Here is a 72,089-nt window from a genome sequence, read left to right as displayed (position 1 = left end):
AGCATTTATTCGACTTCCAAGGTTGATTTTATCATTTTCAAACACGGACAAAATGAGGGTTAAGTGAATTTCCTTGTTAATTTACGGATTTTACTCGTTTTTGACCCTTTTTCTTTCACTAAAAAGGTCATAAAGTGGTCTAGCCTTATCGAATCGAAGCATGTAATAGTTCCTAGGAAATCTAACAAGCATATCTATGAAATCCATGGTTTATTTTAGAATTTTTTAAAAAGGCCAAAATGGGGGTTAAGTGAATTTCCTTGTTAATATACGGATTTTACTCGTTTTTGACCCTTTTTCTTTCACTAAAAAGGTCATAAAGTGGCCTAGCCTTATCGAATCGAAGCATGTAATAGTTCCTACGAAATCTAACAAGCATATCTACGACATCCATGGTTTATTTTAGAATTTTTTAAAAAGGCAAAAATGGGGGTTAAGTGAATTTCCTTCTTAATATACAGATTTTACTCGTTTTTGACCTTTGTTCTTTCACTAAAAAGGGCATAAAGTGGTCGAGGCTTGTCGAATCGAAGCATGTAATAGTTCCTATGAAATCTAACAAGCATATATTCGACTTCCAAGGTTGATTTTATCATTTTCAAACACGGACAAAATGAGGGTTAAGTGAATTTCCTTGTTAATTTACAGATTTTACTCGTTTTTGACCCTTTTTAATTCACTAAAAAGGTCATAAAGTGGCCTAGCCTTATCGAATCGAAGCATGTAATAGTTCCTATGAAATCTAACAAGCATATATTCGACTTCCAAGGTTGATTTTATCATTTTCAAACACAGACAAAATGAGGGTTAAGTGAATTTCCTTGTTAATTTACGGATTTTACTCGTTTTTGACCCTTTTTAATTCACTAAAAAGGTCATAAAGTGGCCTAGCCTTATCGAATCGAAGCATGTAATAGTTCCTATGAAATCTAACAAGCATATATTCGAATTCCAAGGTTGATTTTATCATTTTCAAAAATGGACAAAATGAGGGTTAAGTGAATTTCCTTGTTAATTTACGGATTTTACTCGTTTTTGACCCTTTTTAATTCACTAAAAAGGTCATAAAGTGGCCTAGCCTTATCGAATCAAAGCATGTAATAGTTCATATGAAATCTAACAAGCATATCTACGACATCCATGTTTTATTTTAGAATTTCAAAAAACGGCCAAAATGGGGGTTAAGTGAACTTCCTTGTTAATTTACATATTTTACTCGTTTTTGACCCTTTTTCTTTCACTAAAAAGGTCATAAAGTTGCCTAGCCTATCGAATCGAAGCATGTAATAGTTCCTAGGAAATCTAACAAACATATCTACGACATCCATGGTTTATTTTAGAATTTTTTAAAAAGGCCAAAATGGGGGTTAAATGAATTTCCTTGTTAATTTACGGATTTTACTCGTTTTTGACCCTTTTTAATTCACTAAAAAGGTCATAAAGTGGCCTAGCCTTATCGAATCGAAGCGTGTAATAGTTCCTATGAAATCTAACAAGCATATATTCGACTTCCAAGGTTGATTTTATCATTTTCAAACACGGACAAAATGAGGGTTAAGTGAATTTCCTTGTTAATTTACGGATTTTACTCATTCTTGACCCTTTTTAATTCACTAAAAAGGTCATAAAGTGGCCTAGCCTTATCGAATCGAAGCATGTAATAGTTCCTATGAAATCTAACAAGCATATATTCGAATTCCAAGGTTGATTTTATCATTTTCAAAAATGGACAAAATGAGGGTTAAGTGAATTTCCTTGTTAATTTACGGATTTTACTCGTTTTTGACCCTTTTTCTTTCACTAAAAAGGTCATAAAGTGGCCTAGCCTTATCGAATCGAAGCATGTAATAGTTCCTAGGAAATCTAACAAGCATATCTACGACATCCATGGTTTATTTTAGAATTTTTTAAAAAGGCCAAAATGGGGGTTAAGTGAATTTCCTTGTTAATATACGGATTTTACTCGTTTTTGACATTTGTTCTTTCACTAAAAAGGGCTAAAAGTGGTCGAGGCTTGTCGAATCGAAGCATGTAATAGTTCCTATGAAATCTAACAAGCATATATTCGACTTCCAAGGTTGATTTTATCTTTTTCAAACACGGACAAAATGAGGGTTAAGTGAATTTCCTTGTTAATTTACGGATTTTACTCATTCTTGACCCTTTTTAATTCACTAAAAAGGTCATAAAGTGGCCTAGCCTTATCGAATCGAAGCATGTAATAGTTCCTATGAAATCTAACAAGCATATATTCGAATTCCAAGGTTGATTTTATCATTTTCAAAAATGGACAAAATGAGGGTTAAGTGAATTTCCTTGTTAATTTACGGATTTTACTCGTTTTTGACCCTTTTTCTTTCACTAAAAAGGTCATAAAGTGGCCTAGCCTTATCGAATCGAAGCATGTAATAGTTCCTAGGAAATCTAACAAGCATATCTACGACATCCATGGTTTATTTTAGAATTTTTTAAAAAGGCCAAAATGGGGGTTAAGTGAATTTCCTTGTTAATATACGGATTTTACTCGTTTTTGACATTTGTTCTTTCACTAAAAAGGGCTAAAAGTGGTCGAGGCTTGTCGAATCGAAGCATGTAATAGTTCCTATGAAATCTAACAAGCATATATTCGACTTCCAAGGTTGATTTTATCATTTTCAAACACGGACAAAATGAGGGTTAAGTGAATTTCCTTGTTAATTTACAGATTTTACTCGTTTTTGACCCTTTTTAATTCACTAAAAAGGTCATAAAGTGGCCTAGCCTTATCGAATCGAAGCATGTAATAGTTCCTATGAAATCTAACAAGCATATATTCGACTTCCAAGGTTGATTTTATCATTTTCAAACACGGACAAAATGAGGGTTAAGTGAATTTCCTTGTTAATTTACGGATTTTACTCGTTTTTGACCCTTTTTAATTCACTAAAAAGGTCATAAAGTGGCCTAGCCTTATCGAATCGAAGCATGTAATAGTTCCTATGAAATCTAACAAGCATATATTCGAATTCCAAGGTTGATTTTATCATTTTCAAAAATGGACAAAATGAGGGTTAAGTGAATTTCCTTGTTAATTTACGGATTTTACTCGTTTTTGACCCTTTTTAATTCACTAAAAAGGTCATAAAGTGGCCTAGCCTTATCGAATCGAAGCGTGTAATAGTTCCTATGAAATCTAACAAGCATATATTCGACTTCCAAGGTTGATTTTATCATTTTCAAACACGGACAAAATGAGGGTTAAGTGAATTTCCTTGTTAATTTACGGATTTTACTCATTCTTGACCCTTTTTAATTCACTAAAAAGGTCATAAAGTGGCCTAGCCTTATCGAATCGAAGCATGTAATAGTTCCTATGAAATCTAACAAGCATATATTCGAATTCCAAGGTTGATTTTATCATTTTCAAAAATGGACAAAATGAGGGTTAAGTGAATTTCCTTGTTAATTTACGGATTTTACTCGTTTTTGACCCTTTTTCTTTCACTAAAAAGGTCATAAAGTGGCCTAGCCTTATCGAATCGAAGCATGTAATAGTTCCTAGGAAATCTAACAAGCATATCTACGACATCCATGGTTTATTTTAGAATTTTTTAAAAAGGCCAAAATGGGGGTTAAGTGAATTTCCTTGTTAATATACGGATTTTACTCGTTTTTGACATTTGTTCTTTCACTAAAAAGGGCTAAAAGTGGTCGAGGCTTGTCGAATCGAAGCATGTAATAGTTCCTATGAAATCTAACAAGCATATATTCGACTTCCAAGGTTGATTTTATCTTTTTCAAACACGGACAAAATGAGGGTTAAGTGAATTTCCTTGTTAATTTACGGATTTTACTCATTCTTGACCCTTTTTAATTCACTAAAAAGGTCATAAAGTGGCCTAGCCTTATCGAATCGAAGCATGTAATAGTTCCTATGAAATCTAACAAGCATATATTCGAATTCCAAGGTTGATTTTATCATTTTCAAAAATGGACAAAATGAGGGTTAAGTGAATTTCCTTGTTAATTTACGGATTTTACTCGTTTTTGACCCTTTTTCTTTCACTAAAAAGGTCATAAAGTGGCCTAGCCTTATCGAATCGAAGCATGTAATAGTTCCTAGGAAATCTAACAAGCATATCTACGACATCCATGGTTTATTTTAGAATTTTTTAAAAAGGCCAAAATGGGGGTTAAGTGAATTTCCTTGTTAATATACGGATTTTACTCGTTTTTGACATTTGTTCTTTCACTAAAAAGGGCTAAAAGTGGTCGAGGCTTGTCGAATCGAAGCATGTAATAGTTCCTATGAAATCTAACAAGCATATATTCGACTTCCAAGGTTGATTTTATCATTTTCAAACACGGACAAAATGAGGGTTAAGTGAATTTCCTTGTTAATTTACAGATTTTACTCGTTTTTGACCCTTTTTAATTCACTAAAAAGGTCATAAAGTGGCCTAGCCTTATCGAATCGAAGCATGTAATAGTTCCTATGAAATCTAACAAGCATATATTCGACTTCCAAGGTTGATTTTATCATTTTCAAACACGGACAAAATGAGGGTTAAGTGAATTTCCTTGTTAATTTACGGATTTTACTCGTTTTTGACCCTTTTTAATTCACTAAAAAGGTCATAAAGTGGCCTAGCCTTATCGAATCGAAGCATGTAATAGTTCCTATGAAATCTAACAAGCATATATTCGAATTCCAAGGTTGATTTTATCATTTTCAAAAATGGACAAAATGAGGGTTAAGTGAATTTCCTTGTTAATTTACGGATTTTACTCGTTTTTGACCCTTTTTAATTCACTAAAAAGGTCATAAAGTGGCCTAGCCTTATCGAATCAAAGCATGTAATAGTTCATATGAAATCTAACGAGCATATCTACGACATCCATGTTTTATTTTAGAATTTCAAAAAACGGGCAAAATGGGGGTTAAGTGAACTTCCTTGTTAATTTACATATTTTACTCGTTTTTGACCCTTTTTCTTTCACTAAAAAGGTCATAAAGTTGCCTAGCCCTATCGAATCGAAGCATGTAATAGTTCCTAGGAAATCTAACAAACATATCTACGACTTCCATGGTTTATTTTAGAATTTTTTAAAAAGGCCAAAATGGGGGTTAAATGAATTTCTTTGTTAATTTACGGATTTTACTCGTTTTTGACCCTTTTTAATTCACTAAAAAGGTCATAAAGTGGCCTAGCCTTATCGAATCGAAGCGTGTAATAGTTCCTATGAAATCTAACAAGCATATATTCGACTTCCAAGGTTGATTTTATCATTTTCAAACACGGACAAAATGAGGGTTAAGTGAATTTCCTTGTTAATTTACGGATTTTACTCATTCTTGACCCTTTTTAATTCACTAAAAAGGTCATAAAGTGGCCTAGCCTTATCGAATCGAAGCATGTAATAGTTCCTATGAAATCTAACAAGCATATATTCGAATTCCAAGGTTGATTTTATCATTTTCAAAAATGGACAAAATGAGGGTTAAGTGAATTTCCTTGTTAATTTACGGATTTTACTCGTTTTTGACCCTTTTTCTTTCACTAAAAAGGTCATAAAGTGGCCTAGCCTTATCGAATCGAAGCATGTAATAGTTCCTAGGAAATCTAACAAGCATATCTACGACATCCATGGTTTATTTTAGAATTTTTTAAAAAGGCCAAAATGGGGGTTAAGTGAACTTCCTTGTTAATATACGGATTTTACTCGTTTTTTACCCTTTTTCTTTCACTAAAAAGGTCATAAAGTGGCCTAGCCTTATCGAATCGAAGCACGTAATAGTTCCTAGGAAATCTAACAAGCATATCTACGACATCCATGGTTTATTTTAGAATTTTTTAAAAAGGCCAAAATGGGGGTTAAGTGAATTTCCTTGTTAATATACGGATTTTACTCGTTTTTGACATTTGTTCTTTCACTAAAAAGGGCTTAAAGTGGTGGAGGCTTGTCGAATCGAAGCATGTAATAGTTCCTATGAAATCTAACAAGCATATATTCGACTTCCAAGGTTGATTTTATCATTTTCAAACACGGACAAAATGAGGATTAAGTGAATTTCCTTGTTAATTTACAGATTTTACTCGTTTTTGACCCTTTTTAATTCACTAAAAAGGTCATAAAGTGGCCTAGCCTTATCGAATCGAAGCATGTAATAGTTCCTATGAAATCTAACAAGCATATATTCGACTTCCAAGGTTGATTTTATCATTTTCAAACACGGACAAAATGAGGGTTAAGTGAATTTCCTTGTTAATTTACGGATTTTACTCGTTTTTGACCCTTTTTCTTTCACTAAAAAGGTCATAAAGTGGCCTAGCCTTATCGAATCGAAGCATGTAATAGTTCCTAGGAAATCTAACAAGCATATCTACGACATCCATGGTTTATTTTAGAATTTTTTAAAAAGGCCAAAATGGGGGTTAAGTGAATTTCCTTGTTAATATACGGATTTTACTCGTTTTTGACATTTGTTCTTTCACTAAAAAGGGCTAAAAGTGGTCGAGGCTTGTCGAATCGAAGCATGTAATAGTTCCTATGAAATCTAACAAGCATATATTCGACTTCCAAGGTTGATTTTATCATTTTCAAACACGGACAAAATGAGGGTTAAGTGAATTTCCTTGTTAATTTACAGATTTTACTCGTTTTTGACCCTTTTTAATTCACTAAAAAGGTCATAAAGTGGCCTAGCCTTATCGAATCGAAGCATGTAATAGTTCCTATGAAATCTAACAAGCATATATTCGACTTCCAAGGTTGATTTTATCATTTTCAAACACGGACAAAATGAGGGTTAAGTGAATTTCCTTGTTAATTTACAGATTTTACTCGTTTTTGACCCTTTTTAATTCACTAAAAAGGTCATAAAGTGGCCTAGCCTTATCGAATCGAAGCATGTAATAGTTCCTATGAAATCTAACAAGCATATATTCGACTTCCAAGGTTGATTTTATCATTTTCAAACACGGACAAAATGAGGGTTAAGTGAATTTCCTTGTTAATTTACGGATTTTACTCGTTTTTGACCCTTTTTAATTCACTAAAAAGGTCATAAAGTGGCCTAGCCTTATCGAATCGAAGCATGTAATAGTTCCTATGAAATCTAACAAGCATATATTCGAATTCCAAGGTTGATTTTATCATTTTCAAAAATGGACAAAATGAGGGTTAAGTGAATTTCCTTGTTAATTTACGGATTTTACTCGTTTTTGACCCTTTTTAATTCACTAAAAAGGTCATAAAGTGGCCTAGCCTTATCGAATCAAAGCATGTAATAGTTCATATGAAATCTAACAAGCATATCTACGACATCCATGTTTTATTTTAGAATTTCAAAAAACGGGCAAAATGGGGGTTAAGTGAACTTCCTTGTTAATTTACATATTTTACTCGTTTTTGACCCTTTTTCTTTCACTAAAAAGGTCATAAAGTTGCCTAGCCCTATCGAATCGAAGCATGTAATAGTTCCTAGGAAATCTAACAAACATATCTACGACTTCCATGGTTTATTTTAGAATTTTTTAAAAAGGCCAAAATGGGGGTTAAATGAATTTCTTTGTTAATTTACGGATTTTACTCGTTTTTGACCCTTTTTAATTCACTAAAAAGGTCATAAAGTGGCCTAGCCTTATCGAATCGAAGCGTGTAATAGTTCCTATGAAATCTAACAAGCATATATTCGACTTCCAAGGTTGATTTTATCATTTTCAAACACGGACAAAATGAGGGTTAAGTGAATTTCCTTGTTAATTTACGGATTTTACTCATTCTTGACCCTTTTTAATTCACTAAAAAGGTCATAAAGTGGCCTAGCCTTATCGAATCGAAGCATGTAATAGTTCCTATGAAATCTAACAAGCATATATTCGAATTCCAAGGTTGATTTTATCATTTTCAAAAATGGACAAAATGAGGGTTAAGTGAATTTCCTTGTTAATTTACGGATTTTACTCGTTTTTGACCCTTTTTCTTTCACTAAAAAGGTCATAAAGTGGCCTAGCCTTATCGAATCGAAGCATGTAATAGTTCCTAGGAAATCTAACAAGCATATCTACGACATCCATGGTTTATTTTAGAATTTTTTAAAAAGGCCAAAATGGGGGTTAAGTGAATTTCCTTGTTAATATACGGATTTTACTCGTTCTTGACATTTGTTCTTTCACTAAAAAGGGCTAAAAGTGGTCGAGGCTTGTCGAATCGAAGCATGTAATAGTTCCTATGAAATCTAACAAGCATATATTCGACTTCCAAGGTTGATTTTATCTTTTTCAAACACGGACAAAATGAGGGTTAAGTGAATTTCCTTGTAAATTTACGGATTTTACTCGTTTTTGACCCTTTTTCTTTCACTAAAAAGGTCATAAAGTGGCCTAGCCTTATCGAATCGAAGCATGTAATAGTTCCTAGGAAATCTAACAAGCATATCTATGACATCCATGGTTTATTTTAGAATTTTTTAAAAAGGCCAAAATGGGGGTTAAGTGAACTTCCTTGTTAATATACGGATTTTACTCGTTTTTTACCCTTTTTCTTTCACTAAAAAGGTCATAAAGTGGCCTAGCCTTATCGAATCGAAGCACGTAATAGTTCCTAGGAAATCTAACAAGCATATCTACGACATCCATGGTTTATTTTAGAATTTTTTAAAAAGGCCAAAATGGGGGTTAAGTGAATTTCCTTGTTAATATACGGATTTTACTCGTTTTTGACATTTGTTCTTTCACTAAAAAGGGCTTAAAGTGGTGGAGGCTTGTCGAATCGAAGCATGTAATAGTTCCTATGAAATCTAACAAGCATATATTCGACTTCCAAGGTTGATTTTATCATTTTCAAACACGGACAAAATGAGGATTAAGTGAATTTCCTTGTTAATTTACAGATTTTACTCGTTTTTGACCCTTTTTAATTCACTAAAAAGGTCATAAAGTGGCCTAGCCTTATCGAATCGAAGCATGTAATAGTTCCTATGAAATCTAACAAGCATATATTCGACTTCCAAGGTTGATTTTATCATTTTCAAACACGGACAAAATGAGGGTTAAGTGAATTTCCTTGTTAATTTACGGATTTTACTCGTTTTTGACCCTTTTTAATTCACTAAAAAGGTCATAAAGTGGCCTAGTCTTATCGAATCGAAGCATGTAATAGTTCCTATGAAATCTAACAAGCATATATTCGAATTCCAATGTTGATTTTATCATTTTCAAAAATGGACAAAATGAGGGTTAAGTGAATTTCCTTGTTAATTTACGGATTTTACTCGTTTTTGACCCTTTTTCTTTCACTAAAAAGGTCATAAAGTGGCCTAGCCTTATCGAATCGAAGCATGTAATAGTTCCTAGGAAATCTAACAAGCATATCTACGACATCCATGGTTTATTTTAGAGTTTTTTTAAAAAGGCCAAAATGGGGGTTAAGTGAATTTCCTTGTTAATATACGGATTTTACTCGTTTTTGACCCTTTTTCTTTCAATAAAAATGTCATAAAGTGACCTAGCCTTATCGAATCGAAGCATGTAATAGTTTCTAGGAAATCTAACAAGCATATCTACGACATCCATGGTTTATTTTAGAATTTTTTAAAAAGGCCAAAATGGGGGTTAAGTGAATTTCCTTGTTAATATACGGATTTTACTCGTTTTTGACCTTTGTTCTTTCACTAAAAAGGGCTTAAAGTGGTCTAGGCTTGTCCAATCGAAGCATGTAATAGTTCCTATGAAATCTAACAAGCATATATTCGACTTCCAAGGTTGATTTTATCTTTTTCAAACACGGACAAAATGAGGGTTAAGTGAATTTCCTTGTTAATTTACGGATTTTACTCGTTTTTGACCCTTTTTCTTTCACTAAAAAGGTCATAAAGTGGCCTAGCCTTATCGAATCGAAGCATGTAATAGTTCCTAGGAAATCTAACAAGCATATCTACGACATCCATGGTTTATTTTAGAATTTTTTAAAAAGGCCAAAATGGGGGTTAAGTGAATTTCCTTGTTAATATACGGATTTTACTCGTTTTTGACATTTGTTCTTTCACTAAAAAGGGCTTAAAGTGGTCGAGGCTTGTCGAATCGAAGCATGTAATAGTTCCTATGAAATCTAACAAGCATATATTCGACTTCCAAGGTTGATTTTATCATTTTCAAACACGGACAAAATGAGGATTAAGTGAATTTCCTTGTTAATTTACAGATTTTACTCGTTTTTGACCCTTTTTAATTCACTAAAAAGGTCATAAAGTGGCCTAGCCTTATCGAATCGAAGCATGTAATAGTTCCTATGAAATCTAACAAGCATATATTCGACTTCCAAGGTTGATTTTATCATTTTCAAACACGGACAAAATGAGGGTTAAGTGAATTTCCTTGTTAATTTACGGATTTTACTCGTTTTTGACCCTTTTTAATTCACTAAAAAGGTCATAAAGTGGCCTAGCCTTATCGAATCGAAGCATGTAATAGTTCCTATGAAATCTAACAAGCATATATTCGAATTCCAAGGTTGATTTTATCATTTTCAAAAATGGACAAAATGAGGGTTAAGTGAATTTCCTTGTTAATTTACGGATTTTACTCGTTTTTGACCCTTTTTAATTCACTAAAAAGGTCATAAAGTGGCCTAGCCTTATCGAATCAAAGCATGTAATAGTTCATATGAAATCTAACGAGCATATCTACGACATCCATGTTTTATTTTAGAATTTCAAAAAACGGCCAAAATGGGGGTTAAGTGAACTTCCTTGTTAATTTACATATTTTACTCGTTTTTGACCCTTTTTCTTTCACTAAAAAGGTCATAAAGTTGCCTAGCCCTATCGAATCGAAGCATGTAATAGTTCCTAGGAAATCTAACAAACATATCTACGACATCCATGGTTTATTTTAGAATTTTTTAAAAAGGCCAAAATGGGGGTTAAATGAATTTCCTTGTTAATTTACGGATTTTACTCGTTTTTGACCCTTTTTAATTCACTAAAAAGGTCATAAAGTGGCCTAGCCTTATCGAATCGAAGCGTGTAATAGTTCCTATGAAATCTAACAAGCATATATTCGACTTCCAAGGTTGATTTTATCATTTTCAAACACGGACAAAATGAGGGTTAAGTGAATTTCCTTGTTAATTTACGGATTTTACTCGTTTTTGACCCTTTTTAATTCACTAAAAAGGTCATAAAGTGGCCTAGTCTTATCGAATCGAAGCATGTAATAGTTCCTATGAAATCTAACAAGCATATATTCGAATTCCAATGTTGATTTTATCATTTTCAAAAATGGACAAAATGAGGGTTAAGTGAATTTCCTTGTTAATTTACGGATTTTACTCGTTTTTGACCCTTTTTCTTTCACTAAAAAGGTCATAAAGTGGCCTAGCCTTATCGAATCGAAGCATGTAATAGTTCCTAGGAAATCTAACAAGCATATCTACGACATCCATGGTTTATTTTAGAGTTTTTTTAAAAAGGCCAAAATGGGGGTTAAGTGAATTTCCTTGTTAATATACGGATTTTACTCGTTTTTGACCCTTTTTCTTTCAATAAAAATGTCATAAAGTGACCTAGCCTTATCGAATCGAAGCATGTAATAGTTTCTAGGAAATCTAACAAGCATATCTACGACATCCATGGTTTATTTTAGAATTTTTTAAAAAGGCCAAAATGGGGGTTAAGTGAATTTCCTTGTTAATATACGGATTTTACTCGTTTTTGACCTTTGTTCTTTCACTAAAAAGGGCTTAAAGTGGTCTAGGCTTGTCCAATCGAAGCATGTAATAGTTCCTATGAAATCTAACAAGCATATATTCGACTTCCAAGGTTGATTTTATCTTTTTCAAACACGGACAAAATGAGGGTTAAGTGAATTTCCTTGTTAATTTACGGATTTTACTCGTTTTTGACCCTTTTTCTTTCACTAAAAAGGTCATAAAGTGGCCTAGCCTTATCGAATCGAAGCATGTAATAGTTCCTAGGAAATCTAACAAGCATATCTATGACATCCATGGTTTATTTTAGAATTTTTTAAAAAGGCCAAAATGGGGGTTAAGTGAACTTCCTTGTTAATATACGGATTTTACTCGTTTTTTACCCTTTTTCTTTCACTAAAAAGGTCATAAAGTGGCCTAGCCTTATCGAATCGAAGCATGTAATAGTTCCTAGGAAATCTAACAAGCATATCTACGACATCCATGGTTTATTTTAGAATTTTTTAAAAAGGCCAAAATGGGGGTTAAGTGAATTTCCTTGTTAATATACGGATTTTACTCGTTTTTGACATTTGTTCTTTCACTAAAAAGGGCTTAAAGTGGTCGAGGCTTGTCGAATCGAAGCATGTAATAGTTCCTATGAAATCTAACAAGCATATATTCGACTTCCAAGGTTGATTTTATCATTTTCAAACACGGACAAAATGAGGGTTAAGTGAATTTCCTTGTTAATTTACGGATTTTACTCGTTTTTGACCCTTTTTAATTCACTAAAAAGGTCATAAAGTGGCCTAGTCTTATCGAATCGAAGCATGTAATAGTTCCTATGAAATCTAACAAGCATATATTCGAATTCCAATGTTGATTTTATCATTTTCAAAAATGGACAAAATGAGGGTTAAGTGAATTTCCTTGTTAATTTACGGATTTTACTCGTTTTTGACCCTTTTTCTTTCACTAAAAAGGTCATAAAGTGGCCTAGCCTTATCGAATCGAAGCATGTAATAGTTCCTAGGAAATCTAACAAGCATATCTACGACATCCATGGTTTATTTTAGATTTTTTTTAAAAAGGCCAAAATGGGGGTTAAGTGAATTTCCTTGTTAATATACGGATTTTACTCGTTTTTGACCCTTTTTCTTTCACTAAAAAGGTCATAAAGTGGCCTAGCCTTATCGAATCGAAGCATGTAATAGTTCCTACGAAATCTAACAAGCATATCTACGACATCCATGGTTTATTTTAGAATTTTTTAAAAAGGCAAAAATGGGGGTTAAGTGAATTTCCTTCTTAATATACAGATTTTACTCGTTTTTGACCTTTGTTCTTTCACTAAAAAGGGCATAAAGTGGTCGAGGCTTGTCGAATCGAAGCATGTAATAGTTCCTATGAAATCTAACAAGCATATATTCGACTTCCAAGGTTGATTTTATCAATTTCAAACACGGACAAAATGAGGGTTAAGTGAATTTCCTTATTAATTTACGGATTTTACTCGTTTTTGACCCTTTTTAATTCACTAAAAAGGTCATAAAGTGGCCTAGCCTTATCGAATCGAAGCATGTAATAGTTCATATGAAATCTAACAAGCATATCTACGACATCCATGGTTTATTTTAGAATTTTTTAAAAAGGCCAAAATGGGGGTTAAGTGAATTTCCTTGTTAATATACGGATTTTACTCGTTTTTGACATTTGTTCTTTCACTAAAAAGGGCTTAAAGTGGTCGAGGCTTGTCGAATCGAAGCATGTAATAGTTCCTATGAAATATAACAAGCATATATTCGACTTCCAAGGTTGATTTTATCATTTTCAAACACGGACAAAATGAGGGTTAAGTGAATTTCCTTGTTAATTTACAGATTTTACTCGTTTTTGACCCTTTTTAATTCACTAAAAAGGTCATAAAGTGGCCTAGCCTTATCGAATCGAAGCATGTAATAGTTCCTATGAAATCTAACAAGCATATATTCGACTTCCAAGGTTGATTTTATCATTTTCAAACACGGACAAAATGAGGGTTAAGTGAATTTCCTTGTTAATTTACGGATTTTACTCGTTTTTGACCCTTTTTAATTCACTAAAAAGGTCATAAAGTGGCCTAGCCTTATCGAATCGAAGCATGTAATAGTTCCTATGAAATCTAACAAGCATATATTTGAATTCCAAGGTTGATTTTATCATTTTCAAAAATGGACAAAATGAGGGTTAAGTGAATTTCCTTGTTAATTTACGGATTTTACTCGTTTTTGACCCTTTTTAATTCACTAAAAAGGTCATAAAGTGGCCTAGCCTTATCGAATCAAAGCATGTAATAGTTCATATGAAATCTAACAAGCATATCTACGACATCCATGTTTTATTTTAGAATTTCAAAAAACGGCCAAAATGGGGGTTAAGTGAACTTCCTTGTTAATTTACATATTTTACTCGTTTTTGACCCTTTTTCTTTCACTAAAAAGGTCATAAAGTTGCCTAGCCCTATCGAATCGAAGCATGTAATAGTTCCTAGGAAATCTAACAAACATATCTACGACATCCATGGTTTATTTTAGAATTTTTTAAAAAGGCCAAAATGGGGGTTAAATGAATTTCCTTGTTAATTTACGGATTTTACTCGTTTTTGACCCTTTTTAATTCACTAAAAAGGTCATAAAGTGGCCTAGCCTTATCGAATCGAAGCGTGTAATAGTTCCTATGAAATCTAACAAGCATATATTCGACTTCCAAGGTTGATTTTATCATTTTCAAACACGGACAAAATGAGGGTTAAGTGAATTTCCTTGTTAATTTACGGATTTTACTCATTCTTGACCCTTTTTAATTCACTAAAAAGGTCATAAAGTGGCCTAGCCTTATCGAATCGAAGCATGTAATAGTTCCTATGAAATCTAACAAGCATATATTCGAATTCCAAGGTTGATTTTATCATTTTCAAAAATGGACAAAATGAGGGTTAAGTGAATTTCCTTGTTAATTTACGGATTTTACTCGTTTTTGACCCTTTTTCTTTCACTAAAAAGGTCATAAAGTGGCCTAGCCTTATCGAATCGAAGCATGTAATAGTTCCTAGGAAATCTAACAAGCATATCTACGACATCCATGGTTTATTTTAGAATTTTTTAAAAAGGCCAAAATGGGGGTTAAGTGAATTTCCTTGTTAATATACGGATTTTACTCGTTTTTGACATTTGTTCTTTCACTAAAAAGGGCTAAAAGTGGTCGAGGCTTGTCGAATCGAAGCATGTAATAGTTCCTATGAAATCTAACAAGCATATATTCGACTTCCAAGGTTGATTTTATCTTTTTCAAACACGGACAAAATGAGGGTTAAGTGAATTTCCTTGTTAATTTACGGATTTTACTCGTTTTTGACCCTTTTTCTTTCACTAAAAAGGTCATAAAGTGGCCTAGCCTTATCGAATCGAAGCATGTAATAGTTCCTATGAAATCTAACAAGCATATATTCGACTTCCAAGGTTGATTTTATCATTTTCAAACACGGACAAAATGAGGGTTAAGTGAATTTCCTTGTTAATTTACGGATTTTACTCGTTTTTGACCCTTTTTCTTTCACTAAAAAGGTCATAAAGTGGCCTACCCTTATCGAATCGAAGCATGTAATAGTTCCTAGGAAATCTAACAAGCATATCTACGACATCCATGGTTTATTTTAGATTTTTTTTAAAAAGGCCAAAATGGGGGTTAAGTGAATTTCCTTGTTAATATACGGATTTTACTCGTTTTTGACCCTTTTTCTTTCAATAAAAATGTCATAAAGTGGCCTAGCCTTATCGAATCTAAGCATGTAATAGTTTCTAGGAAATCTAACAAGCATATCTACGACATCCATGGTTTATTTTAGAATTTTTTAAAAAGGCCAACATGGGGGTTAAGTGAATTTCCTTGTTAATATACGGATTTTACTCGTTTTTGACCTTCGTTCTTTCACTAAAAAGGGCTTAAAGTGGTCTAGGCTTGTCCAATCGAAGCATGTAATAGTTCCTATGAAATCTAACAAGCATTTATTCGACTTCCAAGGTTGATTTTATCATTTTCAAACACGGACAAAATGAGGGTTAAGTGAATTTCCTTGTTAATTTACGGATTTTACTCGTTTTTGACCCTTTTTCTTTCACTAAAAAGGTCATAAAGTGGTCTAGCCTTATCGAATCGAAGCATGTAATAGTTCCTAGGAAATCTAACAAGCATATCTATGAAATCCATGGTTTATTTTAGAATTTTTTAAAAAGGCCAAAATGGGGGTTAAGTGAATTTCCTTGTTAATATACGGATTTTACTCGTTTTTGACCCTTTTTCTTTCACTAAAAAGGTCATAAAGTGGCCTAGCCTTATCGAATCGAAGCATGTAATAGTTCCTACGAAATCTAACAAGCATATCTACGACATCCATGGTTTATTTTAGAATTTTTTAAAAAGGCAAAAATGGGGGTTAAGTGAATTTCCTTCTTAATATACAGATTTTACTCGTTTTTGACCTTTGTTCTTTCACTAAAAAGGGCATAAAGTGGTCGAGGCTTGTCGAATCGAAGCATGTAATAGTTCCTATGAAATCTAACAAGCATATATTCGACTTCCAAGGTTGATTTTATCATTTTCAAACACGGACAAAATGAGGGTTAAGTGAATTTCCTTGTTAATTTACAGATTTTACTCGTTTTTGACCCTTTTTAATTCACTAAAAAGGTCATAAAGTGGCCTAGCCTTATCGAATCGAAGCATGTAATAGTTCCTATGAAATCTAACAAGCATATATTCGACTTCCAAGGTTGATTTTATCATTTTCAAACACGGACAAAATGAGGGTTAAGTGAATTTCCTTGTTAATTTACGGATTTTACTCGTTTTTGACCCTTTTTAATTCACTAAAAAGGTCATAAAGTGGCCTAGCCTTATCGAATCGAAGCATGTAATAGTTCCTATGAAATCTAACAAGCATATATTCGAATTCCAAGGTTGATTTTATCATTTTCAAAAATGGACAAAATGAGGGTTAAGTGAATTTCCTTGTTAATTTACGAATTTTACTCGTTTTTGACCCTTTTTAATTCACTAAAAAGGTCATAAAGTGGCCTAGCCTTATCGAATCAAAGCATGTAATAGTTCATATGAAATCTAACAAGCATATCTACGACATCCATGTTTTATTTTAGAATTTCAAAAAACGGCCAAAATGGGGGTTAAGTGAACTTCCTTGTTAATTTACATATTTTACTCGTTTTTGACCCTTTTTCTTTCACTAAAAAGGTCATAAAGTTGCCTAGCCTATCGAATCGAAGCATGTAATAGTTCCTAGGAAATCTAACAAACATATCTACGACATCCATGGTTTATTTTAGAATTTTTTAAAAAGGCCAAAATGGGGGTTAAATGAATTTCCTTGTTAATTTACGGATTTTACTCGTTTTTGACCCTTTTTAATTCACTAAAAAGGTCATAAAGTGGCCTAGCCTTATCGAATCGAAGCGTGTAATAGTTCCTATGAAATCTAACAAGCATATATTCGACTTCCAAGGTTGATTTTATCATTTTCAAACACGGACAAAATGAGGGTTAAGTGAATTTCCTTGTTAATTTACGGATTTTACTCATTCTTGACCCTTTTTAATTCACTAAAAAGGTCATAAAGTGGCCTAGCCTTATCGAATCGAAGCATGTAATAGTTCCTATGAAATCTAACAAGCATATATTCGAATTCCAAGGTTGATTTTATCATTTTCAAAAATGGACAAAATGAGGGTTAAGTGAATTTCCTTGTTAATTTACGGATTTTACTCGTTTTTGACCCTTTTTCTTTCACTAAAAAGGTCATAAAGTGGCCTAGCCTTATCGAATCGAAGCATGTAATAGTTCCTAGGAAATCTAACAAGCATATCTACGACATCCATGGTTTATTTTAGAATTTTTTAAAAAGGCCAAAATGGGGGTTAAGTGAATTTCCTTGTTAATATACGGATTTTACTCGTTTTTGACATTTGTTCTTTCACTAAAAAGGGCTAAAAGTGGTCGAGGCTTGTCGAATCGAAGCATGTAATAGTTCCTATGAAATCTAACAAGCATATATTCGACTTCCAAGGTTGATTTTATCTTTTTCAAACACGGACAAAATGAGGGTTAAGTGAATTTCCTTGTTAATTTACGGATTTTACTCGTTTTTGACCCTTTTTCTTTCACTAAAAAGGTCATAAAGTGGCCTAGCCTTATCGAATCGAAGCATGTAATAGTTCCTATGAAATCTAACAAGCATATATTCGACTTCCAAGGTTGATTTTATCATTTTCAAACACGGACAAAATGAGGGTTAAGTGAATTTCCTTGTTAATTTACGGATTTTACTCGTTTTTGACCCTTTTTCTTTCACTAAAAAGGTCATAAAGTGGCCTACCCTTATCGAATCGAAGCATGTAATAGTTCCTAGGAAATCTAACAAGCATATCTACGACATCCATGGTTTATTTTAGATTTTTTTTAAAAAGGCCAAAATGGGGGTTAAGTGAATTTCCTTGTTAATATACGGATTTTACTCGTTTTTGACCCTTTTTCTTTCAATAAAAATGTCATAAAGTGGCCTAGCCTTATCGAATCTAAGCATGTAATAGTTTCTAGGAAATCTAACAAGCATATCTACGACATCCATGGTTTATTTTAGAATTTTTTAAAAAGGCCAACATGGGGGTTAAGTGAATTTCCTTGTTAATATACGGATTTTACTCGTTTTTGACCATCGTTCTTTCACTAAAAAGGGCTTAAAGTGGTCTAGGCTTGTCCAATCGAAGCATGTAATAGTTCCTATGAAATCTAACAAGCATTTATTCGACTTCCAAGGTTGATTTTATCATTTTCAAACACGGACAAAATGAGGGTTAAGTGAATTTCCTTGTTAATTTACGGATTTTACTCGTTTTTGACCCTTTTTCTTTCACTAAAAAGGTCATAAAGTGGTCTAGCCTTATCGAATCGAAGCATGTAATAGTTCCTAGGAAATCTAACAAGCATATCTATGAAATCCATGGTTTATTTTAGAATTTTCTAAAAAGGCCAAAATGGGGGTTAAGTGAATTTCCTTGTTAATATACGGATTTTACTCGTTTTTGACCCTTTTTCTTTCACTAAAAAGGTCATAAAGTGGCCTAGCCTTATCGAATCGAAGCATGTAATAGTTCCTACGAAATCTAACAAGCATATCTACGACATCCATGGTTTATTTTAGAATTTTTTAAAAAGGCAAAAATGGGGGTTAAGTGAATTTCCTTCTTAATATACAGATTTTACTCGTTTTTGACCTTTGTTCTTTCACTAAAAAGGGCATAAAGTGGTCGAGGCTTGTCGAATCGAAGCATGTAATAGTTCCTATGAAATCTAACAAGCATATATTCGACTTCCAAGGTTGATTTTATCATTTTCAAACACGGACAAAATGAGGGTTAAGTGAATTTCCTTGTTAATTTACAGATTTTACTCGTTTTTGACCCTTTTTAATTCACTAAAAAGGTCATAAAGTGGCCTAGCCTTATCGAATCGAAGCATGTAATAGTTCCTATGAAATCTAACAAGCATATATTCGACTTCCAAGGTTGATTTTATCATTTTCAAACACGGACAAAATGAGGGTTAAGTGAATTTCCTTGTTAATTTACGGATTTTACTCGTTTTTGACCCTTTTTAATTCACTAAAAAGGTCATAAAGTGGCCTAGCCTTATCGAATCGAAGCATGTAATAGTTCCTATGAAATCTAACAAGCATATATTCGAATTCCAAGGTTGATTTTATCATTTTCAAAAATGGACAAAATGAGGGTTAAGTGAATTTCCTTGTTAATTTACGGATTTTACTCGTTTTTGACCCTTTTTAATTCACTAAAAAGGTCATAAAGTGGCCTAGCCTTATCGAATCAAAGCATGTAATAGTTCATATGAAATCTAACAAGCATATCTACGACATCCATGTTTTATTTTAGAATTTCAAAAAACGGCCAAAATGGGGGTTAAGTGAACTTCCTTGTTAATTTACATATTTTACTCGTTTTTGACCCTTTTTCTTTCACTAAAAAGGTCATAAAGTTGCCTAGCCTATCGAATCGAAGCATGTAATAGTTCCTAGGAAATCTAACAAACATATCTACGACATCCATGGTTTATTTTAGAATTTTTTAAAAAGGCCAAAATGGGGGTTAAATGAATTTCCTTGTTAATTTACGGATTTTACTCGTTTTTGACCCTTTTTAATTCACTAAAAAGGTCATAAAGTGGCCTAGCCTTATCGAATCGAAGCGTGTAATAGTTCCTATGAAATCTAACAAGCATATATTCGACTTCCAAGGTTGATTTTATCATTTTCAAACACGGACAAAATGAGGGTTAAGTGAATTTCCTTGTTAATTTACGGATTTTACTCATTCTTGACCCTTTTTAATTCACTAAAAAGGTCATAAAGTGGCCTAGCCTTATCGAATCGAAGCATGTAATAGTTCCTATGAAATCTAACAAGCATATATTCGAATTCCAAGGTTGATTTTATCATTTTCAAAAATGGACAAAATGTGGGTTAAGTGAATTTCCTTGTTAATTTACGGATTTTACTCGTTTTTGACCCTTTTTCTTTCACTAAAAAGGTCATAAAGTGGCCTAGCCTTATCGAATCGAAGCATGTAATAGTTCCTAGGAAATCTAACAAGCATATCTACGACATCCATGGTTTATTTTAGAATTTTTTAAAAAGGCCAAAATGGGGGTTAAGTGAATTTCCTTGTTAATATACGGATTTTACTCGTTTTTGACATTTGTTCTTTCACTAAAAAGGGCTAAAAGTGGTCGAGGCTTGTCGAATCGAAGCATGTAATAGTTCCTATGAAATCTAACAAGCATATATTCGACTTCCAAGGTTGATTTTATCTTTTTCAAACACGGACAAAATGAGGGTTAAGTGAATTTCCTTGTTAATTTACGGATTTTACTCATTCTTGACCCTTTTTAATTCACTAAAAAGGTCATAAAGTGGCCTAGCCTTATCGAATCGAAGCATGTAATAGTTCCTATGAAATCTAACAAGCATATATTCGAATTCCAAGGTTGATTTTATCATTTTCAAAAATGGACAAAATGAGGGTTAAGTGAATTTCCTTGTTAATTTACGGATTTTACTCGTTTTTGACCCTTTTTCTTTCACTAAAAAGGTCATAAAGTGGCCTAGCCTTATCGAATCGAAGCATGTAATAGTTCCTAGGAAATCTAACAAGCATATCTACGACATCCATGGTTTATTTTAGAATTTTTTAAAAAGGCCAAAATGGGGGTTAAGTGAATTTCCTTGTTAATATACGGATTTTACTCGTTTTTGACATTTGTTCTTTCACTAAAAAGGGCTAAAAGTGGTCGAGGCTTGTCGAATCGAAGCATGTAATAGTTCGTATGAAATCTAACAAGCATATATTCGACTTCCAAGGTTGATTTTATCATTTTCAAACACGGACAAAATGAGGGTTAAGTGAATTTCCTTGTTAATTTACAGATTTTACTCGTTTTTGACCCTTTTTAATTCACTAAAAAGGTCATAAAGTGGCCTAGCCTTATCGAATCGAAGCATGTAATAGTTCCTATGAAATCTAACAAGCATATATTCGACTTCCAAGGTTGATTTTATCATTTTCAAACACGGACAAAATGAGGGTTAAGTGAATTTCCTTGTTAATTTACGGATTTTACTCGTTTTTGACCCTTTTTAATTCACTAAAAAGGTCATAAAGTGGCCTAGCCTTATCGAATCGAAGCATGTAATAGTTCCTATGAAATCTAACAAGCATATATTCGAATTCCAAGGTTGATTTTATCATTTTCAAAAATGGACAAAATGAGGGTTAAGTGAATTTCCTTGTTAATTTACGGATTTTACTCGTTTTTGACCCTTTTTAATTCACTAAAAAGGTCATAAAGTGGCCTAGCCTTATCGAATCAAAGCATGTAATAGTTCATATGAAATCTAACAAGCATATCTACGACATCCATGTTTTATTTTAGAATTTCAAAAAACGGCCAAAATGGGGGTTAAGTGAACTTCCTTGTTAATTTACATATTTTACTCGTTTTTGACCCTTTTTCTTTCACTAAAAAGGTCATAAAGTTGCCTAGCCTATCGAATCGAAGCATGTAATAGTTCCTAGGAAATCTAACAAACATATCTACGACATCCATGGTTTATTTTAGAATTTTTTAAAAAGGCCAAAATGGGGGTTAAATGAATTTCCTTGTTAATTTACGGATTTTACTCGTTTTTGACCCTTTTTAATTCACTAAAAAGGTCATAAAGTGGCCTAGCCTTATCGAATCGAAGCGTGTAATAGTTCCTATGAAATCTAACAAGCATATATTCGACTTCCAAGGTTGATTTTATCATTTTCAAACACGGACAAAATGAGGGTTAAGTGAATTTCCTTGTTAATTTACGGATTTTACTCATTCTTGACCCTTTTTAATTCACTAAAAAGGTCATAAAGTGGCCTAGCCTTATCGAATCGAAGCATGTAATAGTTCCTAGGAAATCTAACAAGCATATCTACGACATCCATGGTTTATTTTAGAATTTTTTAAAAAGGCCAAAATGGGGGTTAAGTGAATTTCCTTGTTAATATACGGATTTTACTCGTTTTTGACATTTGTTCTTTCACTAAAAAGGGCTAAAAGTGGTCGAGGCTTGTCGAATCGAAGCATGTAATAGTTCCTATGAAATCTAACAAGCATATATTCGACTTCCAAGGTTGATTTTATCTTTTTCAAACACGGACAAAATGAGGGTTAAGTGAATTTCCTTGTTAATTTACGGATTTTACTCATTCTTGACCCTTTTTAATTCACTAAAAAGGTCATAAAGTGGCCTAGCCTTATCGAATCGAAGCATGTAATAGTTCCTATGAAATCTAACAAGCATATATTCGAATTCCAAGGTTGATTTTATCATTTTCAAAAATGGACAAAATGAGGGTTAAGTGAATTTCCTTGTTAATTTACGGATTTTACTCGTTTTTGACCCTTTTTCTTTCACTAAAAAGGTCATAAAGTGGCCTAGCCTTATCGAATCGAAGCATGTAATAGTTCCTAGGAAATCTAACAAGCATATCTACGACATCCATGGTTTATTTTAGAATTTTTTAAAAAGGCCAAAATGGGGGTTAAGTGAATTTCCTTGTTAATATACGGATTTTACTCGTTTTTGACATTTGTTCTTTCACTAAAAAGGGCTAAAAGTGGTCGAGGCTTGTCGAATCGAAGCATGTAATAGTTCCTATGAAATCTAACAAGCATATATTCGACTTCCAAGGTTGATTTTATCTTTTTCAAACACGGACAAAATGAGGGTTAAGTGAATTTCCTTGTTAATTTACGGATTTTACTCATTCTTGACCCTTTTTAATTCACTAAAAAGGTCATAAAGTGGCCTAGCCTTATCGAATCGAAGCATGTAATAGTTCCTATGAAATCTAACAAGCATATATTCGAATTCCAAGGTTGATTTTATCATTTTCAAAAATGGACAAAATGAGGGTTAAGTGAATTTCCTTGTTAATTTACGGATTTTACTCGTTTTTGACCCTTTTTCTTTCACTAAAAAGGTCATAAAGTGGCCTAGCCTTATCGAATCGAAGCATGTAATAGTTCCTAGGAAATCTAACAAGCATATCTACGACATCCATGGTTTATTTTAGAATTTTTTAAAAAGGCCAAAATGGGGGTTAAGTGAATTTCCTTGTTAATATACGGATTTTACTCGTTTTTGACATTTGTTCTTTCACTAAAAAGGGCTAAAAGTGGTCGAGGCTTGTCGAATCGAAGCATGTAATAGTTCGTATGAAATCTAACAAGCATATATTCGACTTCCAAGGTTGATTTTATCATTTTCAAACACGGACAAAATGAGGGTTAAGTGAATTTCCTTGTTAATTTACAGATTTTACTCGTTTTTGACCCTTTTTAATTCACTAAAAAGGTCATAAAGTGGCCTAGCCTTATCGAATCGAAGCATGTAATAGTTCCTATGAAATCTAACAAGCATATATTCGACTTCCAAGGTTGATTTTATCATTTTCAAACACGGACAAAATGAGGGTTAAGTGAATTTCCTTGTTAATTTACGGATTTTACTCGTTTTTGACCCTTTTTAATTCACTAAAAAGGTCATAAAGTGGCCTAGCCTTATCGAATCGAAGCATGTAATAGTTCCTATGAAATCTAACAAGCATATATTCGAATTCCAAGGTTGATTTTATCATTTTCAAAAATGGACAAAATGAGGGTTAAGTGAATTTCCTTGTTAATTTACGGATTTTACTCGTTTTTGACCCTTTTTAATTCACTAAAAAGGTCATAAAGTGGCCTAGCCTTATCGAATCAAAGCATGTAATAGTTCATATGAAATCTAACAAGCATATCTACGACATCCATGTTTTATTTTAGAATTTCAAAAAACGGGCAAAATGGGGGTTAAGTGAACTTCCTTGTTAATTTACATATTTTACTCGTTTTTGACCCTTTTTCTTTCACTAAAAAGGTCATAAAGTTGCCTAGCCCTATCGAATCGAAGCATGTAATAGTTCCTAGGAAATCTAACAAACATATCTACGACTTCCATGGTTTATTTTAGAATTTTTTAAAAAGGCCAAAATGGGGGTTAAATGAATTTCTTTGTTAATTTACGGATTTTACTCGTTTTTGACCCTTTTTAATTCACTAAAAAGGTCATAAAGTGGCCTAGCCTTATCGAATCGAAGCGTGTAATAGTTCCTATGAAATCTAACAAGCATATATTCGACTTCCAAGGTTGATTTTATCATTTTCAAACACGGACAAAATGAGGGTTAAGTGAATTTCCTTGTTAATTTACGGATTTTACTCATTCTTGACCCTTTTTAATTCACTAAAAAGGTCATAAAGTGGCCTAGCCTTATCGAATCGAAGCATGTAATAGTTCCTATGAAATCTAACAAGCATATATTCGAATTCCAAGGTTGACTTTATCATTTTCAAAAATGGACAAAATGAGGGTTAAGTGAATTTCCTTGTTAATTTACGGATTTTACTCGTTTTTGACCCTTTTTCTTTCACTAAAAAGGTCATAAAGTGGCCTAGCCTTATCGAATCGAAGCATGTAATAGTTCCTAGGAAATCTAACAAGCATATCTACGACATCCATGGTTTATTTTAGAATTTTTTAAAGAGGCCAAAATGGGGGTTAAGTGAATTTCCTTGTTAATATACGGATTTTACTCGTTCTTGACATTTGTTCTTTCACTAAAAAGGGCTAAAAGTGGTCGAGGCTTGTCGAATCGAAGCATGTAATAGTTCCTATGAAATCTAACAAGCATATATTCGACTTCCAAGGTTGATTTTATCTTTTTCAAACACGGACAAAATGAGGGTTAAGTGAATTTCCTTGTAAATTTACGGATTTTACTCGTTTTTGACCCTTTTTCTTTCACTAAAAAGGTCATAAAGTGGCCTAGCCTTATCGAATAGAAGCATGTAATAGTTCCTAGGAAATCTAACAAGCATATCTATGACATCCATGGTTTATTTTAGAATTTTTTAAAAAGGCCAAAATGGGGGTTAAGTGAACTTCCTTGTTAATATACGGATTTTACTCGTTTTTTACCCTTTTTCTTTCACTAAAAAGGTCATAAAGTGGCCTAGCCTTATCGAATCGAAGCACGTAATAGTTCCTAGGAAATCTAACAAGCATATCTACGACATCCATGGTTTATTTTAGAATTTTTTAAAAAGGCCAAAATGGGGGTTAAGTGAATTTCCTTGTTAATATACGGATTTTACTCGTTTTTGACATTTGTTCTTTCACTAAAAAGGGCTTAAAGTGGTGGAGGCTTGTCGAATCGAAGCATGTAATAGTTCCTATGAAATCTAACAAGCATATATTCGACTTCCAAGGTTGATTTTATCATTTTCAAACACGGACAAAATGAGGATTAAGTGAATTTCCTTGTTAATTTACAGATTTTACTCGTTTTTGACCCTTTTTAATTCACTAAAAAGGTCATAAAGTGGCCTAGCCTTATCGAATCGAAGCATGTAATAGTTCCTATGAAATCTAACAAGCATATATTCGACTTCCAAGGTTGATTTTATCATTTTCAAACACGGACAAAATGAGGGTTAAGTGAATTTCCTTGTTAATTTACGGATTTTACTCGTTTTTGACCCTTTTTAATTCACTAAAAAGGTCATAAAGTGGCCTAGTCTTATCGAATCGAAGCATGTAATAGTTCCTATGAAATCTAACAAGCATATATTCGAATTCCAATGTTGATTTTATCATTTTCAAAAATGGACAAAATGAGGGTTAAGTGAATTTCCTTGTTAATTTACGGATTTTACTCGTTTTTGACCCTTTTTCTTTCACTAAAAAGGTCATAAAGTGGCCTAGCCTTATCGAATCGAAGCATGTAATAGTTCCTAGGAAATCTAACAAGCATATCTACGACATCCATGGTTTATTTTAGAGTTTTTTTAAAAAGGCCAAAATGGGGGTTAAGTGAATTTCCTTGTTAATATACGGATTTTACTCGTTTTTGACCCTTTTTCTTTCAATAAAAATGTCATAAAGTGACCTAGCCTTATCGAATCGAAGCATGTAATAGTTTCTAGGAAATCTAACAAGCATATCTACGACATCCATGGTTTATTTTAGAATTTTTTAAAAAGGCCAAAATGGGGGTTAAGTGAATTTCCTTGTTAATATACGGATTTTACTCGTTTTTGACCTTTGTTCTTTCACTAAAAAGGGCTTAAAGTGGTCTAGGCTTGTCCAATCGAAGCATGTAATAGTTCCTATGAAATCTAACAAGCATATATTCGACTTCCAAGGTTGATTTTATCTTTTTCAAACACGGACAAAATGAGGGTTAAGTGAATTTCCTTGTTAATTTACGGATTTTACTCGTTTTTGACCCTTTTTCTTTCACTAAAAAGGTCATAAAGTGGCCTAGCCTTATCGAATCGAAGCATGTAATAGTTCCTAGGAAATCTAACAAGCATATCTATGACATCCATGGTTTATTTTAGAATTTTTTAAAAAGGCCAAAATGGGGGTTAAGTGAACTTTCTTGTTAATATACGGATTTTACTCGTTTTTTACCCTTTTTCTTTCACTAAAAAGGTCATAAAGTGGCCTAGCCTTATCGAATCGAAGCATGTAATAGTTCCTAGGAAATCTAACAAGCATATCTACGACATCCATGGTTTATTTTAGAATTTTTTAAAAAGGCCAAAATGGGGGTTAAGTGAATTTCCTTGTTAATATACGGATTTTACTCGTTTTTGACATTTGTTCTTTCACTAAAAAGGGCTTAAAGTGGTCGAGGCTTGTCGAATCGAAGCATGTAATAGTTCCTATGAAATCTAACAAGCATATATTCGACTTCCAAGGTTGATTTTATCATTTTCAAACACGGACAAAATGAGGATTAAGTGAATTTCCTTGTTAATTTACAGATTTTACTCGTTTTTGACCCTTTTTAATTCACTAAAAAGGTCATAAAGTGGCCTAGCCTTATCGAATCGAAGCATGTAATAGTTCCTATGAAATCTAACAAGCATATATTCGACTTCCAAGGTTGATTTTATCATTTTCAAACACGGACAAAATGAGGGTTAAGTGAATTTCCTTGTTAATTTACGGATTTTACTCGTTTTTGACCCTTTTTAATTCACTAAAAAGGTCATAAAGTGGCCTAGCCTTATCGAATCGAAGCATGTAATAGTTCCTATGAAATCTAACAAGCATATATTCGAATTCCAAGGTTGATTTTATCATTTTCAAAAATGGACAAAATGAGGGTTAAGTGAATTTCCTTGTTAATTTACGGATTTTACTCGTTTTTGACCCTTTTTAATTCACTAAAAAGGTCATAAAGTGGCCTAGCCTTATCGAATCAAAGCATGTAATAGTTCATATGAAATCTAACGAGCATATCTACGACATCCATGTTTTATTTTAGAATTTCAAAAAACGGCCAAAATGGGGGTTAAGTGAACTTCCTTGTTAATTTACATATTTTACTCGTTTTTGACCCTTTTTCTTTCACTAAAAAGGTCATAAAGTTGCCTAGCCCTATCGAATCGAAGCATGTAATAGTTCCTAGGAAATCTAACAAACATATCTACGACATCCATGGTTTATTTTAGAATTTTTTAAAAAGGCCAAAATGGGGGTTAAATGAATTTCCTTGTTAATTTACGGATTTTACTCGTTTTTGACCCTTTTTAATTCACTAAAAAGGTCATAAAGTGGCCTAGCCTTATCGAATCGAAGCGTGTAATAGTTCCTATGAAATCTAACAAGCATATATTCGACTTCCAAGGTTGATTTTATCATTTTCAAACACGGACAAAATGAGGGTTAAGTGAATTTCCTTGTTAATTTACGGATTTGACTCGTTTTTGACCCTTTTTAATTCACTAAAAAGGTCATAAAGTGGCCTAGTCTTATCGAATCGAAGCATGTAATAGTTCCTATGAAATCTAACAAGCATATATTCGAATTCCAATGTTGATTTTATCATTTTCAAAAATGGACAAAATGAGGGTTAAGTGAATTTCCTTGTTAATTTACGGATTTTACTCGTTTTTGACCCTTTTTCTTTCACTAAAAAGGTCATAAAGTGGCCTAGCCTTATCGAATCGAAGCATGTAATAGTTCCTAGGAAATCTAACAAGCATATCTACGACATCCATGGTTTATTTTAGAGTTTTTTTAAAAAGGCCAAAATGGGGGTTAAGTGAATTTCCTTGTTAATATACGGATTTTACTCGTTTTTGACCCTTTTTCTTTCAATAAAAATGTCATAAAGTGACCTAGCCTTATCGAATCGAAGCATGTAATAGTTTCTAGGAAATCTAACAAGCATATCTACGACATCCATGGTTTATTTTAGAATTTTTTAAAAAGGCCAAAATGGGGGTTAAGTGAATTTCCTTGTTAATATACGGATTTTACTCGTTTTTGACCTTTGTTCTTTCACTAAAAAGGGCTTAAAGTAGTCTAGGCTTGTCCAATCGAAGCATGTAATAGTTCCTATGAAATCTAACAAGCATATATTCGACTTCCAAGGTTGATTTTATCTTTTTCAAACACGGACAAAATGAGGGTTAAGTGAATTTCCTTGTTAATTTACGGATTTTACTCGTTTTTGACCCTTTTTCTTTCACTAAAAAGGTCATAAAGTGGCCTAGCCTTATCGAATCGAAGCATGTAATAGTTCCTAGGAAATCTAACAAGCATATCTATGACATCCATGGTTTATTTTAGAATTTTTTAAAAAGGCCAAAATGGGGGTTAAGTGAACTTCCTTGTTAATATACGGATTTTACTCGTTTTTTACCCTTTTTCTTTCACTAAAAAGGTCATAAAGTGGCCTAGCCTTATCGAATCGAAGCATGTAATAGTTCCTAGGAAATCTAACAAGCATATCTACGACATCCATGGTTTATTTTAGAATTTTTTAAAAAGGCCAAAATGGGGGTTAAGTGAATTTCCTTGTTAATATACGGATTTTACTCGTTTTTGACATTTGTTCTTTCACTAAAAAGGGCTTAAAGTGGTCGAGGCTTGTCGAATCGAAGCATGTAATAGTTCCTATGAAATCTAACAAGCATATATTCGACTTCCAAGGTTGATTTTATCATTTTCAAACACGGACAAAATGAGGGTTAAGTGAATTTCCTTGTTAATTTACGGATTTTACTCGTTTTTGACCCTTTTTAATTCACTAAAAAGGTCATAAAGTGGCCTAGTCTTATCGAATCGAAGCATGTAATAGTTCCTATGAAATCTAACAAGCATATTTTCGAATTCCAATGTTGATTTTATCATTTTCAAAAATGGACAAAATGAGGGTTAAGTGAATTTCCTTGTTAATTTACGGATTTTACTCGTTTTTGACCCTTTTTCTTTCACTAAAAAGGTCATAAAGTGGCCTAGCCTTATCGAATCGAAGCATGTAATAGTTCCTAGGAAATCTAACAAGCATATCTACGACATCCATGGTTTATTTTAGAGTTTTTTTAAAAAGGCCAAAATGGGGGTTAAGTGAATTTCCTTGTTAATATACGGATTTTACTCGTTTTTGACCCTTTTTCTTTCAATAAAAATGTCATAAAGTGACCTAGCCTTATCGAATCGAAGCATGTAATAGTTTCTAGGAAATCTAACAAGCATATCTACGACATCCATGGTTTATTTTAGAATTTTTTAAAAAGGCCAAAATGGGGGTTAAGTGAATTTCCTTGTTAATATACGGATTTTACTCGTTTTTGACCTTTGTTCTTTCACTAAAAAGGGCTTAAAGTGGTCTAGGCTTGTCCAATCGAAGCATGTAATAGTTCCTATGAAATCTAACAAGCATATATTCGACTTCCAAGGTTGATTTTATCTTTTTCAAACACGGACAAAATGAGGGTTAAGTGAATTTCCTTGTTAATTTACGGATTTTACTCGTTTTTGACCCTTTTTCTTTCACTAAAAAGGTCATAAAGTGGCCTAGCCTTATCGAATCGAAGCATGTAATAGTTCCTAGGAAATCTAACAAGCATATCTATGACATCCATGGTTTATTTTAGAATTTTTTAAAAAGGCCAAAATGGGGGTTAAGTGAACTTCCTTGTTAATATACGGATTTTACTCGTTTTTTACCCTTTTTCTTTCACTAAAAAGGTCATAAAGTGGCCTAGCCTTATCGAATCGAAGCATGTAATAGTTCCTAGGAAATCTAACAAGCATATCTACGACATCCATGGTTTATTTTAGAATTTTTTAAAAAGGCCAAAATGGGGGTTAAATGAATTTCCTTGTTAATTTACGGATTTTACTCGTTTTTGACCCTTTTTAATTCACTAAAAAGGTCATAAAGTGGCCTAGCCTTATCGAATCGAAGCGTGTAATAGTTCCTATGAAATCTAACAAGCATATATTCGACTTCCAAGGTTGATTTTATCATTTTCAAACACGGACAAAATGAGGGTTAAGTGAATTTCCTTGTTAATTTACGGATTTTACTCGTTTTTGACCCTTTTTCTTTCACTAAAAAGGTCATAAAGTGGCCTAGCCTTATCGAATCGAAGCATGTAATAGTTCCTAGGAAATCTAACAAGCATATCTACGACATCCATGGTTTATTTTAGAGTTTTTTTAAAAAGGCCAAAATGGGGGTTAAGTGAATTTCCTTGTTAATATACGGATTTTACTCGTTTTTGACCCTTTTTCTTTCAATAAAAATGTCATAAAGTGACCTAGCCTTATCGAATCGAAGCATGTAATAGTTTCTAGGAAATCTAACAAGCATATCTACGACATCCATGGTTTATTTTAGAATTTTTTAAAAAGGCCAAAATGGGGGTTAAGTGAATTTCCTTGTTAATATACGGATTTTACTCGTTTTTGACCTTTGTTCTTTCACTAAAAAGGGCTTAAAGTGGTCTAGGCTTGTCCAATCGAAGCATGTAATAGTTCCTATGAAATCTAACAAGCATATATTCGACTTCCAAGGTTGATTTTATCTTTTTCAAACACGGACAAAATGAGGGTTAAGTGAATTTCCTTGTTAATTTACGGATTTTACTCGTTTTTGACCCTTTTTCTTTCACTAAAAAGGTCATAAAGTGGCCTAGCCTTATCGAATCGAAGCATGTAATAGTTCCTAGGAAATCTAACAAGCATATCTATGACATCCATGGTTTATTTTAGAATTTTTTAAAAAGGCCAAAATGGGGGTTAAGTGAACTTCCTTGTTAATATACGGATTTTACTCGTTTTTTACCCTTTTTCTTTCACTAAAACGGTCATAAAGTGGCCTAGCCTTATCGAATCGAAGCATGTAATAGTTCCTAGGAAATCTAACAAGCATATCTACGACATCCATGGTTTATTTTAGAATTTTTTAAAAAGGCCAAAATGGGGGTTAAGTGAATTTCCTTGTTAATATACGGATTTTACTCGTTTTTGACATTTGTTCTTTCACTAAAAAGGGCTTAAAGTGGTCGAGGCTTGTCGAATCGAAGCATGTAATAGTTCCTATGAAATCTAACAAGCATATATTCGACTTCCAAGGTTGATTTTATCATTTTCAAACACGGACAAAATGAGGGTTAAGTGAATTTCCTTGTTAATTTACGGATTTTACTCGTTTTTGACCCTTTTTAATTCACTAAAAAGGTCATAAAGTGGCCTAGTCTTATCGAATCGAAGCATGTAATAGTTCCTATGAAATCTAACAAGCATATATTCGAATTCCAATGTTGATTTTATCATTTTCAAAAATGGACAAAATGAGGGTTAAGTGAATTTCCTTGTTAATTTACGGATTTTACTCGTTTTTGACCCTTTTTCTTTCACTAAAAAGGTCATAAAGTGGCCTAGCCTTATCGAATCGAAGCATGTAATAGTTCCTAGGAAATCTAACAAGCATATCTACGACATCCATGGTTTATTTTAGAGTTTTTTTAAAAAGGCCAAAATGGGGGTTAAGTGAATTTCCTTGTTAATATACGGATTTTACTCGTTTTTGACCCTTTTTCTTTCAATAAAAATGTCATAAAGTGACCTAGCCTTATCGAATCGAAGCATGTAATAGTTTCTAGGAAATCTAACAAGCATATCTACGACATCCATGGTTTATTTTAGAATTTTTTAAAAAGGCCAAAATGGGGGTTAAGTGAATTTCCTTGTTAATATACGGATTTTACTCGTTTTTGACCTTTGTTCTTTCACTAAAAAGGGCTTAAAGTGGTCTAGGCTTGTCCAATCGAAGCATGTAATAGTTCCTATGAAATCTAACAAGCATATATTCGACTTCCAAGGTTGATTTTATCTTTTTCAAACACGGACAAAATGAGGGTTAAGTGAATTTCCTTGTTAATTTACGGATTTTACTCGTTTTTGACCCTTTTTCTTTCACTAAAAAGGTCATAAAGTGGCCTAGCCTTATCGAATCGAAGCATGTAATAGTTCCTAGGAAATCTAACAAGCATATCTATGACATCCATGGTTTATTTTAGAATTTTTTAAAAAGGCCAAAATGGGGGTTAAGTGAATTTCCTTGTTAATATACGGCTTTTACTCGTTTTTTACCCTTTTTCTTTCACTAAAAAGGTCATAAAGTGGCCTAGCCTTATCGAATCGAAGCATGTAATAGTTCCTAGGAAATCTAACAAGCATATCTACGACATCCATGGTTTATTTTAGAATTTTTTAAAAAGGCCAAAATGGGGGTTAAGTGAATTTCCTTGTTAATATACGGATTTTACTCGTTTTTGACATTTGTTCTTTCACTAAAAAGGGCTTAAAGTGGTCGAGGCTTGTCGAATCGAAGCATGTAATAGTTCCTATGAAATCTAACAAGCATATATTCGACTTCCAAGGTTGATTTTATCATTTTCAAACACGGACAAAATGAGGATTAAGTGAATTTCCTTGTTAATTTACAGATTTTACTCGTTTTTGACCCTTTTTAATTCACTAAAAAGGTCATAAAGTGGCCTAGCCTTATCGAATCGAAGCATGTAATAGTTCCTATGAAATCTAACAAGCATATATTCGACTTCCAAGGTTGATTTTATCATTTTCAAACACGGACAAAATGAGGGTTAAGTGAATTTCCTTGTTAATTTACGGATTTTACTCGTTTTTGACCCTTTTTAATTCACTAAAAAGGTCATAAAGTGGCCTAGCCTTATCGAATCGAAGCATGTAATAGTTCCTATGAAATCTAACAAGCATATATTCGAATTCCAATGTTGATTTTATCATTTTCAAAAATGGACAAAATGAGGGTTAAGTGAATTTCCTTGTTAATTTACGGATTTTACTCGTTTTTGACTCTTTTTCTTTCACTAAAAAGGTCATAAAGTGGCCTAGCCTTATCGAATCGAAGCATGTAATAGTTCCTAGGAAATCTAACAAGCATATCTACGACATCCATGGTTTATTTTAGAATTTTTTTAAAAAGGCCAAAATGAGGGTTAAGTGAATTTCCTTGTAAATTTACGGATTTTACTCGTTTTTGACCCTTTTTCTTTCACTAAAAAGGTCATAAAGTGGCCTAGCCTTATCGAATCGAAGCATGTAATAGTTCCTAGGAAATCTAACAAGCATATCTATGACATCCATGGTTTATTTTAGAATTTTTTAAAAAGGCCAAAATGGGGGTTAAGTGAACTTCCTTGTTAATATACGGATTTTACTCGTTTTTTACCCTTTTTCTTTCACTAAAAAGGTCATAAAGTGGCCTAGCCTTATCGAATCGAAGCATGTAATAGTTCCTAGGAAATCTAACAAGCATATCTACGACATCCATGGTTTATTTTAGAATTTTTTAAAAAGGCCAAAATGGGGGTTAAGTGAATTTCCTTGTTAATATACGGATTTTACTCGTTTTTGACATTTGTTGTTTCACTAAAAAGGGCTTAAAGTGGTCGAGGCTTGTCGAATCGAAGCATGTAATAGTTCCTATGAAATCTAACAAGCATATATTCGACTTCCAAGGTTGATTTTATCATTTTCAAACACGGACAAAATGAGGATTAAGTGAATTTCCTTGTTAATTTACAGATTTTACTCGTTTTTGACCCTTTTTAATTCACTAAAAAGGTCATAAAGTGGCCTAGCCTTATCGAATCGAAGCATGTAATAGTTCCTATGAAATCTAACAAGCATATATTCGACTTCCAAGGTTGATTTTATCATTTTCAAACACGGACAAAATGAGGGTTAAGTGAATTTCCTTGTTAATTTACGGATTTTACTCGTTTTTGACCCTTTTTAATTCACTAAAAAGGTCATAAAGTGGCCTAGCCTTATCGAATCGAAGCATGTAATAGTTCCTATGAAATCTAACAAGCATATATTCGAATTCCAATGTTGATTTTATCATTTTCAAAAATGGACAAAATGAGGGTTAAGTGAATTTCCTTGTTAATTTACGGATTTTACTCGTTTTTGACTCTTTTTCTTTCACTAAAAAGGTCATAAAGTGGCCTAGCCTTATCGAATCGAAGCATGTAACAGTTCCTAGGAAATCTAACAAGCATATCTACGACATCCATGGTTTATTTTAGAATTTTTTTAAAAAGGCCAAAATGGGGGTTAAGTGAATTTCCTTGTTAATATACGGATTTTACTCGTTTTTGACCCTTTTTCTTTCAATAAAAATGTCATAAAGTGACCTAGCCTTATCGAATCGAAGCATGTAATAGTTTCTAGGAAATCTAACAAGCATATCTACGACATCCATGGTTTATTTTAGAATTTTTTAAAAAGGCCAAAATGGGGGTTAAGTGAATTTCCTTGTTAATATACGGATTTTACTCGTTTTTGACCTTTGTTCTTTCACTAAAAAGGGCTTAAAGTGGTCTAGGCTTGTCCAATCGAAGCATTTAATAGTTCCTATGAAATCTAACAAGCATTTATTCGACTTCCAAGGTGGATTTTATCATTTTCAAACACGGACAAAATGAGGGTTAAGTGAATTTCCTTGTTAATTTACGGATTTTACTCGTTTTTGACCCTTTTTCTTTCACTAAAAAGGTCATAAAGTGGCCTAGCCTTATCGAATCGAAGCATGTAATAGTTCCTAGGAAATCTAACAAGCATATCTACGACATCCATGGTTTATTTTAGAATTTTTTAAAAAGGCCAAAATGGGGGTTAAGTGAATTTCCTTGTTAATATACGGATTTTACTCGTTTTTGACCCTTTTTCTTTCAATAAAAATGTCATAAAGTGACCTAGACTTATCGAATCGAAGCATGTAATAGTTTCTAGGAAATCTAACAAGCATATCTACGACATCCATGGTTTATTTTAGAATTTTTTAAAAAGGCCAAAATGGGGGTTAAGCGAATTTCCTTGTTAATATACGGATTTTACTCGTTTTTGACCTTTGTTCTTTCACTAAAAAGGGCTTAAAGTGGTCTAGGCTTGTCCAATCGAAGCATTTAATAGTTCCTATGAAATCTAACAAGCATTTATTCGACTTCCAAGGTGGATTTTATCATTTTCAAACACGGACAAAATGAGGGTTAAGTGAATTTCCTTGTTAATTTACGGATTTTACTCGTTTTTGACCCTTTTTCTTTCACTAAAAAGGTCATAAAGTGGCCTAGCCTTATCGAATCGAAGCATGTAATAGTTCCTAGGAAATCTAACAAGCATATCTACGACATCCATGGTTTATTTTAGAATTTTTTAAAAAGGCCAAAATGGGGGTTAAGTGAATTTCCTTGTTAATATACGGATTTTACTCGTTTTTGACATTTGTTCTTTCACTAAAAAGGGCTAAAAGTGGTCGAGGCTTGTCGAATCGAAGCATGTAATAGTTCCTATGAAATCTAACAAGCATATATTCGACTTCCAAGGTTGATTTTATCTTTTTCAAACACGGACAAAATGAGGGTTAAGTGAATTTCCTTGTTAATTTACGGATTTTACTCGTTTTTGACCCTTTTTCTTTCACTAAAAAGGTCATAAAGTGGCCTAGCCTTATCGAATCGAAGCATGTAATAGTTCCTAGGAAATCTAACAAGCATATCTATGACATCCATGGTTTATTTTAGAATTTTTTAAAAAGGCCAAAATGGGGGTTAAGTGAACTTCCTTGTTAATATACGGATTTTACTCGTTTTTTACCCTTTTTCTTTCACTAAAAAGGTCATAAAGTGGCCTAGCCTTATCGAATCGAAGCATGTAATAGTTCCTAGGAAATCTAACAAGCATATCTACGACATCCATGGTTTATTTTAGAATTTTTTAAAAAGGCCAAAATGGGGGTTAAGTGAATTTCCTTGTTAATATACGGATTTTACTCGTTTTTGACATTTGTTGTTTCACTAAAAAGGGCTTAAAGTGGTCGAGGCTTGTCGAATCGAAGCATGTAATAGTTCCTATGAAATCTAACAAGCATATATTCGACTTCCAAGGTTGATTTTATCATTTTCAAACACGGACAAAATGAGGATTAAGTGAATTTCCTTGTTAATTTACAGATTTTACTCGTTTTTGACCCTTTTTAATTCACTAAAAAGGTCATAAAGTGGCCTAGCCTTATCGAATCGAAGCATGTAATAGTTCCTATGAAATCTAACAAGCATATATTCGACTTCCAAGGTTGATTTTATCATTTTCAAACACGGACAAAATGAGGGTTAAGTGAATTTCCTTGTTAATTTACGGATTTTACTCGTTTTTGACCCTTTTTAATTCACTAAAAAGGTCATAAAGTGGCCTAGCCTTATCGAATCGAAGCATGTAATAGTTCCTATGAAATCTAACAAGCATATATTCGAATTCCAATGTTGATTTTATCATTTTCAAAAATGGACAAAATGAGGGTTAAGTGAATTTCCTTGTTAATTTACGGATTTTACTCGTTTTTGACTCTTTTTCTTTCACTAAAAAGGTCATAAAGTGGCCTAGCCTTATCGAATCGAAGCATGTAACAGTTCCTAGGAAATCTAACAAGCATATCTACGACATCCATGGTTTATTTTAGAATTTTTTTAAAAAGGCCAAAATGGGGGTTAAGTGAATTTCCTTGTTAATATACGGATTTTACTCGTTTTTGACCCTTTTTCTTTCAATAAAAATGTCATAAAGTGACCTAGCCTTATCGAATCGAAGCATGTAATAGTTTCTAGGAAATCTAACAAGCATATCTACGACATCCATGGTTTATTTTAGAATTTTTTAAAAAGGCCAAAATGGGGGTTAAGTGAATTTCCTTGTTAATATACGGATTTTACTCGTTTTTGACCTTTGTTCTTTCACTAAAAAGGGCTTAAAGTGGTCTAGGCTTGTCCAATCGAAGCATTTAATAGTTCCTATGAAATCTAACAAGCATTTATTCGACTTCCAAGGTGGATTTTATCATTTTCAAACACGGACAAAATGAGGGTTAAGTGAATTTCCTTGTTAATTTACGGATTTTACTCGTTTTTGACCCTTTTTCTTTCACTAAAAAGGTCATAAAGTGGCCTAGCCTTATCGAATCGAAGCATGTAATAGTTCCTAGGAAATCTAACAAGCATATCTACGACATCCATGGTTTATTTTAGAATTTTTTAAAAAGGCCAAAATGGGGGTTAAGTGAATTTCCTTGTTAATATACGGATTTTACTCGTTTTTGACCCTTTTTCTTTCAATAAAAATGTCATAAAGTGACCTAGCCTTATCGAATCGAAGCATGTAATAGTTTCTAGGAAATCTAACAAGCATATCTACGACATCCATGGTTTATTTTAGAATTTTTTAAAAAGGCCAAAATGGGGGTTAAGCGAATTTCCTTGTTAATATACGGATTTTACTCGTTTTTGACCTTTGTTCTTTCACTAAAAAGGGCTTAAAGTGGTCTAGGCTTGTCCAATCGAAGCATTTAATAGTTCCTATGAAATCTAACAAGCATTTATTCGACTTCCAAGGTGGATTTTATCATTTTCAAACACGGACAAAATGAGGGTTAAGTGAATTTCCTTGTTAATTTACGGATTTTACTCGTTTTTGACCCTTTTTCTTTCACTAAAAAGGTCATAAAGTGGCCTAGCCTTATCGAATCGAAGCATGTAATAGTTCCTAGGAAATCTAACAAGCATATCTACGACATCCATGGTTTATTTTAGAATTTTTTAAAAAGGCCAAAATGGGGGTTAAGTGAATTTCCTTGTTAATATACGGATTTTACTCGTTTTTGACATTTGTTCTTTCACTAAAAAGGGCTAAAAGTGGTCGAGGCTTGTCGAATCGAAGCATGTAATAGTTCCTATGAAATCTAACAAGCATATATTCGACTTCCAAGGTTGATTTTATCTTTTTCAAACACGGACAAAATGAGGGTTAAGTGAATTTCCTTGTTAATTTACGGATTTTACTCGTTTTTGACCCTTTTTCTTTCACTAAAAAGGTCATAAAGTGGCCTAGCCTTATCGAATCGAAGCATGTAATAGTTCCTAGGAAATCTAACAAGCATATCTATGACATCCATGGTTTATTTTAGAATTTTTTAAAAAGGCCAAAATGGGGGTTAAGTGAACTTCCTTGTTAATATACGGATTTTACTCGTTTTTTACCCTTTTTCTTTCACTAAAAAGGTCATAAAGTGGCCTAGCCTTATCGAATCGAAGCATGTAATAGTTCCTAGGAAATCTAACAAGCATATCTACGACATCCATGGTTTATTTTAGAATTTTTTAAAAAGGCCAAAATGGGGGTTAAGTGAATTTCCTTGTCAATATACGGATTTTACTCGTTTTTGACATTTGTTCTTTCACTAAAAAGGGCTTAAAGTGGTCGAGGCTTGTCGAATCGAAGCATGTAATAGTTCCTATGAAATCTAACAAGCATATATTCGACTTCCAAGGTTGATTTTATCATTTTCAAACACGGACAAAATGAGGATTAAGTGAATTTCCTTGTTAATTTACAGATTTTACTCGTTTTTGACCCTTTTTAATTCACTAAAAAGGTCATAAAGTGGCCTAGCCTTATCGAATCGAAGCATGTAATAGTTCCTATGAAATCTAACAAGCATATATTCGACTTCCAAGGTTGATTTTATCATTTTCAAACACGGACAAAATGAGGGTTAAGTGAATTTCCTTGTTAATTTACGGATTTTACTCGTTTTTGACCCTTTTTAATTCACTAAAAAGGTCATAAAGTGGCCTAGCCTTATCGAATCGAAGCATGTAATAGTTCCTATGAAATCTAACAAGCATATATTCGAATTCCAATGTTGATTTTATCATTTTCAAAAATGGACAAAATGAGGGTTAAGTGAATTTCCTTGTTAATTTACGGATTTTACTCGTTTTTGACCCTTTTTCTTTCACTAAAAAGGTCATAAAGTGGCCTAGCCTTATCGAATCGAAGCATGTAATAGTTCCTAGGAAATCTAACAAGCATATCTACGACATCCATGGTTTATTTTAGAATTTTTTTAAAAAGGCCAAAATGGGGGTTAAGTGAATTTCCTTGTTAATATACGGATTTTACTCGTTTTTGACCCTTTTTCTTTCAATAAAAATGTCATAAAGTGACCTAGCCTTATCGAATCGAAGCATGTAATAGTTTCTAGGAAATCTAACAAGCATATCTACGACATCCATGGTTTATTTTAGAATTTTTTAAAAAGGCCAAAATGGGGGTTAAGTGAATTTCCTTGTTAATATACGGATTTTACTCGTTTTTGACCTTTGTTCTTTCACTAAAAAGGGCTTAAAGTGGTCTAGGCTTGTCCAATCGAAGCATTTAATAGTTCCTATGAAATCTAACAAGCATTTATTCGACTTCCAAGGTGGATTTTATCATTTTCAAACACGGACAAAATGAGGGTTAAGTGAATTTCCTTGTTAATTTACGGATTTTACTCGTTTTTGACCCTTTTTCTTTCACTAAAAAGGTCATAAAGTGGCCTAGCCTTATCGAATCGAAGCATGTAATAGTTCCTAGGAAATCTAACAAGCATATCTATGACATCCATGGTTTATTTTAGAATTTTTTAAAAAGGCCAAAATGGGGGTTAAGTGAATTTCCTTGTTAATATACGGATTTTACTCGTTTTTGACCCTTTTTCTTTCACTAAAAAGGTCATAAAGTGGCCTAGCCTTATCGAATCGAAGCATGTAATAGTTCCTAGGAAATCTAACAAGCATATCTATGACATCCATGGTTTATTTTAGAATTTTTTAAAAAGGCCAAAATGGGGGTTAAGTGAATTTCCTTGTTAATATACAGATTTTACTCGTTTTTGACATTTGTTCTTTCACTAAAAAGGGCTTAAAGTGGTCGAGGCTTGTCGAATCGAAGCATGTAATAGTTCCTATGAAATCTAACAAGCATATATTCGACTTCCAAGATTGATTTTATCATTTTCAAACACGGCCAAAATGAGGGTTAAGTGAATTTCCTTGTTAATTTACGGATTTTACTCGTTTTTGACCCTTTTTCTTTCACTAAAAAGGTCATAAAGTGGCCTAGCCTTATCGAATCGAAGCATGTAATTGTTCCTAGGAAATCTAACAAGCATATCTATGACATCCATGGTTTATTTTAGAATTTTTTAAAAAGGCCAAAATGGGGGTTAAGTGAACTTCCTTGTTAATATACGGATTTTACTCGTTTTTTACCCTTTTTCTTTCACTAAAAAGGTCATAAAGTGGCCTAGCCTTATCGAATCGAAGCATGTAATAGTTCCTATGAAATCTAACAAGCATATATTCGACTTCCAAGGTTGATTTTATCATTTTCAAACACGGACAAAATGAGGATTAAGTGAATTTCCTTGTTAATTTACAGATTTTACTCGTTTTTGACCCTTTTTAATTCACTAAAAAGGTCATAAAGTGGCCTAGCCTTATCGAATCGAAGCATGTAATAGTTCCTATGAAATCTAACAAGCATATATTTGACTTCCAAGGTTGATTTTATCATTTTCAAACACGGACAAAATGAGGGTTAAGTGAATTTCCTTGTTAATTTACGGATTTTACTCGTTTTTGACCCTTTTTAATTCACTAAAAAGGTCATAAAGTGGCCTAGCCTTATCGAATCAAAGCATGTAATAGTTCCTATGAAATCTAACAAGCATATATTCGAATTCCAATGTTGATTTTATCATTTTCAAAAATGGACAAAATGAGGGTTAAGTGAATTTCCTTGTTAATTTACGGATTTTACTCGTTTTTGACCCTTTTTCTTTCACTAAAAAGGTCATAAAGTGGCCTAGCCTTATCGAATCGAAGCATGTAATAGTTTCTAGGAAATCTAAGAAGCATATCTACGACATCCATGGTTTATTTTAGAATTTTTTAAAAAGGCCAAAATGGGGGTTAAGTGAATTTCCTTGTTAATATACGGATTTTACTCGTTTTTGACCTTTGTTCTTTCACTAAAAAGGGCTTAAAGTGGTCTAGGCTTGTCCAATCGAAGCATTTAATAGTTCCTATGAAATCTAACAAGCATTTATTCGACTTCCAAGGTGGATTTTATCATTTTCAAACACGGACAAAATGAGGGTTAAGTGAATTTCCTTGTTAATTTACGGATTTTACTCGTTTTTGACCCTTTTTCTTTCACTAAAAAGGTCATAAAGTGGCCTAGCCTTATCGAATCGAAGCATGTAATAGTTCCTAGGAAATCTAACAAGCATATCTATGACATCCATGGTTTATTTTAGAATTTTTTAAAAAGGCCAAAATGGGGGTTAACTGAATTTCCTTGTTAATATACGGATTTTACTCGTTTTTGACCCTTTTTCTTTCACTAAAAAGGTCATAAAGTGGCCTAGCCTTATCGAATCGAAGCATGTAATAGTTCCTAGGAAATCTAACAAGCATATCTATGACATCCATGGTTTATTTTAGAATTTTTTAAAAAGGCCAAAATGGGGGTTAAGTGAATTTCCTTGTTAATATACAGATTTTACTCGTTTTTGACATTTGTTCTTTCACTAAAAAGGGCTTAAAGTGGTCGAGGCTTGTCGAATCGAAGCATGTAATAGTTCCTATGAAATCTCACAAGCATATATTCGACTTCCAAGATTGATTTTATCATTTTCAAACACGGCCAAAATGAGGGTTAAGTGAATTTCCTTGTTAATTTATGGATTTTACTCGTTTTTGACCCTTTTTCTTTCACTAAAAAGGTCATAAAGTGGCCTAGCCTTATCGAATCGAAGCATGTAATTGTTCCTAGGAAATCTAACAAGCATATCTATGACATCCATGGTTTATTTTAGAATTTTTTAAAAAGGCCAAAATGGGGGTTAAGTGAACTTCCTTGTTAATATACGGATTTTACTCGTTTTTTACCCTTTTTCTTTCACTAAAAAGGTCATAAAGTGGCCTAGCCTTATCGAATCGAAGCATGTAATAGTTCCTAGGAAATCTAACAAGCATATCTACGACATCCATGGTTTATTTTAGAATTTTTTAAAAAGGCCAAAATGGGGGTTAAGTGAATTTCCTTGTTAATATACGGATTTTACTCATTTTTTACCCTTTTTCTTTCACTAAAAAGGTCATAAAGTGGCCTAGCCTTATCGAATCGAAACATGTAATAGTTCCTATGAAATCTAACAAGCATATATTCGAATTCCAAGGTTGATTTTATCATTTTAGAAAATGGATAAAATGAGGGTTAAGTGAATTTCCTTGTTAATTTACGGATTTTACTCGTTTTTGACCCTTTTTCTTTCACTAAAAAGGTCATAAAGTGGCCTAGCCTTATCGAATCGAAGCATGTAATAGTTCCTATGAAATCTAACAAGCATATATTCGAATTCCAATGTTGATTTTATCATTTTCAAAAATGGACAAAATGAGGGTTAAGTGAATTTCCTTGTTAATTTACGGATTTTACTCGTTTTTGACCCTTTTTCTTTCACTAAAAAGGTCATAAAGTGGCCTAGCCTTATCGAATCGAAGCATGTAATAGTTCCTAGGAAATCTAACAAGCATATCTACGACATCCATGGTTTATTTTAGAATTTTTTTAAAAAGGCCAAAATGGGGGTTAAGTGAATTTCCTTGTTAATATACGGATTTTACTCGTTTTTGACCCTTTTTCTTTCAATAAAAATGTCATAAAGTGACCTAGCCTTATCAAATCGAAGCATGTAATAGTTTCTAGGAAATCTAACAAGCATATCTACGACATCCATGGTTTATTTTAGAATTTTTTAAAAAGGCCAAAATGGGGGTTAAGTGAATTTCCTTGTTAATATACGGATTTTACTCGTTTTTGACCTTTGTTCTTTCACTAAAAAGGGCTTAAAGTGGTCTAGGCTTGTCCAATCGAAGCATGTAATAGTTCCTATGAAATCTAACAAGCATATATTCGACTTCCAAGGTTGATTTTATCATTTTCAAACACGGACAAAATGAGGATTAAGTGAATTTCCTTGTTAATTTACAGATTTTACTCGTTTTTGACCCTTTTTAATTCACTAAAAAGGTCATAAAGTGGCCTAGCCTTATCGAATCGAAGCATGTAATAGTTCCTATGAAATCTAACAAGCATATATTCGACTTCCAAGGTTGATTTTATCATTTTCAAACACGGACAAAATGAGGGTTAAGTGAATTTCCTTGTTAATTTACGGATTTTACTCGTTTTTGACCCTTTTTAATTCACTAAAAAGGTCATAAAGTGGCCTAGCCTTATCGAATCAAAGCATGTAATAGTTCCTATGAAATCTAACAAGCATATATTCAAATTCCAATGTTGATTTTATCATTTTCAAAAATGGACAAAATGAGGGTTAAGTGAATTTCCTTGTTAATTTACGGATTTTACTCGTTTTTGACCCTTTTTCTTTCACTAAAAAGGTCATAAAGTGGCCTAGCCTTATCGAATCGAAGCATGTAATAGTTCCTAGGAAATCTAACAAGCATATCTACGACATCCATGGTTTATTTTAGAATTTTTTTAAAAAGGCCAAAATGGGGGTTAAGTGAATTTCCTTGTTAATATACGGATTTTACTCGTTTTTGACCCTTTTTCTTTCAATAAAAATGTCATAAAGTGACCTAGCCTTATCGAATCGAAGCATGTAATAGTTTCTAGGAAATCTAAGACGCATATCTACGACATCCATGGTTTATTTTAGAATTTTTTAAAAAGGCCAAAATGGGGGTTAAGTGAATTTCCTTGTTAATATACGGATTTTACTCGTTTTTGACCTTTGTTCTTTCACTAAAAAGGGCTTAAAGTGGTCTAGGCTTGTCCAATCGAAGCATTTAATAGTTCCTATGAAATCTAACAAGCATTTATTCGACTTCCAAGGTGGATTTTATCATTTTCAAACATGGACAAAATGAGGGTTAAGTGAATTTCCTTGTTAATTTACGGATTTTACTCGTTTTTGACCCTTTTTAATTCAATAAAAAGGTCATAAAGTGGCCTAGCCTTATCGAATCGAAGCATGTAATAGTTCCTATGAAATCTAACAAGCATATATTCGAATTCCAATGTTGATTTTATCATTTTCAAAAATGGACAAAATGAGGGTTAAGTGAATTTCCTTGTTAATTTACGGATTTTACTCGTTTTTGACCCTTTTTCTTTCACTAAAAAGGTCATAAAGTGGCCTAGCCTTATCGAATCGAAGCATGTAATAGTTCCTAGGAAATCTAACAAGCATATCTACGACATCCATGGTTTATTTTAGAATTTTTTTAAAAAGGCCAAAATGGGGGTTAAGTGAATTTCCTTGTTAATATACGGATTTTACTCGTTTTTGACCCTTTTTCTTTCAATAAAAATGTCATAAAGTGACCTAGCCTTATCGAATCGAAGCATGTAATAGTTTCTAGGAAATCTAACAAGCATATCTACGACATCCATGGTTTATTTTAGAATTTTTTAAAAAGGCCAAAATGGGGGTTAAGTGAATTTCCTTGTTAATATACGGATTTTACTCGTTTTTGACCTTTGTTCTTTCACTAAAAAGGGCTTAAAGTGGTCTAGGCTTGTCCAATCGAAGCATTTAATAGTTCCTATGAAATCTAACAAGCATTTATTCGACTTCCAAGGTGGATTTTATCATTTTCAAACACGGACAAAATGAGGGTTAAGTGAATTTCCTTGTTAATTTACGGATTTTACTCGTTTTTGACCCTTTTTCTTTCACTAAAAAGGTCATAAAGTGGCCTAGCCTTATCGAATCGAAGCATGTAATAGTTCCTAGGAAATCTAACAAGCATATCTATGACATCCATGGTTTATTTTAGAATTTTTTAAAAAGGCCAAAATGGGGGTTAAGTGAATTTCCTTGTTAATATACGGATTTTACTCGTTTTTGACCCTTTTTCTTTCACTAAAAAGGTCATAAAGTGGCCTAGCCTTATCGAATCGAAGCATGTAATAGTTCCTAGGAAATCTAACAAGCATATCTATGACATCCATGGTTTATTTTAGAATTTTTTAAAAAGGCCAAAATGGGGGTTAAGTGAATTTCCTTGTTAATATACGGATTTTACTCGTTTTTGACATTTGTTCTTTCACTAAAAAGGGCTTAAAGTGGTCGAGGCTTGTCGAATCGAAGCATGTAATAGTTCCTATGAAATCTAACAAGCATATATTCGACTTCCAAGATTGATTTTATCATTTTCAAACACGGCCAAAATGAGGGTTAAGTGAATTTCCTTGTTAATTTACGGATTTTACTCGTTTTTGACCCTTTTTCTTTCACTAAAAAGGTCATAAAGTGGCCTAGCCTTATCGAATCGAAGCATGTAATTGTTCCTAGGAAATCTAACAAGCATATCTATGACATCCATGGTTTATTTTAGAATTTTTTAAAAAGGCCAAAATGGGGGTTAAGTGAACTTCCTTGTTAATATACGGATTTTACTCGTTTTTTACCCTTTTTCTTTCACTAAAAAGGTCATAAAGTGGCCTAGCCTTATCGAATCGAAGCATGTAATAGTTTCTAGGAAATCTAACAAGCATATCTACGACATCCATGGTTTATTTTAGAATTTTTTAAAAAGGCCAAAATGGGGGTTAAGTGAACTTCCTTGTTAATATACGGATTTTACTCGTTTTTTACCCTTTTTCTTTCACTAAAAAGGTCATAAAGTGGCCTAGCCTTATCGAATCGAAGCATGTAATAGTTCCTAGGAAATCTAACAAGCATATCTACGACATCCATGGTTTATTTTAGAATTTTTTAAAAAGGCCAAAATGGGGGTTAAGTGAATTTCCTTGTTAATATACGGATTTTACTCGTTTTTGACCCTTTTTCTTTCACTAAAAAGGTCATAAAGTGGCCTAGCCTTATCGAATCGAAGCATGTAATAGTTCCTAGGAAATCTAACAAGCATATCTATGACATCCATGGTTTATTTTAGAATTTTTTAAAAAGGCCAAAATGGGGGTTAAGTGAATTTCCTTGTTAATATACAGATTTTACTCGTTTTTGACATTTGTTCTTTCACTAAAAAGGGCTTAAAGTGGTCGAGGCTTGTCGAATCGAAGCATGTAATAGTTCCTATGAAATCTCACAAGCATATATTCGACTTCCAAGATTGATTTTATCATTTTCAAACACGGCCAAAATGAGGGTTAAGTGAATTTCCTTGTTAATTTATGGATTTTACTCGTTTTTGACCCTTTTTCTTTCACTAAAAAGGTCATAAAGTGGCCTAGCCTTATCGAATCGAAGCATGTAATTGTTCCTAGGAAATCTAACAAGCATATCTATGACATCCATGGTTTATTTTAGAATTTTTTAAAAAGGCCAAAATGGGGGTTAAGTGAACTTCCTTGTTAATATACGGATTTTACTCGTTTTTTACCCTTTTTCTTTCACTAAAAAGGTCATAAAGTGGCCTAGCCTTATCGAATCGAAGCATGTAATAGTTCCTAGGAAATCTAACAAGCATATCTACGACATCCATGGTTTATTTTAGAATTTTTTAAAAAGGCCAAAATGGGGGTTAAGTGAATTTCCTTGTTAATATACGGATTTTACTCGTTTTTGACATTTGTTCTTTCACTAAAAAGGGCTTAAAGTGGTCGAGGCTTGTCGAATCGAAGCATGTAATAGTTCCTATGAAATCTAACAAGCATATATTCGACTTCCAAGGTTGATTTTATCATTTTCAAACACGGACAAAATGAGGATTAAGTGAATTTCCTTGTTAATTTACAGATTTTACTCGTTTTTGACCCTTTTTAATTCACTAAAAAGGTCATAAAGTGGCCTAGCCTTATCGAATCGAAGCATGTAATAGTTCCTATGAAATCTAACAAGCATATATTCGACTTCCAAGGTTGATTTTATCATTTTCAAACACGGACAAAATGAGGGTTAAGTGAATTTCCTTGTTAATTTACGGATTTTACTCGTTTTTGACCCTTTTTAATTCACTAAAAAGGTCATAAAGTGGCCTAGCCTTATCGAATCAAAGCATGTAATAGTTCCTATGAAATCTAACAAGCATATATTCGAATTCCAATGTTGATTTTATCATTTTCAAAAATGGACAAAATGAGGGTTAAGTGAATTTCCTTGTTAATTTACGGATTTTACTCGTTTTTGACCCTTTTTCTTTCACTAAAAAGGTCATAAAGTGGCCTAGCCTTATCGAATCGAAGCATGTAATAGTTCCTAGGAAATCTAACAAGCATATCTACGACATCCATGGTTTATTTTAGAATTTTTTTAAAAAGGCCAAAATGGGGGTTAAGTGAATTTCCTTGTTAATATACGGATTTTACTCGTTTTTGACCCTTTTTCTTTCACTAAAAAGGTCATAAAGTGGCCTAGCCTTATCGAATCGAAGCATGTAATAGTTCCTAGGAAATCTAACAAGCATATCTACGACATCCATGGTTTATTTTAGAATTTTTTTAAAAAGGCCAAAATGGGGGTTAAGTGAATTTCCTTGTTAATATACGGATTTTACTCGTTTTTGACCCTTTTTCTTTCAATAAAAATGTCATAAAGTGACCTAGCCTTATCGAATCGAAGCATGTAATAGTTTCTAGGAAATCTAAGAAGCATATCTACGACATCCATGGTTTATTTTAGAATTTTTTAAAAAGGCCAAAATGGGGGTTAAGTGAATTTCCTTGCTAATATACGGATTTTACTCGTTTTTGACCTTTGTTCTTTCACTAAAAAGGGCTTAAAGTGGTCTAGGCTTGTCCAATCGAAGCATTTAATAGTTCCTATGAAATCTAACAAGCATTTATTCGACTTCCAAGGTGGATTTTATCATTTTCAAACACGGACAAAATGAGGGTTAAGTGAATTTCCTTGTTAATTTACGGATTTTACTCGTTTTTGACCCTTTTTCTTTCACTAAAAAGGTCATAAAGTGGCCTAGCCTTATCGAATCGAGGCATGTAATAGTTCCTAGGAAATCTAACAAGCATATCTATGACATCCATGGTTTATTTTAGAATTTTTTAAAAAGGCCAAAATGGGGGTTAAGTGAATTTCCTTGTTAATATACGGATTTTACTCGTTTTTGACCCTTTTTCTTTCACTAAAAAGGTCATAAAGTGGCCTAGCCTTATCGAATCGAAGCATGTAATAGTTCCTAGGAAATCTAACAAGCATATCTATGACATCCATGGTTTATTTTAGAATTTTTTAAAAAGGCCAAAATGGGGGTTAAGTGAATTTCCTTGTTAATATACAGATTTTACTCGTTTTTGACATTTGTTCTTTCACTAAAAAGGGCTTAAAGTGGTCGAGGCTTGTCGAATCGAAGCATGTAATAGTTCCTATGAAATCTAACAAGCATATATTCGACTTCCAAGATTGATTTTATCATTTTCTAACACGGCCAAAATGAGGGTTAAGTGAATTTCCTTGTTAATTTACGGATTTTTCTCGTTTTTGACCCTTTTTCTTTCACTAAAAAGGTCATAAAGTGGCCTAGCCTTATCGAATCGAAGCATGTAATTGTTCCTAGGAAATCTAACAAGCATATCTATGACATCCATGGTTTATTTTAGAATTTTTTAAAAAGGCCAAAATGGGGGTTAAGTGAACTTCCTTGTTAATATACGGATTTTACTCGTTTTTTACCCTTTTTCTTTCACTAAAAAGGTCATAAAGTGGCCTAGCCTTATCGAATCGAAGCATGTAATAGTTCCTAGGAAATCTAACAAGCATATCTACGACATCCATGGTTTATTTTAGAATTTTTTAAAAAGGCCAAAATGGGGATTAAGTGAATTTCCTTGTTAATATACGGATTTTACTCGTTTTTGACATTTGTTCTTTCACTAAAAAGGGCTTAAAGTGGTCGAGGCTTGTCGAATCGAAGCATGTAATAGTTCCAATGAAATATAACAAGCATATATTCGACTTCCAAGGTTGATTTTATCAATTTCAAACACGGACAAAATGAGGGTTAAGTGAATTTCCTTATTAATTTACGGATTTTACTCGTTTTTGACCCTTTTTAATTCACTAAAAAGGTCATAAAGTGGCCTAGCCTTATCGAATCGAAGCATGTAATAGTTCATATGAAATCTAACAAGCATATCTACGACATCCATGGTTTATTTTAGAATTTTTTAAAAAGGCCAAAATGGGGGTTAAGTGAATTTCCTTGTTAATATACAGATTTTACTCGTTTTTGACATTTGTTCTTTCACTAAAAAGGGCTTAAAGTGGTCGAGGCTTGTCGAATCGAAGCATGTAATAGTTCCTATGAAATATAACAAGCATATATTCGACTTCCAAGGTTGATTTTATCATTTTCAAACACGGACAAAATGAGGGTTAAGTGAATTTCCTTGTTAATTTACAGATTTTACTCGTTTTTGACCCTTTTTAATTCACCAAAAAGGTCATAAAGTGGCCTAGCCTTATCGAATCGAAGCATGTAATAGTTCCTATGAAATCTAACAAGCATATATTCGAATTCCAAGGTTGATTTTATCATTTTCAAAAATGGACAAAATGAGGGTTAAGTGAATTTCCTTGTTAATTTACGGATTTTACTCGTTTTTGACCCTTTTTCTTTCACTAAAAAGGTCATAAAGTGGCCTAGCCTTATCGAATCGAAGCATGTAATAGTTCCTATGAAATCTAACAAGCATATATTCGACTTCCAAGGTTGATTTTATCATTTTCAAACACGGACAAAATGAGGGTTAAGTGAATTTCCTTGTTAATTTACGGATTTTACTCGTTTTTGACCCTTTTTCTTTCAATAAAAATGTCATAAAGTGACCTAGCCTTATCGAATCGAAGCATGTAATAGTTTCTAGGAAATCTAAGAAGCATATCTACGACATCCATGGTTTATTTTAGAATTTTTTAAAAAGGCCAAAATGGGGGTTAAGTGAATTTCCTTGCTAATATACGGATTTTACTCGTTTTTGACCTTTGTTCTTTCACTAAAAAGGGCTTAAAGTGGTCTAGGCTTGTCCAATCGAAGCATTTAATAGTTCCTATGAAATCTAACAAGCATTTATTCGACTTCCAAGGTGGATTTTATCATTTTCAAACACGGACAAAATGAGGGTTAAGTGAATTTCCTTGTTAATTTACGGATTTTACTCGTTTTTGACCCTTTTTCTTTCACTAAAAAGGTCATAAAGTGGCCTAGCCTTATCGAATCGAGGCATGTAATAGTTCCTAGGAAATCTAACAAGCATATCTATGACATCCATGGTTTATTTTAGAATTTTTTAAAAAGGCCAAAATGGGGGTTAAGTGAATTTCCTTGTTAATATACGGATTTTACTCGTTTTTGACCCTTTTTCTTTCACTAAAAAGGTCATAAAGTGGCCTAGCCTTATCGAATCGAAGCATGTAATAGTTCCTAGGAAATCTAACAAGCATATCTATGACATCCATGGTTTATTTTAGAATTTTTTAAAAAGGCCAAAATGGGGGTTAAGTGAATTTCCTTGTTAATATACAGATTTTACTCGTTTTTGACATTTGTTCTTTCACTAAAAAGGGCTTAAAGTGGTCGAGGCTTGTCGAATCGAAGCATGTAATAGTTCCTATGAAATCTAACAAGCATATATTCGACTTCCAAGATTGATTTTATCATTTTCTAACACGGCCAAAATGAGGGTTAAGTGAATTTCCTTGTTAATTTACGGATTTTTCTCGTTTTTGACCCTTTTTCTTTCACTAAAAAGGTCATAAAGTGGCCTAGCCTTATCGAATCGAAGCATGTAATTGTTCCTAGGAAATCTAACAAGCATATCTATGACATCCATGGTTTATTTTAGAATTTTTTAAAAAGGCCAAAATGGGGGTTAAGTGAACTTCCTTGTTAATATACGGATTTTACTCGTTTTTTACCCTTTTTCTTTCACTAAAAAGGTCATAAAGTGGCCTAGCCTTATCGAATCGAAGCATGTAATAGTTCCTAGGAAATCTAACAAGCATATCTACGACATCCATGGTTTATTTTAGAATTTTTTAAAAAGGCCAAAATGGGGATTAAGTGAATTTCCTTGTTAATATACGGATTTTACTCGTTTTTGACATTTGTTCTTTCACTAAAAAGGGCTTAAAGTGGTCGAGGCTTGTCGAATCGAAGCATGTAATAGTTCCTATGAAATATAACAAGCATATATTCGACTTCCAAGGTTGATTTTATCAATTTCAAACACGGACAAAATGAGGGTTAAGTGAATTTCCTTATTAATTTACGGATTTTACTCGTTTTTGACCCTTTTTAATTCACTAAAAAGGTCATAAAGTGGCCTAGCCTTATCGAATCGAAGCATGTAATAGTTCATATGAAATCTAACAAGCATATCTACGACATCCATGGTTTATTTTAGAATTTTTTAAAAAGGCCAAAATGGGGGTTAAGTGAATTTCCTTGTTAATATACGGATTTTACTCGTTTTTGACATTTGTTCTTTCACTAAAAAGGGCTTAAAGTGGTCGAGGCTTGTCGAATCGAAGCATGTAATAGTTCCTATGAAATATAACAAGCATATATTCGACTTCCAAGGTTGATTTTATCATTTTCAAACACGGACAAAATGAGGGTTAAGTGAATTTCCTTGTTAATTTACAGATTTTACTCGTTTTTGACCCTTTTTAATTCACCAAAAAGGTCATAAAGTGGCCTAGCCTTATCGAATCGAAGCATGTAATAGTTCCTATGAAATCTAACAAGCATATATTCGAATTCCAAGGTTGATTTTATCATTTTCAAAAATGGACAAAATGAGGGTTAAGTGAATTTCCTTGTTAATTTACGGATTTTACTCGTTTTTGACCATTTTTCTTTCACTAAAAAGGTCATAAAGTGGCCTAGCCTTATCGAATCGAAGCATGTAATAGTTCCTATGAAATCTAACAAGCATATATTCGACTTCCAAGGTTGATTTTATCATTTTCAAACACGGACAAAATGAGGGTTAAGTGAATTTCCTTGTTAATTTACGGATTTTACTCGTTTTTGACCCTTTTTCTTTCACTAAAAAGGTCATAAAGTGGCCTAGCCTTATCGAATCGAAGCATGTAATAGTTCCTAGGAAATCTAACAAGCATATCTACGACATCCATGGTTTATTTTAGATTTTTTTTAAAAAGGCCAAAATGGGGGTTAAGTGAATTTCCTTGTTAATATACGGATTTTACTCGTTTTTGACCCTTTTTCTTTCAATAAAAATGTCATAAAGTGGCCTAGCCTTATCGAATCAAAGCATGTAATAGTTTCTAGGAAATCTAACAAGCATATCTACGACATCCATGGTTTATTTTAGAATTTTTTAAAAAGGCAAAAATGGGGGTTAAGTGAATTTCCTTCTTAATATACATATTTTACTCGTTTTTGACCTTTGTTCTTTCACTAAAAAGGGCATAAAGTGGTCGAGGCTTGTCTAATCGAAGCATGTAATAGTTCCTATGAAATCTAACAAGCATATATTCGACTTCCAAGGTTGATTTTATCAATTTCAAACACGGACAAAATGAGGTTTAAGTGAATTTCCTTATTAATTTACGGATTTTACTCGTTTTTGACCCTTTTTCTTTCACTAAAAAGGTCATAAAGTGGCCTAGCCTTATCGAATCGAAGCATGTAATAGTTCCTAGGAAATCTAACAAGCATATCTACGACATCCATGGTTTATTTTAGATTTTTTTTAAAAAGGCCAAAATGGGGGTTAAGTGAATTTCCTTGTTAATATACGGATTTTACTCGTTTTTGACCCTTTTTCTTTCAATAAAAAGGTCATAAAGTGGCCTAGCCTTATCGAATCAAAGCATGTAATAGTTTCTAGGAAATCTAACAAGCATATCTACGACATCCATGGTTTATTTTAGAATTTTTTAAAAAGGCCAACATGGGGGTTAAGTGAATTTCCTTGTTAATATACGGATTTTACTCGTTTTTGACCTTCGTTCTTTCACTAAAAAGGGCTTAAAGTGGTCTAGGCTTGTCCAATCGAAGCATGTAATAGTTCCTATGAAATCTAACAAGCATTTATTCGACTTCCAAGGTTGATTTTATCATTTTCAAACACGGACAAAATGAGGGTTAAGTGAATTTCCTTGTTAATTTACGGATTTTACTCGTTTTTGACCCTTTTTCTTTCACTAAAAAGGTCATAAAGTGGTCTAGCCTTATCGAATCGAAGCATGTAATAGTTCCTAGGAAATCTAACAAGCATATCTATGACATCCATGGTTTATTTTAGAATTTTTTAAAAAGGCCAAAATGGGGGTTAAGTGAATTTCCTTGTTAATATACGGATTTTACTCGTTTTTGACCCTTTTTCTTTCACTAAAAAGGTCATAAAGTGGCCTAGCCTTATCGAATCGAAGCATGTAATAGTTCCTACGAAATCTAACAAGCATATCTACGACATCCATGGTTTATTTTAGAATTTTTTAAAAAGGCAAAAATGGGGGTTAAGTGAATTTCCTTCTTAATATACAGATTTTACTCGTTTTTGACCTTTGTTCTTTCACTAAAAAGGGCATAAAGTGGTCGAGGCTTGTCTAATCGAAGCATGTAATAGTTCCTATGAAATCTAACAAGCATATATTCGACTTCCAAGGTTGATTTTATCAATTTCAAACACGGACAAAATGAGGTTTAAGTGAATTTCCTTATTAATTTACGGATTTTACTCGTTTTTGACCCTTTTTAATTCACTAAAAAGGTCATAAAGTGGCCTAGCCTTATCGAATCGAAGCATGTAATAGTTCATATGAAATTTAACAAGCATATCTACGACATCCATGGTTTATTTTAGAATTTTTTAAAAAGGCCAAAATGGGGGTTAAGTGAATTTCCTTGTTAATATACGGATTTTACTCGTTTTTGACATTTGTTCTTTCACTAAAAAGGGCTTAAAGTGGTCGAGGCTTGTCGAATCGAAGCATGTAATAGTTCCTATGAAATATAACAAGCATATATTCGACTTCCAAGGTTGATTTTATCATTTTCAAACACGGACAAAATGAGGGTTAAGTGAATTTCCTTGTTAATTTACAGATTTTACTCGTTTTTGACCCTTTTTAATTCACTAAAAAGGTCATAAAGTGGCCTAGCCTTATCGAATCGAAGCATGTAATAGTTCCTATGAAATCTAACAAGCATATATTCGACTTCCAGGGTTGATTTTATCATTTTCAAACACGGACAAAATGAGGGTTAAGTGAATTTCCTTGTTAATTTACGGATTTTACTCGTTTTTGACCCTTTTTAATTCACTAAAAAGGTCATAAAGTGGCCTAGCCTTATCGAATCGAAGCATGTAATAGTTCCTATGAAATCTAACAAGCATATATTCGAATTCCAAGGTTGATTTTATCATTTTCAAAAATGGACAAAATGAGGGTTAAGTGAATTTCCTTGTTAATTTACGGATTTTACTCGTTTTTGACCCTTTTTAATTCACTAAAAAGGTCATAAAGTGGCCTAGCCTTATCGAATCAAAGCATGTAATAGTTCATATGAAATCTAACAAGCATATCTACGACATCCATGTTTTATTTTAGAATTTCAAAAAACGGCCAAAATGGGGGTTAAGTGAACATCCTTGTTAATTTACATATTTTACTCGTTTTTGACCCTTTTTCTTTCACTAAAAAGGTCATAAAGTTGCCTAGCCCTATCGAATCGAAGCATGTAATAGTTCCTAGGAAATCTAACAAACATATCTACGACATCCATGGTTTATTTTAGAATTTTTTAAAAAGGCCAAAATGGGGGTTAAATGAATTTCCTTATTAATTTACGGATTTTACTCGTTTTTGACCCTTTTTAATTCACTAAAAAGGTCATAAAGTGGCCTAGCCTTATCGAATCGAAGCATGTAATAGTTCATATGAAATCTAACAAGCATATCTACGACATCCATGGTTTATTTTAGAATTTTTTAAAAAGGCTAAAATGGGGGTTAAGTGAATTTCCTTGTTAATATACGGATTTTACTCGTTTTTGACATTTGTTCTTTCACTAAAAAGGGCTTAAAGTGGTCGAGGCTTGTCGAATCGAAGCATGTAATAGTTCCTATGAAATATAACAAGCATATATTCGATTTCCAAGGTTGATTTTATCATTTTCAAACACGGACAAAATGAGGGTTAAGTGAATTTCCTTGTTAATTTACAGATTTTACTCGTTTTTGACCCTTTTTAATTCACTAAAAAGGTCATAAAGTGGCCTAGCCTTATCGAATCGAAGCATGTAATAGTTCCTATGAAATCTAACAAGCATATATTCGAATTCCAAGGTTGATTTTATCATTTTCAAAAATGGACAAAATGAGGGTTAAGTGAATTTCCTTGTTAATTTACGGATTTTACTCGTTTTTGACCCTTTTTAATTCACTAAAAAGGTCATAAAGTGGCCTAGCCTTATCGAATCAAAGCATGTAATAGTTCATATGAAATCTAACAAGCATATCTACGACATCCATGTTTTATTTTAGAATTTCAAAAAACGGCCAAAATGGGGGTTAAGTGAACTTCCTTGTTAATTTACATATTTTACTCGTTTTTGACCCTTTTTCTTTCACTAAAAAGGTCATAAAGTTGCCTAGCCCTATCGAATCGAAGCATGTAATAGTTCCTAGGAAATCTAACAAACATATCTACGACATCCATGGTTTATTTTAGAATTTTTTAAAAAGGCCAAAATGGGGGTTAAATGAATTTCCTTGTTAATTTACGGATTTTACTCGTTTTTGACCCTTTTTAATTCACTAAAAAGGTCATAAAGTGGCCTAGCCTTATCGAATCGAAGCGTGTAATAGTTCCTATGAAATCTAACAAGCATATATTCGACTTCCAAGGTTGATTTTATCATTTTCAAACACGGACAAAATGAGGGTTAAGTGAATTTCCTTGTTAATTTACGGATTTTACTCATTCTTGACCCTTTTTAATTCACTAAAAAGGTCATAAAGTGGCCTAGCCTTATCGAATCGAAGCATGTAATAGTTCCTATGAAATCTAACAAGCATATATTCGAATTCCAAGGTTGATTTTATCATTTTCAAAAATGGACAAAATGAGGGTTAAGTGAATTTCCTTGTTAATTTACGGATTTTACTCGTTTTTGACCCTTTTTCTTTCACTAAAAAGGTCATAAAGTGGCCTAGCCTTATCGAATCGAAGCATGTAATAGTTCCTAGGAAATCTAACAAGCATATCTACGACATCCATGGTTTATTTTAGAATTTTTTAAAAAGGCCAAAATGGGGGTTAAGTGAATTTCCTTGTTAATATAAGGATTTTACTCGTTTTTGACATTTGTTCTTTCACTAAAAAGGGCTAAAAGTGGTCGAGGCTTGTCGAATCGAAGCATGTAATAGTTCCTATGAAATCTAACAAGCATATATTCGACTTCCAAGGTTGATTTTATCTTTTTCAAACACGGACAAAATGAGGGTTAAGTGAATTTCCTTGTTAATTTACGGATTTTACTCGTTTTTGACCCTTTTTCTTTCACTAAAAAGGTCATAAAGTGGCCTAGCCTTATCGAATCGAAGCATGTAATAGTTCCTACGAAATCTAACAAGCATATCTAAGACATCCATGGTTTATTTTAGAATTTTTTAAAAAGGCCAAAATGGGGGTTAAGTGAATTTCCTTGTTAATATACGGATTTTACTCGTTTTTGACATTTGTTCTTTCACTAAAAAGGGCTTAAAGTGGTCGAGGCTTGTCGAATCGAAGCATGTAATAGTTCCTATGAAATATAACAAGCATATATTCGACTTCCAAGGTTGATTTTATCATTTTCAAACACGGACAAAATGAGGGTTAAGTGAATTTCCTTGTTAATTTACAGATTTTACTCGTTTTTGACCCTTTTTAATTCACTAAAAAGGTCATAAAGTGGCCTAGCCTTATCGAATCGAAGCATGTAATAGTTCCTATGAAATCTAACAAGCATATATTCGACTTCCAAGGTTGATTTTATCATTTTCAAACACGGACAAAATGAGGGTTAAGTGAATTTCCTTGTTAATTTACGGATTTTACTCGTTTTTGACCCTTTTTAATTCACTAAAAAGGTCATAAAGTGGCCTAGCCTTATCGAATCGAAGCATGTAATAGTTCCTATGAAATCTAACAAGCATATATTCGAATTCCAAGGTTGATTTTATCATTTTCAAAAATGGACAAAATGAGGGTTAAGTGAATTTCCTTGTTAATTTACGGATTTTACTCGTTTTTGACCCTTTTTAATTCACTAAAAAGGTCATAAAGTGGCCTAGCCTTATCGAATCAAAGCATGTAATAGTTCATATGAAATCTAACAAGCATATCTACGACATCCATGTTTTATTTTAGAATTTCAAAAAACGGCCAAAATGGGGGTTAAGTGAACTTCCTTGTTAATTTACATATTTTACTCGTTTTTGACCCTTTTTCTTTCACTAAAAAGGTCATAAAGTTGCCTAGCCCTATCGAATCGAAGCATGTAATAGTTCCTAGGAAATCTAACAAACATACCTACGACATCCATGGTTTATTTTAGAATTTTTTAAAAAGGCCAAAATGGGGGTTAAATGAATTTCCTTGTTAATTTACGGATTTTACTCGTTTTTGACCCTTTTTAATTCACTAAAAAGGTCATAAAGTGGCCTAGCCTTATCGAATCGAAGCGTGTAATAGTTCCTATGAAATCTAACAAGCATATATTCGACTTCCAAGGTTGATTTTATCATTTTCAAACACGGACAAAATGAGGGTTAAGTGAATTTCCTTGTTAATTTACGGATTTTACTCATTCTTGACCCTTTTTAATTCACTAAAAAGGTCATAAAGTGGCCTAGCCTTATCGAATCAAAGCATGTAATAGTTCATATGAAATCTAACAAGCATATCTACGACATCCATGTTTTATTTTAGAATTTCAAAAAACGGCCAAAATGGGGGTTAAGTGAACTTCCTTGTTAATTTACATATTTTACTCGTTTTTGACCCTTTTTCTTTCACTAAAAAGGTCATAAAGTTGCCTAGCCCTATCGAATCGAAGCATGTAATAGTTCCTAGGAAATCTAACAAACATATCTACGACATCCATGGTTTATTTTAGAATTTTTTAAAAAGGCCAAAATGGGGGTTAAATGAATTTCCTTGTTAATTTACGGATTTTACTCGTTTTTGACCCTTTTTAATTCACTAAAAAGGTCATAAAGTGGCCTAGCCTTATCGAATCGAAGCGTGTAATAGTTCCTATGAAATCTAACAAGCATATATTCGACTTCCAAGGTTGATTTTATCATTTTCAAACACGGACAAAATGAGGGTTAAGTGAATTTCCTTGTTAATTTACGGATTTTACTCATTCTTGACCCTTTTTAATTCACTAAAAAGGTCATAAAGTGGCCTAGCCTTATCGAATCGAAGCATGTAATAGTTCCTATGAAATCTAACAAGCATATATTCGAATTCCAAGGTTGATTTTATCATTTTCAAAAATGGACAAAATGAGGGTTAAGTGAATTTCCTTGTTAATTTACGGATTTTACTCGTTTTTGACCCTTTTTCTTTCACTAAAAAGGTCATAAAGTGGCCTAGCCTTATCGAATCGAAGCATGTAATAGTTCCTAGGAAATCTAACAAGCATATCTACGACATCCATGGTTTATTTTAGAATTTTTTAAAAAGGCCAAAATGGGGGTTAAGTGAATTTCCTTGTTAATATACGGATTTTACTCGTTTTTGACATTTGTTCTTTCACTAAAAAGGGCTAAAAGTGGTCGAGGCTTGTCGAATCGAAGCATGTAATAGTTCCTATGAAATCTAACAAGCATATATTCGACTTCCAAGGTTGATTTTATCTTTTTCAAACACGGACAAAATGAGGGTTAAGTGAATTTCCTTGTTAATTTACGGATTTTACTCGTTTTTGACCCTTTTTCTTTCACTAAAAAGGTCATAAAGTGGCCTAGCCTTATCGAATCGAAGCATGTAATAGTTCCTAGGAAATCTAACAAGCATATCTAAGACATCCATGGTTTATTTTAGAATTTTTTAAAAAGGCCAAAATGGGGGTTAAGTGAATTTCCTTGTTAATATACGGATTTTACTCGTTTTTGACATTTGTTCTTTCACTAAAAAGGGCTTAAAGTGGTCGAGGCTTGTCGAATCGAAGCATGTAATAGTTCCTATGAAATATAACAAGCATATATTCGACTTCCAAGGTTGATTTTATCATTTTCAAACACGGACAAAATGAGGGTTAAGTGAATTTCCTTGTTAATTTACAGATTTTACTCGTTTTTGACCCTTTTTAATTCACTAAAAAGGTCATAAAGTGGCCTAGCCTTATCGAATCGAAGCATGTAATAGTTCCTATGAAATCTAACAAGCATATATTCGACTTCCAAGGTTGATTTTATCATTTTCAAACACGGACAAAATGAGGGTTAAGTGAATTTCCTTGTTAATTTACGGATTTTACTCGTTTTTGACCCTTTTTAATTCACTAAAAAGGTCATAAAGTGGCCTAGCCTTATCGAATCGAAGCATGTAATAGTTCCTATGAAATCTAACAAGCATATATTCGAATTCCAAGGTTGATTTTAACATTTTCAAAAATGGACAAAATGAGGGTTAAGTGAATTTCCTTGTTAATTTACGGATTTTACTCGTTTTTGACCCTTTTTAATTCACTAAAAAGGTCATAAAGTGGCCTAGCCTTATCGAATCAAAGCATGTAATAGTTCATATGAAATCTAACAAGCATATCTACGACATCCATGTTTTATTTTAGAATTTCAAAAAACGGCCAAAATGGGGGTTAAGTGAACTTCCTTGTTAATTTACATATTTTACTCGTTTTTGACCCTTTTTCTTTCACTAAAAAGGTCATAAAGTTGCCTAGCCCTATCGAATCGAAGCATGTAATAGTTCCTAGGAAATCTAACAAACATACCTACGACATCCATGGTTTATTTTAGAATTTTTTAAAAAGGCCAAAATGGGGGTTAAATGAATTTCCTTGTTAATTTACGGATTTTACTCGTTTTTGACCCTTTTTAATTCACTAAAAAGGTCATAAAGTGGCCTAGCCTTATCGAATCGAAGCGTGTAATAGTTCCTATGAAATCTAACAAGCATATATTCGACTTCCAAGGTTGATTTTATCATTTTCAAACACGGACAAAATGAGGGTTAAGTGAATTTCCTTGTTAATTTACGGATTTTACTCATTCTTGACCCTTTTTAATTCACTAAAAAGGTCATAAAGTGGCCTAGCCTTATCGAATCGAAGCATGTAATAGTTCCTATGAAATCTAACAAGCATATATTCGAATTCCAAGGTTGATTTTATCATTTTCAAAAATGGACAAAATGAGGGTTAAGTGAATTTCCTTGTTAATTTACGGATTTTACTCGTTTTTGACCCTTTTTAATTCACTAAAAAGGTCATAAAGTGGCCTAGCCTTATCGAATCAAAGCATGTAATAGTTCATATGAAATCTAACAAGCATATCTACGACATCCATGTTTTATTTTAGAATTTCAAAAAACGGCCAAAATGGGGGTTAAGTGAACTTCCTTGTTAATTTACATATTTTACTCGTTTTTGACCCTTTTTCTTTCACTAAAAAGGTCATAAAGTTGCCTAGCCCTATCGAATCGAAGCATGTAATAGTTCCTAGGAAATCTAACAAACATATCTACGACATCCATGGTTTATTTTAGAATTTTTTAAAAAGGCCAAAATGGGGGTTAAATGAATTTCCTTGTTAATTTACGGATTTTACTCGTTTTTGACATTTGTTCTTTCACTAAAAAGGGCTAAAAGTGGTCGAGGCTTGTCGAATCGAAGCATGTAATAGTTCCTATGAAATCTAACAAGCATATATTCGACTTCCAAGGTTGATTTTATCTTTTTCAAACACGGACAAAATGAGGGTTAAGTGAATTTCCTTGTTAATTTACGGATTTTACTCGTTTTTGACCCTTTTTCTTTCACTAAAAAGGTCATAAAGTGGCCTAGCCTTATCGAATCGAAGCATGTAATAGTTCCTAGGAAATCTAACAAGCATATCTAAGACATCCATGGTTTATTTTAGAATTTTTTAAAAAGGCCAAAATGGGGGTTAAGTGAATTTCCTTGTTAATATACGGATTTTACTCGTTTTTGACATTTGTTCTTTCACTAAAAAGGGCTTAAAGTGGTCGAGGCTTGTCGAATCGAAGCATGTAATAGTTCCTATGAAATATAACAAGCATATATTCGACTTCCAAGGTTGATTTTATCATTTTCAAACACGGACAAAATGAGGGTTAAGTGAATTTCCTTGTTAATTTACAGATTTTACTCGTTTTTGACCCTTTTTAATTCACTAAAAAGGTCATAAAGTGGCCTAGCCTTATCGAATCGAAGCATGTAATAGTTCCTATGAAATCTAACAAGCATATATTCGACTTCCAAGGTTGATTTTATCATTTTCAAACACGGACAAAATGAGGGTTAAGTGAATTTCCTTGTTAATTTACGGATTTTACTCGTTTTTGACCCTTTTTAATTCACTAAAAAGGTCATAAAGTGGCCTAGCCTTATCGAATCGAAGCATGTAATAGTTCCTATGAAATCTAACAAGCATATATTCGAATTCCAAGGTTGATTTTATCATTTTCAAAAATGGACAAAATGAGGGTTAAGTGAATTTCCTTGTTAATTTACGGATTTTACTCGTTTTTGACCCTTTTTAATTCACTAAAAAGGTCATAAAGTGGCCTAGCCTTATCGAATCAAAGCATGTAATAGTTCATATGAAATCTAACAAGCATATCTACGACATCCATGTTTTATTTTAGAATTTCAAAAAACGGCCAAAATGGGGGTTAAGTGAACTTCCTTGTTAATTTACATATTTTACTCGTTTTTGACCCTTTTTCTTTCACTAAAAAGGTCATAAAGTTGCCTAGCCCTATCGAATCGAAGCATGTAATAGTTCCTAGGAAATCTAACAAACATACCTACGACATCCATGGTTTATTTTAGAATTTTTTAAAAAGGCCAAAATGGGGGTTAAATGAATTTCCTTGTTAATTTACGGATTTTACTCGTTTTTGACCCTTTTTAATTCACTAAAAAGGTCATAAAGTGGCCTAGCCTTATCGAATCGAAGCGTGTAATAGTTCCTATGAAATCTAACAAGCATATATTCGACTTCCAAGGTTGATTTTATCATTTTCAAACACGGACAAAATGAGGGTTAAGTGAATTTCCTTGTTAATTTACGGATTTTACTCATTCTTGACCCTTTTTAATTCACTAAAAAGGTCATAAAGTGGCCTAGCCTTATCGAATCGAAGCATGTAATAGTTCCTATGAAATCTAACAAGCATATATTCGAATTCCAAGGTTGATTTTATCATTTTAAAAAATGGACAAAATGAGGGTTAAGTGAATTTCCTTGTTAATTTACGGATTTTACTCGTTTTTGACCCTTTTTAATTCACTAAAAAGGTCATAAAGTGGCCTAGCCTTATCGAATCAAAGCATGTAATAGTTCATATGAAATCTAACAAGCATATCTACGACATCCATGTTTTATTTTAGAATTTCAAAAAACGGCCAAAATGGGGGTTAAGTGAACTTCCTTGTTAATTTACATATTTTACTCGTTTTTGACCCTTTTTCTTTCACTAAAAAGGTCATAAAGTTGCCTAGCCCTATCGAATCGAAGCATATAATAGTTCCTAGGAAATCTAACAAACATATCTACGACATCCATGGTTTATTTTAGAATTTTTTAAAAAGGCCAAAATGGGGGTTAAATGAATTTCCTTGTTAATTTACGGATTTTACTCGTTTTTGACCCTTTTTAATTCACTAAAAAGGTCATAAAGTGGCCTAGCCTTATCGAATCGAAGCGTGTAATAGTTCCTATGAAATCTAACAAGCATATATTCGACTTCCAAGGTTGATTTTATCATTTTCAAACACGGACAAAATGAGGGTTAAGTGAATTTCCTTGTTAATTTACGGATTTTACTCATTCTTGACCCTTTTTAATTCACTAAAAAGGTCATAAAGTGGCCTAGCCTTATCGAATCGAAGCATGTAATAGTTCCTATGAAATCTAACAAGCATATATTCGAATTCCAAGGTTGATTTTATCATTTTCAAAAATGGACAAAATGAGGGTTAAGTGAATTTCCTTGTTAATTTACGGATTTTACTCGTTTTTGACCCTTTTTCTTTCACTAAAAAGGTCATAAAGTGGCCTAGCCTTATCGAATCGAAGCATGTAATAGTTCCTAGGAAATCTAACAAGCATATCTACGACATCCATGGTTTATTTTAGAATTTTTTAAAAAGGCCAAAATGGGGGTTAAGTGAATTTCCTTGTTAATATACGGATTTTACTCGTTTTTGACATTTGTTCTTTCACTAAAAAGGGCTAAAAGTGGTCGAGGCTTGTCGAATCGAAGCATGTAATAGTTCCTATGAAATCTAACAAGCATATATTCGACTTCCAAGGTTGATTTTATCTTTTTCAAACACGGACAAAATGAGGGTTAAGTGAATTTCCTTGTTAATTTACGGATTTTACTCGTTTTTGACCCTTTTTCTTTCACTAAAAAGGTCATAAAGTGGCCTAGCCTTATCGAATCGAAGCATGTAATAGTTCCTAGGAAATCTAACAAGCATATCTAAGACATCCATGGTTTATTTTAGAATTTTTTAAAAAGGCCAAAATGGGGGTTAAGTGAATTTCCTTGTTAATATACGGATTTTACTCGTTTTTGACATTTGTTCTTTCACTAAAAAGGGCTTAAAGTGGTCGAGGCTTGTCGAATCGAAGCATGTAATAGTTCCTATGAAATATAACAAGCATATATTCGACTTCCAAGGTTGATTTTATCATTTTCAAACACGGACAAAATGAGGGTTAAGTGAATTTCCTTGTTAATTTACAGATTTTACTCGTTTTTGACCCTTTTTAATTCACTAAAAAGGTCATAAAGTGGCCTAGCCTTATCGAATCGAAGCATGTAATAGTTCCTATGAAATCTAACAAGCATATATTCGACTTCCAAGGTTGATTTTATCATTTTCAAACACGGACAAAATGAGGGTTAAGTGAATTTCCTTGTTAATTTACGGATTTTACTCGTTTTTGACCCTTTTTAATTCACTAAAAAGGTCATAAAGTGGCCTAGCCTTATCGAATCGAAGCATGTAATAGTTCCTATGAAATCTAACAAGCATATATTCGAATTCCAAGGTTGATTTTATCATTTTCAAAAATGGACAAAATGAGGGTTAAGTGAATTTCCTTGTTAATTTACGGATTTTACTCGTTTTTGACCCTTTTTAATTCACTAAAAAGGTCATAAAGTGGCCTAGCCTTATCGAATCGAAGCGTGTAATAGTTCCTATGAAATCTAACAAGCATATATTCGACTTCCAAGGTTGATTTTATCATTTTCAAACACGGACAAAATGAGGGTTAAGTGAATTTCCTTGTTAATTTACGGATTTTACTCATTCTTGACCCTTTTTAATTCACTAAAAAGGTCATAAAGTGGCCTAGCCTTATCGAATCGAAGCATGTAATAGTTCCTATGAAATCTAACAAGCATATATTCGAATTCCAAGGTTGATTTTATCATTTTCAAAAATGGACAAAATGAGGGTTAAGTGAATTTCCTTGTTAATTTACGGATTTTACTCGTTTTTGACCCTTTTTCTTTCACTAAAAAGGTCATAAAGTGGCCTAGCCTTATCGAATCGAAGCATGTAATAGTTCCTAGGAAATCTAACAAGCATATCTACGACATCCATGGTTTATTTTAGAATTTTTTAAAAAGGCCAAAATGGGGGTTAAGTGAATTTCCTTGTTAATATACGGATTTTACTCGTTTTTGACATTTGTTCTTTCACTAAAAAGGGCTAAAAGTGGTCGAGGCTTGTCGAATCGAAGCATGTAATAGTTCCTATGAAATCTAACAAGCATATATTCGACTTCCAAGGTTGATTTTATCTTTTTCAAACACGGACAAAATGAGGGTTAAGTGAATTTCCTTGTTAATTTACGGATTTTACTCGTTTTTGACCCTTTTTCTTTCACTAAAAAGGTCATAAAGTGGCCTAGCCTTATCGAATCGAAGCATGTAATAGTTCCTAGGAAATCTAACAAGCATATCTAAGACATCCATGGTTTATTTTAGAATTTTTTAAAAAGGCCAAAATGGGGGTTAAGTGAATTTCCTTGTTAATATACGGATTTTACTCGTTTTTGACATTTGTTCTTTCACTAAAAAGGGCTTAAAGTGGTCGAGGCTTGTCGAATCGAAGCATGTAATAGTTCCTATGAAATATAACAAGCATATATTCGACTTCCAAGGTTGATTTTATCATTTTCAAACACGGACAAAATGAGGGTTAAGTGAATTTCCTTGTTAATTTACAGATTTTACTCGTTTTTGACCCTTTTTAATTCACTAAAAAGGTCATAAAGTGGCCTAGCCTTATCGAATCGAAGCATGTAATAGTTCCTATGAAATCTAACAAGCATATATTCGACTTCCAAGGTTGATTTTATCATTTTCAAACACGGACAAAATGAGGGTTAAGTGAATTTCCTTGTTAATTTACGGATTTTACTCGTTTTTGACCCTTTTTAATTCACTAAAAAGGTCATAAAGTGGCCTAGCCTTATCGAATCGAAGCATGTAATAGTTCCTATGAAATCTAACAAGCATATATTCAAATTCCAAGGTTGATTTTATCATTTTCAAAAATGGACAAAATGAGGGTTAAGTGAATTTCCTTGTTAATTTACGGATTTTACTCGTTTTTGACCCTTTTTAATTCACTAAAAAGGTCATAAAGTGGCCTAGCCTTATCGAATCAAAGCATGTAATAGTTCATATGAAATCTAACAAGCATATCTACGACATCCATGTTTTATTTTAGAATTTCAAAAAACGGCCAAAATGGGGGTTAAGTGAACTTCCTTGTTAATTTACATATTTTACTCGTTTTTGACCCTTTTTCTTTCACTAAAAAGGTCATAAAGTTGCCTAGCCCTATCGAATCGAAGCATGTAATAGTTCCTAGGAAATCTAACAAACATACCTACGACATCCATGGTTTATTTTAGAATTTTTTAAAAAGGCCAAAATGGGGGTTAAATGAATTTCCTTGTTAATTTACGGATTTTACTCGTTTTTGACCCTTTTTAATTCACTAAAAAGGTCATAAAGTGGCCTAGCCTTATCGAATCGAAGCGTGTAATAGTTCCTATGAAATCTAACAAGCATATATTCGACTTCCAAGGTTGATTTTATCATTTTCAAACACGGACAAAATGAGGGTTAAGTGAATTTCCTTGTTAATTTACGGATTTTACTCATTCTTGACCCTTTTTAATTCACTAAAAAGGTCATAAAGTGGCCTAGCCTTATCGAATCGAAGCATGTAATAGTTCCTATGAAATCTAACAAGCATATATTCGAATTCCAAGGTTGATTTTATCATTTTCAAAAATGGACAAAATGAGGGTTAAGTGAATTTCCTTGTTAATTTACGGATTTTACTCGTTTTTGACCCTTTTTAATTCACTAAAAAGGTCATAAAGTGGCCTAGCCTTATCGAATCAAAGCATGTAATAGTTCATATGAAATCTAACAAGCATATCTACGACATCCATGTTTTATTTTAGAATTTCAAAAAACGGCCAAAATGGGGGTTAAGTGAACTTCCTTGTTAATTTACATATTTTACTCGTTTTTGACCCTTTTTCTTTCACTAAAAAGGTCATAAAGTTGCCTAGCCCTATCGAATCGAAGCATGTAATAGTTCCTAGGAAATCTAACAAACATATCTACGACATCCATGGTTTATTTTAGAATTTTTTAAAAAGGCCAAAATGGGGGTTAAATGAATTTCCTTGTTAATTTACGGATTTTACTCGTTTTTGACCCTTTTTAATTCACTAAAAAGGTCATAAAGTGGCCTAGCCTTATCGAATCGAAGCGTGTAATAGTTCCTATGAAATCTAACAAGCATATATTCGACTTCCAAGGTTGATTTTATCATTTTCAAACACGGACAAAATGAGGGTTAAGTGAATTTCCTTGTTAATTTACGGATTTTACTCATTCTTGACCCTTTTTAATTCACTAAAAAGGTCATAAAGTGGCCTAGCCTTATCGAATCGAAGCATGTAATAGTTCCTATGAAATCTAACAAGCATATATTCGAATTCCAAGGTTGATTTTATCATTTTCAAAAATGGACAAAATGAGGGTTAAGTGAATTTCCTTGTTAATTTACGGATTTTACTCGTTTTTGACCCTTTTTCTTTCACTAAAAAGGTCATAAAGTGGCCTAGCCTTATCGAATCGAAGCATGTAATAGTTCCTAGGAAATCTAACAAGCATATCTACGACATCCATGGTTTATTTTAGAATTTTTTAAAAAGGCCAAAATGGGGGTTAAGTGAATTTCCTTGTTAATATACGGATTTTACTCGTTTTTGACATTTGTTCTTTCACTAAAAAGGGCTAAAAGTGGTCGAGGCTTGTCGAATCGAAGCATGTAATAGTTCCTATGAAATCTAACAAGCATATATTCGACTTCCAAGGTTGATTTTATCTTTTTCAAACACGGACAAAATGAGGGTTAAGTGAATTTCCTTGTTAATTTACGGATTTTACTCGTTTTTGACCCTTTTTCTTTCACTAAAAAGGTCATAAAGTGGCCTAGCCTTATCGAATCGAAGCATGTAATAGTTCCTAGGAAATCTAACAAGCATATCTAAGACATCCATGGTTTATTTTAGAATTTTTTAAAAAGGCCAAAATGGGGGTTAAGTGAATTTCCTTGTTAATATACGGATTTTACTCGTTTTTGACATTTGTTCTTTCACTAAAAAGGGCTTAAAGTGGTCGAGGCTTGTCGAATCGAAGCATGTAATAGTTCCTATGAAATATAACAAGCATATATTCGACTTCCAAGGTTGATTTTATCATTTTCAAACACGGACAAAATGAGGGTTAAGTGAATTTCCTTGTTAATTTACAGATTTTACTCGTTTTTGACCCTTTTTAATTCACTAAAAAGGTCATAAAGTGGCCTAGCCTTATCGAATCGAAGCATGTAATAGTTCCTATGAAATCTAACAAGCATATATTCGACTTCCAAGGTTGATTTTATCATTTTCAAACACGGACAAAATGAGGGTTAAGTGAATTTCCTTGTTAATTTACGGATTTTACTCGTTTTTGACCCTTTTTAATTCACTAAAAAGGTCATAAAGTGGCCTAGCCTTATCGAATCGAAGCATGTAATAGTTCCTATGAAATCTAACAAGCATATATTCAAATTCCAAGGTTGATTTTATCATTTTCAAAAATGGACAAAATGAGGGTTAAGTGAATTTCCTTGTTAATTTACGGATTTTACTCGTTTTTGACCCTTTTTAATTCACTAAAAAGGTCATAAAGTGGCCTAGCCTTATCGAATCAAAGCATGTAATAGTTCATATGAAATCTAACAAGCATATCTACGACATCCATGTTTTATTTTAGAATTTCAAAAAACGGCCAAAATGGGGGTTAAGTGAACTTCCTTGTTAATTTACATATTTTACTCGTTTTTGACCCTTTTTCTTTCACTAAAAAGGTCATAAAGTTGCCTAGCCCTATCGAATCGAAGCATGTAATAGTTCCTAGGAAATCTAACAAACATACCTACGACATCCATGGTTTATTTTAGAATTTTTTAAAAAGGCCAAAATGGGGGTTAAATGAATTTCCTTGTTAATTTACGGATTTTACTCGTTTTTGACCCTTTTTAATTCACTAAAAAGGTCATAAAGTGGCCTAGCCTTATCGAATCGAAGCGTGTAATAGTTCCTATGAAATCTAACAAGCATATATTCGACTTCCAAGGTTGATTTTATCATTTTCAAACACGGACAAAATGAGGGTTAAGTGAATTTCCTTGTTAATTTACGGATTTTACTCATTCTTGACCCTTTTTAATTCACTAAAAAGGTCATAAAGTGGCCTAGCCTTATCGAATCGAAGCATGTAATAGTTCCTATGAAATCTAACAAGCATATATTCGAATTCCAAGGTTGATTTTATCATTTTCAAAAATGGACAAAATGAGGGTTAAGTGAATTTCCTTGTTAATTTACGGATTTTACTCGTTTTTGACCCTTTTTAATTCACTAAAAAGGTCATAAAGTGGCCTAGCCTTATCGAATCAAAGCATGTAATAGTTCATATGAAATCTAACAAGCATATCTACGACATCCATGTTTTATTTTAGAATTTCAAAAAACGGCCAAAATGGGGGTTAAGTGAACTTCCTTGTTAATTTACATATTTTACTCGTTTTTGACCCTTTTTCTTTCACTAAAAAGGTCATAAAGTTGCCTAGCCCTATCGAATCGAAGCATGTAATAGTTCCTAGGAAATCTAACAAACATATCTACGACATCCATGGTTTATTTTAGAATTTTTTAAAAAGGCCAAAATGGGGGTTAAATGAATTTCCTTGTTAATTTACGGATTTTACTCGTTTTTGACCCTTTTTAATTCACTAAAAAGGTCATAAAGTGGCCTAGCCTTATCGAATCGAAGCGTGTAATAGTTCCTATGAAATCTAACAAGCATATATTCGACTTCCAAGGTTGATTTTATCATTTTCAAACACGGACAAAATGAGGGTTAAGTGAATTTCCTTGTTAATTTACGGATTTTACTCATTCTTGACCCTTTTTAATTCACTAAAAAGGTCATAAAGTGGCCTAGCCTTATCGAATCGAAGCATGTAATAGTTCCTATGAAATCTAACAAGCATATATTCGAATTCCAAGGTTGATTTTATCATTTTCAAAAATGGACAAAATGAGGGTTAAGTGAATTTCCTTGTTAATTTACGGATTTTACTCGTTTTTGACCCTTTTTCTTTCACTAAAAAGGTCATAAAGTGGCCTAGCCTTATCGAATCGAAGCATGTAATAGTTCCTAGGAAATCTAACAAGCATATCTACGACATCCATGGTTTATTTTAGAATTTTTTAAAAAGGCCAAAATGGGGGTTAAGTGAATTTCCTTGTTAATATACGGATTTTACTCGTTTTTGACATTTGTTCTTTCACTAAAAAGGGCTAAAAGTGGTCGAGGCTTGTCGAATCGAAGCATGTAATAGTTCCTATGAAATCTAACAAGCATATATTCGACTTCCAAGGTTGATTTTATCTTTTTCAAACACGGACAAAATGAGGGTTAAGTGAATTTCCTTGTTAATTTACGGATTTTACTCGTTTTTGACCCTTTTTCTTTCACTAAAAAGGTCATAAAGTGGCCTAGCCTTATCGAATCGAAGCATGTAATAGTTCCTAGGAAATCTAACAAGCATATCTACGACATCCATGGTTTATTTTAGAATTTTTTAAAAAGGCCAAAATGGGGGTTAAGTGAATTTCCTTGTTAATATACGGATTTTACTCGTTTTTGACATTTGTTCTTTCACTAAAAAGGGCTAAAAGTGGTCGAGGCTTGTCGAATCGAAGCATGTAATAGTTCCTATGAAATCTAACAAGCATATATTCGACTTCCAAGGTTGATTTTATCTTTTTCAAACACGGACAAAATGAGGGTTAAGTGAATTTCCTTGTTAATTTACGGATTTTACTCGTTTTTGACCCTTTTTAATTCACTAAAAAGGTCATAAAGTGGCCTAGCCTTATCGAATCGAAGCATGTAATAGTTCCTATGAAATCTAACAAGCATATATTCAAATTCCAAGGTTGATTTTATCATTTTCAAAAATGGACAAAATGAGGGTTAAGTGAATTTCCTTGTTAATTTACGGATTTTACTCGTTTTTGACCCTTTTTAATTCACTAAAAAGGTCATAAAGTGGCCTAGCCTTATCGAATCAAAGCATGTAATAGTTCATATGAAATCTAACAAGCATATCTACGACATCCATGTTTTATTTTAGAATTTCAAAAAACGGCCAAAATGGGGGTTAAGTGAACTTCCTTGTTAATTTACATATTTTACTCGTTTTTGACCCTTTTTCTTTCACTAAAAAGGTCATAAAGTTGCCTAGCCCTATCGAATCGAAGCATGTAATAGTTCCTAGGAAATCTAACAAACATACCTACGACATCCATGGTTTATTTTAGAATTTTTTAAAAAGGCCAAAATGGGGGTTAAATGAATTTCCTTGTTAATTTACGGATTTTACTCGTTTTTGACCCTTTTTAATTCACTAAAAAGGTCATAAAGTGGCCTAGCCTTATCGAATCGAAGCGTGTAATAGTTCCTATGAAATCTAACAAGCATATATTCGACTTCCAAGGTTGATTTTATCATTTTCAAACACGGACAAAATGAGGGTTAAGTGAATTTCCTTGT

The sequence above is a fragment of the Medicago sativa genome, chromosome 1, assembly GCF_051527215.1.
Source record: "Medicago sativa cultivar Bolivia chromosome 1, Bolivia_mono, whole genome shotgun sequence".
Taxonomy (NCBI): Eukaryota; Viridiplantae; Streptophyta; class Magnoliopsida; order Fabales; family Fabaceae; genus Medicago; species Medicago sativa.
The sequence above is the reverse complement of the archived record's forward strand: the minus strand, read 5'-3'. Positions refer to the sequence as shown.